The sequence below is a fragment of the Oryctolagus cuniculus genome, chromosome X (assembly GCF_964237555.1).
Source record: "Oryctolagus cuniculus chromosome X, mOryCun1.1, whole genome shotgun sequence".
NCBI classification, from domain to species: Eukaryota; Metazoa; Chordata; class Mammalia; order Lagomorpha; family Leporidae; genus Oryctolagus; species Oryctolagus cuniculus.
Window position 1 is genome coordinate 21,232,893 of NC_091453.1, and position 72,089 is coordinate 21,304,981.

General features: G+C 39.2%; 1 protein-coding gene across 1 annotated transcript; it reads right to left on the reverse strand.

Moving 5' to 3' along the window:
- Nucleotides 1-2,933: 2,933 nt before the first annotated feature.
- On the reverse strand, nt 2,934-35,866 carry LOC138847739 (transmembrane protein 47). The gene is made up of 3 exons (XM_070067436.1): nt 35,423-35,866; nt 18,837-18,977; nt 2,934-6,278 (listed from the first exon to the last, which is right to left on the reverse strand). The coding sequence occupies exons 1-3, from the start codon at nt 35,646-35,648 to the stop codon at nt 6,100-6,102; spliced, it is 546 nt and encodes a 181-aa protein (XP_069923537.1). The 5' UTR covers nt 35,649-35,866; the 3' UTR covers nt 2,934-6,099.
- Between the last annotated feature and the right edge of the window lie 36,223 nt (nt 35,867-72,089).

The following is a 72,089-nucleotide window of genomic DNA, read 5'->3' on the forward strand; positions in this document are numbered from 1 at the left end:
TCTTATATAAGAAAAACTGCTAGCATTTTATTATGCAGGATTTTGTTACTTAGTCTGATTTTAACCTAAGTTGCTATGATACTGTATCCTAATGCTTGGCATAGAAGTTATTCAAATAAATTAGTGCTTTGTGTGAAAATTCTCCTAAGCACTTAATTCTATTTTTATTTGCTCTTTTAATCGTATTTAATATTGCACTTCTGAAAACCTTTTAACAGAAAGTCCTAACATGAACATTTGATAAATAATTTAGTTATTCAGTGAATCTGTCTACATAATACCAAATAATTTCACTATCAAATTATTTTCCAACCAAAATGACTTAAAAACCATTAAAATGGAACATTATGTTGACATAGCATGGACCTGACTTAATAAAGTAAACTGCTAACAGGCCATACAGCCATTATGGAAAAGCAAATTGAAATCGTTTTCCTGTTTCATGTTCACAGTGAAATCTAAAAGCAAAGGATTTTCCCTTGTCAAATCCTAGTGAAGCTATGTCTCCTTGTCTTCCAAATTCAGAGAAACTGGGTCATGGATAATTACAATACATGTTTGTAAAGATGATTTACTCATGAGAATTATGCATAAAAATGAAACACTTATACTGAAAATAGAATACATCAAATGAATATTACTCCATCAAATTAGAACATGAATATAAGGCCAATGAAAAGGAAGATTTCTAAAATGAGAGAAAAACTGAAAATGTTGAGTTTCTAACTTAAAATATGCATACTTTGGGAAGTTTGCTATTAAACATATTATAGACTTACAGATGTTTTACATTTTCTTTTAGCAGAAAAACCATACTAAGCCTCTCAAAATTTGAAGGTTCATTTGGGACACAAGAATGTCATTGTGATAAATGTATTTTAGAGTCAAACTGATTTTATCAACACAAGAAAGTCTGCTGAAATGCTTATGGTTCCATTTAAATTTTCAAGATTCTCTGTCATGACATACATAAAAGTGAATCTTATTGCATGTCTAATTTAAATTGCTTTTTAAGTATAGTCACTATATCACCAGAGGATGACAATGAATTTTGACTTTAATTCTATGAATTTCTTTACACACACGCACAGAGACATGTATACTTGAACACTCAGAATGCCTCTTTAATTAAAAAGGAGATAGTGGGGGCTGGCATTGTGGCATGGCAGGTTAAGCCGCCGCCTGTGACCCTGGCATCCCAAATAGATGCAGATCCGTTTCCTGGCTGCACCACCTCCGATCCAGCTCCCTGCTAATGTGCCTGGGAAGGCAGTGGAAGATGACCCCTGCACCTAAGCGGGAGACCTGGATGAAGTTCCTCCCTGGCTTTGGCCTGTCTCAGTCCTGGCCATTGTGGCCATTTGGTGAGTAAACCAGCAGATGGAAGCTCTCTCCCCCTAACTCTGCCTTTCAAGTAATTCTTTTTAAAACAGATAATGTAGGCAAACCTGCTTCAATGCACTCTGCAAACACTGAAAACTACATAAAAACAAAAATGCAGTATCAAATATTTATGCTACTACTGTTTGTAGTTAGTAGAGAGTAGGAAAAATATGAAGCTAACTGCATTTCCTTTCTGTGCATTTTAAAAGAGTTAAAAAACACACTTAAGGGGCTCTCACTGTGGCATAGTAGGCTATACCTCTGCCTGCAGCATTGGCGTCCCATATGGGTAGCCAGTTAGTGTCCTGGCTGCTGCTCTTCTGATCCAGCTCTCTGCTATTGCTTGGGAAAGTGGTAGAAGGCCCAAGTGCTTGGGCCCCTGCACCTGCGTGGGAGACCCGGAGGAAGCTCCTGGCTTATGATCAGCCCAGCTCCAGCTGTTGTGGCCATTTGGGGAGTGAACCAGCAAATGGAAAACCTTTTCCCCTGTCTCTCCCTCTCTCTGTAGCTCTACCTCTCAAATAAAATCTTAAAAAAAAAAAAAAAACCACATACATTTCATAGTATCTTTATTTAAATATCAATTATTCATATAACTCAGCTGCACTGGGTAGAAAGGATCTTGGAAACAGAATTTGAAATGAAAAATTATTTAAAAAATAATAAAATAAGCATGCCTAGGATGGATTTTAGCCTAATGGTTAAGATGCCAGTTAAGATGCTGAGCCTCACATTATAATACCTGGAGGTTTGCTTAAGTAGTTTGGTCTCTACCACCTACCTGGATTGAGTTCATGACACTGACCTCAGCCAAGCCCCAGTTACAGTGGAGTCTTAAGTGCTGTGCCAAATGCCTGCCCTTCAGATACATTATCTTGACTTTTCTCCATGTGTTGATTTTAGTCACACTTCTACTGAATAATGACTTCCTCTTATGAGTCCGTTTATATGAAATGCCTAAAATGGGCCAAACCATAGACAGGGAGTAGGTCAGTGGTATCCAGGGGCTAGGAGAAAGGGGTAAAAGGAAATGGGCCAATGAGTACAGGGTTTCCTTTTGGGGTGATGAAAATATTCAGGAATGACTGGTGATAGCTGCACAACTCTGAATGTAATAATAAAAAAGAACATCTGGGGGTTCAATACCCAGCTCTGACTCCTGATTCCAGCTTCTTGCTAATGCAGACCCTGGAAGGCTGCCACAAATGGCTCGAGTAACTGGGTTCCTGCTACCCAGATGGGAGAACTAGATTGATTTCCTGGCTGCTGGCATTTGCTCTAGCCAGTCCTGGCTGTTTTTGGCATTTAGGGAGTGAATTAGTGGATTGCAGCTCTCTCTCAGTCCTGGCTGTTTTTGGCATTTAGGGAGTGAATTAGTGGATTGCAGCTCTCTCTCTCTCTCAAATTTATAAGAATTTTTTTTAAAAAATTGATGTTTGTAAAATAAGCATATTTTAAACTGTATTTTCTAAATTACATATCTATGTATGTAATTTAGAAGTCTTGTCTAAAGGGTTTACACAATACAGAAGAGACAGAGTCATATCACATGAGTGAAACCACTTTTATTTTTATTTTTCCACATAGATAACTTCATGTCAACTACAAAAATCATGAAATGAAGAACTGGTTATGAAACTGCAAACTCAAAAGCACTGGAGTGATAAACATATTTCCCCCAGGTGACTGTTAAAAAAAAAAAGGAACCAGGATACCATGAATTCATATTTAAGTAGTAAATATGTCACATATTTTAAAATAATAAATATATAATAGCAGTAGAGAAACTAATAGCATAAAGAGTATGAAGTATATTTTATTTTTTAAGACAGATGAAATTTCTAGGCACAGTTTTAGGCATTAAAGAGGACACAGAGGCATAGGTTAGTGTGTGCTGCTCTGTACAAAAATACAGTCTGAATAAATTACATTGCTAGCCATACATTAGACATCACTTATCAGTCAGTTCATTGCATGTTTAATAATATACAGGTACATGCTAATCCATAATATATCATTTATATGTCAAACACATAGGCCTCTCTATATTTATGTCTTTAAAATTTACACATCGAACTTACAAAAGGCTAAATAGTTGTGCAAGAAATCCAAATAACTAGCCCTGCTGAGTACTTTATGCTACATGTATGTGTGTATATATCTCTAAGATACACAATGGTTTTGTGGCTAACGATTTTGCTTAAGAAAACAAACAAACCTAAAGCTGCAAAGACATAATGTTAGTGTAGGCGACAATTTCACTTGTGTTTATTCTGATAGACATAATAGTATTAACATGAGCAACAATCTTCATGTTGTATTGAGCTTGTTAGTAATGAAACACTTCCAAATATTAGTGATGGTAGTAAAACAGCATGGTTCACTTGGAAGAGAAAAAAGTGATGTAAGAAATCTACTTTTCAGTAAACTGCAAATATGTGTGCCTCAACCAATAACATTCTGTCATTTTCCAGGCTGTCATACTGACAGAGAATGAAAACATGATGAGACTCGAGATATGATACTGGTTTAAGAGCACGCTGCATCCTCTACTAGGACCAAGGAAAGTGCCTTATTGATATCAGCACCAAAGTACTATCCTTCCATTATTCAGGAATAAGGACACCTCACAACAGAGGGTGTTCAACAGCCAAAATCTCTATCCAAATATTGTATTTCTCATGCTGCTCTAACAATATACAATAAACTCTAAGACATTCTGCCCCAGATTTTACTATTTCTCCAGAGAATTGCTTCAAATGACCCTATAACACTAATATATTTCTGGAAAAATTTTACTCATAGTTTGTTATGATTATAGAATCATATACTTTTTAAAGGTTTCTCTCTGGATGAATTTAATCAATTTGTCTATCATTGCTAAAGTAAGAATAAACCTGATACTTAATATGTACTTTGTGATTCACAAGATAGGGGAGTGTTTTTTATCTTCTGAATATAAAATAGTTTCTTTTTTGGCTGTTGTTTTGGCAACCATTATTAAGACAAGCTGAAAGCAAAATTCAGCTTTTGGAGGTAAAGCGAATTACTAAATACTATTGATATGGTCCTGCTCTTAACAGATCAATATAATAGCATATAGGTAGGTTTTAAATGATTTTTCCAATGCTTCTTTCTGCAAGAGGGCCAAAACCAGAACACATTTAGTGTCTTTGTTAACAAAAATAATTATTTATAACTTTTATATTAGAACTGTATTTTATATAAAAATATGTTTATAATTAAACTATCCAAATTTGTATACTAAACAGAATCAACACAAGTTTGCAGTAAGAGATTAGTTGCAAACTTATTCCCTTTTATTGATATTTCCTTCCATTGGAACAGTCAGTAAATGATTCCCTTGACATAAACCCATCATAATTTTGTGTATAAATCATTTAGCCCATCAGTTAACTTCAGAGGACCAAGTGTTACCTGGATGAATTCTACTCCTCTACTGAGACATTTAGACATTTATATAAATCTATCACTATTCCATTTTTTTTAAATGAAGACATTTAAAATACCTGCAAAAAATAGCAGCCTTCTACTTTAATGACTTTCACACAAAATGATCATCCTAACTGCTACTCTCTTTTGAACTACCGTGCTTACAGAGGAATCATTAGTTTTCAGATTAACACCATTTCAATTTTTCTTCTTAGGCAATCCTATTAACACTTTCCAGTGAAACAGCGAAAAAGCTTTAAGGTGTATATACTTTTGTATGGTAAATAAATGTGAATACCAATCTAAGCCTCTTAACAACAAATACAAGGTTAGTGTTCAAACCACTTCACTAGAGCAAATATTAATTTTATGTATAATAGGCAAATGTATGTGGAGAGTTAGGGAACAACATCTTACCATATCCTAATGGCTCACTTTCTATAAAAATATTTAAGTTCCTTACATACGCACAACTGTTTGCTGCAATGTTTGGTAAACAATTTAAAGGGTACAAAAGCAACTCACGCATATTTCTTTCTGGTTGCCCCAGGGAAAGCAGAGACCCTCAATTTTCTTCCATTCTGGATAGGGCTGAGGCACAATTTCTAACCACATAATGAAAAACATATGTTTCTACGTCTTGACTCCCTTCCCAGGGAGATGCTGATTGCCAAAGCATAATCTCCCATTAAAGAGAGTATTCTTGAAGGTAGAATGTGTACTATTAACCAGTTATATTCATAACTCCCATTAGATGCTGAAGGGCAGTTCACTTTTCAAGAGCTCACTCAAGCAAATAACCAACAGCCAATGTAGTCATTGGATGGGATAAGCAGGTGATAAGGGCTCTAAGAGTAGAATCCTTGTCAGTACAAAGAAACTTCTAAATGTTGCTTATGCCAGCTGCTCCCCTGCAGGCAACATGAGGCTCAGGCAATTCGCATTCCATCTAAGTTCCTCACAATGGTTGCTGTCTTATAGACCCTTCACTTGTCAAGAAAAATGACATGAATATATTGGACGTTTGCAGCATTTGCCTATGTCTAATCAGCTCTCTTAATTTGCACAAGTCCCTAAAATGGATGTAAATGCTGGTTATGATGTTGACAGCCAAAAGGCAAAGGACATTAAATCAACTGAGCAAACTGCTTGATGTTCCACAAGTGTTTTAGAAAACTGAGTTAGAAAAGATGCAGATGTAATCCTTTTGTTGACTGTTTTTTTCTTTTTCTTCTTTTTCCCCCAAATCTGAGACTATTGGTTCTAGTAGTAATCTTCATAGTTCTTAGGGTTCAGGCAATAAAGGATGGCACCCCCAAACGAAAATATAGTTGCACCCCAGGCCAGGCCATAACCCCAATTGAACTCATGGTAAATTTTCAAGCTCACAGTTTCAATGAACTTGATTGGGTAAAGGACCAGGCTGCAAACCTGTAAAACAACTGAAAGAAAAGCAAACCAAAATTAGAAAATGCTATTTACAGGAAATAAAATTACATAAACATTTAAACTTACATAAGTATAAAAATTACTTTTTAACCAAATAAACATAAAATCCAAACAATGCTTATTCTAGATGACATATTAAAATATTAACAATGCTTTTGTTCAAACATTATTTTATAATTCAATAAGAATTACCCTATTAATTAGTAAATTAGTAGTACCATTGATGAAATAAATAGTGCAATATAATTTATGAGCATACAAAGTAGTGATTCTCACCTTAAAAACATACATAATTATTACTATTTTGGCAAGTAGTACTAGTTAAGCTAAACTGTTCTGCTAAACTGTTCTACTATACAAAACCTGTTAGTGGCTCCTCAAGAATGCTGTCTCCAATGCTAATTAAAATCCTTGTTATTTATTCATGCTCTTAAGGAACTGAGGAATTTGAATTCATTTCTACTGATGAAACTGATCAGTGTTTAAGTAATGCTGTTGTTGCTGTTTCCCAATATTATCAAATTCATCCCATATTCTAGAAATTCCTACCTTGATGTCTGCTAATTCATAAAATCACAGAAAAATGCATTTAGGAGAAAAGCTTATTTTGGTGCAAAAATTTTGAATTCCATGCATATGTTGGGTCTTCAAGAAACCCATGCAAATTGTGTACTATTGAAAAAAATGCATGGATTAGTATTTTTTGCACCAAAATAGTCCTTTTATTCCATTATCTGTGAACATTCTGAAGTACCTTTGCATTACTCTGATCTAAAACCACTTTCAATCTTTTCCTCTCATCCCTTTTATGCCCTCTTTAAAAACAGGTTCAAATGCCATCACTGTCAAAAAGTCACAGCTAACTACACCCTTCCTATTACATCTAACAGTGTTTACATAGCTATTTTCCACTTATTTTTTTAAAGATTTATTTATTTATTTGAAAGTCAGAGTTACACAGAGAAGAGGGGGGGGGGGAGGGGGAGAGGAAGGGAGAGAGAGGTCTTCCATCTAATGGTTCAGTCTCCAGATGGCCACAATGGCCGGAGCTGCGCTGATCCGAAGCCAGGAGCTTCCTCCGGGTCTCCCACATGAGTACAGGGGCCCAAGGACTTGGGCCATCTTGTATTGCTTTCCCAGGCCATAGCAGAGAGCTGGATCAGAAGTGGAGCAGCCAGGTCTTGAACTGGCGCCCATATGGGATGCCAGCGCTTCAGGCCAGGGCATTAACCCACTGCGCCACAGCGCCGGCCCCTCCACTTACTTTTAAAAAAGAATTATGTTGATAGTTATGGGAGATACTGATACTGGAAAACCTACTTAATAGTGGCTACAACAGAGTGCAAAACTCTGCTCTTATTTCCTGGTTAGATCTTAGTTCCTGATACTGGAAAACGTATTCAATGATGACAACAGAGTGCAAAACTCTGCTCTTATTTCCTAGTTAGATCATAGTTCATAGTTAGGGCTAAGGAGAAATGTCATAGGTCATATGTAAAACACACCAATTGGTGGCGCCGCGGCTCACTAGGCTAATCCTCCACCTGCGGCACCGGAACTCTGGGTTCTAGTCCCGGTTGGGGCGCTGGTTCTGTCCCAGTTGCTCCTCTTCCAGTCCAGCTCTCTGCTGTGGCCCGGGAAGGCAGTGGAGGATGGCCCAAGTGCTTGGGCCCTGCACCTGCATGGGTGACCAGGAGGAAGCACCTGGCTCCTGGCTTCAGATCGGCGTAGCGTCGGCCATAGTGGCCATTTGGGGGGTGAACCAACAGAAGGAAGACCTTTCTCTCTCTCTAACTTTGCCTGTCAATAATAAATTAATTTAAAAAAACCAATTAAAATAAAATGAACTAATTAATAAGGGAAGATTGCTTCAACCATATAAATTATCTTCATATTTATCTTGTGGATATTATATGGGAAACACTGGATTACATGAGATGATGTCTTTCACCTAAATGCCTAACATCCTATTAGATCAATTATTATATAGTTTGTATTTTATTTAAATTGATTTAACAAGAATTAATGGGATGTATCTGACTCATTCTCTACTATCTAATAGCTTCCACTGTTTATAAGAAATACAGTCTTCTTCCTAAATTTATGGGATGTGTGTGTATGTATATATGTGTATATATATGTATATATACATATGTGTATATATATATGGGGTTGACAAACTACAAAATCTGGTCTGCTGATTTTTTTTTTAAATTTTGTTTAATAAATGTGAATTTACAAAGTGCAACTTGTGTATTGTTGTGGCTCCCCCCCAACCTCCCTCCCTCCCTCCCGCGGCCCTCCCCTCTCCCACTCCCTCTCCCATCCTGCCATTCATTGAGTTTCATTTTCAATTACCTTCATATACAGAAGATCAACTTAGTATACACTAAGCAAGGATTTCAACAGGCTGCCCTCACACAACGAACAAGGTATAGGGTATTGTTCGACTAGTAGTGTTGTCTTTAAGTTTCATAGTAAAACACATTAAGGACAGAGATCCTACGTGGGGAGCATGTACCCAGTGACCCCCGTTGTTGATTTAACAATTGGCACTCTTATTTATGATGTCCTGCTGATTATTTTTGAAAATGTTTTATTGGAACACAGTCATGTTCATTCATTTATGCACTGTCCACACTACAACGGCAGAACTGAGTGGTTGTGACAGAAACCACATGGCTCACAGAGCCAAAAGTATTTATTATCTGGTACTTTAAAAAACAAAGTTTGCCAATCCTTGATATATTAAGTAAATTTTTAGTTTTAAAAGGCTGTTTAATTCATCTTAAAATTAATGCAAATTCCTGAAGTGTAAGAAAAAATGCGAACAAACAAGGAATAGGAGAGAATACACTGACAGTGTAAAAAGTAAAATATAGTTTTGATACAGTTTATTATATATTTTTAAAAGAGCAATAGGACAGTTTGTTTACTTCAACTGGAATTTTATGCTTTAAAATCTACTCAAATCTATTCTCAGCACCTGTAAAAGATCTTAATTACCAATAGGATGAACCTTCTTGGATAGTCTGGCATTAGACAGACGAACTACTATAAACTCTAGAGGGTACGATTCCTCAAAATCATTTCTACAAGGCTATGACCAGGGGGTCAAGGGATCTACCTGGAAGCAGATATGAAAAGGATCCTACAATCTGTATGCACACAGCTCAACCCTGCTCTGCGCCAGCACTTGCCTGCCATACTTTCCAGTTACTGTTGAGAGCAGATGGAAAAATATTTAATGTAGAAGGAGAATCTCTTGACATCCAAATAGAAATCACACCTTATTTGCAGCTTAAATTTCTTATACAAAGTTTTAGGTTGTTGTCAGGACTCGGCTGATAGCATATTATATAACACCACACTTCATTTATTTCTAGCCACTAAGTGTTAAAATGTATAGTAATTAAGAAAACATTCAGCAGGATCTGTGCCTCTGTGAAGGAAAGGGAGTTTTCATATTTTAAATGCCTTAAAACTAATAGGAAGTCAATTATTATCAACCATGAATTACAGGAAAAGAAATTCTGAAGTTACCAAGTTACACATACTAGTGTTTCTATATTCTCCTTAGGTTTCTTTACATTAGTAGCTACTCAAATCATGGCTGATTCTGCAGCGTATGACTGAAATACCAATGTGATGTAGGTAGAGTAATTCACTTACTCATTCAACAAAATCATCTGCTCAATAAATATTTGAATGTTTCTGAAGTGATATACCTTAAGACACTACTGGTAACAAAGGGACTTAAGTTGCTCTTCACATGGGTAGGCAGTTATTAGTAAATATATATATATAATATATATATATGGAATAGAATGGGAGATATTGCTATGAGACATGAAAATCCAACAAAGTAGGATAAGGCAGGGATGAAGGCTGCTTGTTTGGATCAATAACGAGAGATCTCTCAGGGTAGGAGACATTTGAGCTCAGACATGAATGGACTGGGGGCAAAGGTCAACCTAGAGTGGAGTGAGCATTCCAAGTGGAGGACACAGGCACTACAAAACTCCTGACACAAGTGCAGATCTGGTGTACTGGAATATCAGGGAGGTCCCTGTGGTTGCAGTACACAGGGCAAGGAGGGTGTGGCATAAGACAAGCCTTGAAGATCCAGCACAGATCTTGTTCACAGCTCATGTTATCATTAGATAGCCTTGTGAATCATGATTAGGGGTCTAGATTTTCTTCTAAGTGTGATAGGTAGCTGCTAAAGGAGTTAGAGCAGAGAAGTAGTAACCAACCTGAGTAATATTCTTTTAAAAGAATGCACTGCTGCTTTTGTGAACCCGCCAGTCCCTGCAGTGAGGTGGTTACCTAGGCAGCTTTCTAATCTTCATTTCAATATGTTTTATTTAGCAAATATTTGGCCACCACGGTATAACAACATAATTTTCCTACAGTGGAAAAGTGAAAATACAACTCAATTAGGTTCCACTGGCATACTCTTCTGAACAGCTTTCTTAGACCTTTATTGTGTTGGAGCCAAATGAAAATTACCCTAAAATGTTTTACACCTCTTAATTATTTTACTCTCTTTTGAATCACAGAGAAAAAATGCGTGTAATAGCAAAACTGAGAAAAATATTTTGCATTTGTAAATAATTTTCTTCATTTAATAAACCACAGGAATGCAGGTAAACATGCTTTCTTGTCTTTATTAATGCTGCATAGGGGTAAAAACCCTAAAAGTTCACAAGCCAAGAAAACATCACCATACTATATTTCTTTTTTCTTTTCTTTTCTCTTTTTTTTTTTTTTTTTTGACAGGCAGAGTGGATATTGAGAGAGAGAGACAGAGAGAAAGGTCTTCCTTTTGCCGTTGGTTCACCCTCCAATGGCCGCCACGGCCGGCGTGCTGTGGCCGGCGCACCGCGCTGATCCGAAGGCAGGAGCCAGGTGCTTCTCCTGGTCTCCCATGGGGTGCAGGGCCCAAGCACCTGGGCCATCCTCCACTGCCTTCCCAGGCCACAGCAGAGAGCTGGCCTGGAAGAGGGGCAACCGGAACAGAATCCGGTGCCCCGACGGGGACTAGAACCCAGTGTGCAGGCGCCGCTAAGTGGAGGATTAGCCTATTGAGCCATGGTGCCAGCCAACTATACTATATTTCTACTTTACCACAAACAGTGGAACTCTGCCTGTGGTATTATTTTCTTTGCTCTCCTTAAGACACAACAGAAATTGTGCAGCATTTCAAAATTCAAAGGGAGTTTGGGGTTCATTTTATGCACTTTCTAGTTTTTTGAAAAGAGGAAATGAAACTACTTGCCAGGAAATTGTGCTCTTAGAGGCATTCTAGGAACATACAGAATTACTATTTCCCATGTTTTCTCTAGTTTGCAGGGGATATTTTCAATATTAAAATATTCAATATTTTCTTCGAAGGAGTATATTTCAATCGTTCAAAACACATTTATTTATTGAGTACAATGTGTTGTAGGTGAAGGGGATAAGACAGGCAGGACATCATTTTTGTCCTTCGATATTTCATACTCTGATGGTGGAGAAAGACATATAGATAGTTACAAATCAATGCGTTCACCACTAGGAGAGGCATGTTTACTTATAATCTATTGAACACTCTATTTACTTAGCTCCGATGATGTGTCAAAGACCAACTCTGCTCACAGAGAGAAAGAGGACATCAATGATGAAGAAGCAACATTTCAATTTGTTTTTTCTTTTTTTAATATTTGTTTGAAAGGCATAATTAGAGCAAGTGAGAGTGCTTCCATTCAGTGATTGAATCCCTAGGAAGCAGCAGCAGTTTGTATAGATTTTAGAGGTATAAGGGGAAGTGCCTGTTGGCAAGTCACATGGGTGGAATGAAGAATTTGGTATATAAACACATCAGCTCCCCTGTCCATCAAGTGAGATAACTCTTGAGGTGTGTGTTCCACACTGGGTTCCAGAGTTTCTCCAAGATGCTATAGCTGCTTTGAGTGAAAAATGAGTTGAAGATGTTCCTTTCATAAGCTGTCTTCTTATCCTTGTCTCATTTTCCTTATCCATTACCACATTGCTGCTTTTATCTCCCAATAAAGTATCTGTGCTTGATTCCTTGCCTGAGGGTCTGCTTCTAAGGAAACCAAAGTGGCAAATGACAAGTGTAGATGCATATTTCAGAAACAGACCTTGTGTGTTTCAATGCAAGATAGACTGAAAGAAGACATCAGGAAGGATAACCTGAGAAGTGGAATTTGGAGTCGGGGGTGGGGGGTAGGGGGTGGGAGAATATAGGGGAAGACTGGTGGAGTTGGTGTCAGTTTGCATCTGGTTACCTGTGTATGGTAATGACTTAGGTGGCAATGGTGGGAAAGAAAGTTTAGGGAATATAAAAAAATGGCTGGGGCCAGTGCTGTGGCACTGTGGGTTAAAGCCTCTGCCTGCAGTGCTGGCATCCCAAACAGGTGCCAGTTCAAGTCCCGGCCGCTCTACTTCCAATACAGTTCTCTGCTAGGGTCCGGGAAAGCAATAGAAGATGGCCCAAGTGCTTGGGCCCCTGCACCCTTGTGGGAGACCTGGAAGAAGCTCCTGGCTCCTGGCTTTGGATCAGCTCAGCTCCGGCCATTGTGGTCATTTTGGGTGAGTGAATCAGCAGATCAAAGAACCACCCCCCACCTTCCTCCCCGGGCTCTACCTCTCTAACTCTCTCAAATAAATAAAATAAATCCTTAAAAAATGGCTATCAGGGAAGAACTATGTAATAAGATTCTAGGAAAGAGGAAAGAGTCACACATTTTAAGCAAGATTAACATAAAAAAAAAGTAGGTAAAGGTCAAGTTTGGGAACTGAGATGTTCTACTTGAGGAAGTTTCAACTAAGGCAATAATGGTGGTATAGGAAAAGAAGACACAAACTAAGGAGTTGATTGAAAGGCCTTACTGGCCAATCTCTAAATACAGAATTTACATAAAGAAAGTGACAGTCTGGAATTAAAAAACACTTGCCCATGAATGATTAATATGGTGCTACAAAATTACTTATTTTATAACTACTAAAAGTAATAGTACAAAATTAATTATTGGGGAGTAATACTGTAGATTATTCTAGCCAAAGGCTAGTTTGAATCTACTACGTCGAAAATAACATGGAATCTGAAGATTTGTGACCGGAACTCTAGTTTTAAATCTAAGCTGGCTGTCTCTAAAATCTAAGAGTCAAAATGACTCCTGCAGAGCAGGTGCTTGGCTTAGTGGTTAAGCTGTCAGTTTCGACGTCTGTATCCCATACCGGAGTGCCTCTGTTGGAGTCCTAGCTCCACTCTCAATTCCAGCTTCCTGCTATTAATGTACTCTTGGAGGCAGTGAGTCATGGCTCAAGTAACTGGATCTCTGCCTCACACATGGGAGACCTGAACTGAGTTTGTGACTACTGGCTTGGCTTTGCTGGCTCAGCCTTGGGCATTACATGCCTCGGAGGAGTGAACCAGCAGATGGGAGATTGCTTGTACCTCTCTGACTCTCCAAAACAAAACAAAACAAAACAAAACAAAACAAAACAAAAAACCCGCCTCCAGTCATCTCACTGTAACTTGTAGGATGGTATAAGAACTGTAAACACAAGCCTCTAGTTAGAAATGGGAATGAGTCACAGGACTCTGAAAAAGAAATCACCATTTTTCATAAACACTCATTTAGAGGAGGCTTTTTGCAGACATAATAGAAAGGAAGCATCTTTAATCATACAACAAATGAGGATTCTGTTATTTAAAATATGAACTATCAAACACTGGACATTTTCTGCAATTTATATTAAAGGACTTGGGAGAGAAGGAATTATTCATCCTAAGTCTCTGTGAGAGTGTAAGTCCTTAGTGAGGCGAACTAGATGCAATGATCAGAATTACATCATATTATCTATCATTGTCAGCTACACAAAAAGAAAGAGGGTGTAGCCCACTGTATCAGAAACATGCACAGCTTTCCTTATGTGCTATGGCTCAGTCATGCTGCACTGATTAGCCTGTGGTCTCTGTGACATCTCAAGATGCTGATTCCTTTCAGGTATTACTTCTGAGAGATGGAATAGCTCAAGTTAAAGTTTAGACTCCAACTGTAGGGCACAGTTGGCAGTTGAATTAAAAATCAAGCCCGATTCTGCTCTGGTTTTTCTCTATGTGATATATACCCAAGTAAAGATGACTCATGAACCCTCATTTGGGCTTTCAGCCTTTCAAACCTGAGCTCTGCAACTTCCTAGTTGGAAAACCCTGAGAAATAAGCTAACTTTCCTGAGTTGGCTTTTTCAAATGTGAGTGTATTTTTAAAAAATTCATAAAGAGGAGGATTAAAAAATAAGGTTTCTGGGCCGGCGCCGCGGCTCAACAGGCTAATCCTCTGCCTAGCGGTGCCGGCACACCGGGTTCTAGTCCCGGTTGGGGCGCCGGATTCTGTCCCGGTTGCCCCTCTTCCAGGCCAGCTCTCTGCTATGGCCAGGGAGTGCAGTGGAGGATGGCCCAAGTCCTTGGGCCCTGCACCCCATGGAAGACCAGGAGAAGTACCTGGCTCCTGCCTTCGGATCAGCACAGTGCGCCGGCTGCAGCCCGCCAGACGCTGTGGCCATTGGAGGGTGAACCAATGGCAATGGAAGACCTTTCTCTCTGTCTCTCTCTGTCTCTCTCTCTCACTGTCCACTCTGTCAAAAAAATAAAAAAATAAAAAAAAAATAAGGTTTCTTTTGGTACAAAAGAATTTAGAATCCAAGCATACAAGGGGTCTTTACAGAAAACTATTCATCGATTTCAAAATTCTTTTGCACCCAAATAAACTTATCTTTTAATTCCATTTTTCACAAATTGTTCAAGGTACTCTTGTACCTATTTTGAAGAATGTTGTATAAGAGATAGTGTGTGTTAAATATCTGGCACTGTAGCACATGCTAGATGCTTGATTAATTAATCAAATTAATCATCAGTTCTCTATAAAAACCCTTAGGGTTTATTATCTAAATAGCAAGAGTATAGTTGCATGCTGTAGGTATCACATATATATATATATACATATATTTAAATATAAATTAATTTAAAAGATTTATTTGCTTATTTATTTGAAAGGCGAAGTGACAGAGAGCAAGACCAGGAGAGAGAGAGAGAGAGAGAAGTTTTCCATCTGCTGGTTCACTCCCCAAGTGGCTGTAAAAGCCAGGGCTAGGCCAGCCCAAAGCCAGGAGCCCAAAATTCCATCTTGGTTTCCAATATGGATGGCAATGGCCCAAGTTCTTGGTCCATCATCCACTGCCTTCCTAGGTACATTGGCAGGGAGTTGTATCAGAAGCAGAGCATCCAGGACTTGAACCAGTTATATGGAATGCCAGTGTTTCAAGGCGCAGTTTAATCCACTCTGAAATAATGCTTGCCCCAGACACCTGAAATATTTGTTAAATAAATGAAAAGTATACAAAAATGAAAAAAACATGTTTTGATTACTATTACTTTTTAGAACTATTTTGGTCATAGCTTTGTGGTCATGTGAAACTTACTCTTTCATAAATCCCAGAGAAGCATGGCCTAAAAAACCCTGAATTAGTTCTTCAAATGCCTGTTTTTCTCCACTAGATTATGAGCCACATGCCTTAGTCATTTTACCACCACTAATTCAAAATGTATTTACTCAGTGCATATGAATACTAGGCACAGCACATGGTACTAAATTAACTAAGCATATAGTCCTGGGTAGGGATGTTTCCAAGTGGTAGTGTTATGTCTGTTTTGACTTTATGCATTACATGTTTCAGAAAGGAAAAAAAAACTTGGTTGAGATAGATAACATTCTTTTTGTGTGAACACCAAGATAATTGTTGTCACAAGGCTTGATGTTATTTAGAGAAGAAAACATTTTGAGAGGAAAAAATGCAAAGCATTTTCAAGTACACCAATATAAGTAAAAAAGGGAAATGGCTCCATTTACAAAGAATCACTAAACTGAATTATAAGTGAGATAAGCCTACTACTCAAGTGTATATTGTATATTTACTAAGAAGCAAACTAAATAAACAGTCCTAACTTTAGCTAGTATTGTTTGCAGTAGGCAGATTTTCCAACTTTGCTAATCTAAAGTCTAAATTAATAATGGATCACTATGTGTAATAAATATCTATTCCAGATATCAGCTACAGGCAACTCCTTAATGGTTTTTGCAAATGGGAGAGAGAAGCCTTTCTAAGTTTTACTCTGCTTATATGCAAAGTGAATAGTAAACTAATCATTATTTCAAAGCAAGCTTCTATAATCACCATGTCAAAGGAGAATGAATTGAATTAAATCTTAGAATATGTACATTTTTAAACTATAGCAGTCTAATGTTCATTTTAGGTCTCAGCGGGTAGAACAACACTACATGAATTTTGCTGTGTGGATACCTTTCATTATTTTATAATTTACTAATATTTATGGTAGCTATAGCTAAATCAAAACCCTTATTTTGGCCAAACACATTACCATTTAGCTAATGTTCATTTACAATACATTTTCTAGTATAACCAGTACTTATTTTCACATTTCCATAATTGTATTAAATGTGGAAAAATATAGTATTTTAAATAAAAATACTTGAAACTTCCAGTTATTATTTGAAGTATGTTTATAATAGGTCATTTCAATAATGGATGTTTTTCATAGATTCTGCATATACCATTATGCAGTAAGTTAAAGGCTAAATGGGATAGTAACTAGGTATGCACAACAATATTGAATATTTATAATAAATGACCACAGTATCACTGTATCATCCTAAAATGAGAGGTATCTATGTATTCTAAAAAATATTCAAAATAGAACTCCAGTTTTAAATTGCATATCATTTCAGAATGATTTATCAAGAAATTATTCTATTTCAATTGATTTCTAACCATGATGTTAATAAATCATAGCTGAACAAACTCATACTAAATTAAAAGTCTGTTTATTCTAAAAATAGAAAAAGTGCCATAATAAATTCATGAACCAAGAAGTAAACTAAAGACTGCCTACACAATCTTTAGGGAATCTTTATGTATTAAGTCATTAAATGGCCCATGAGAGCAATAAAATGACGCTGTGGTCACTTTCTTAAGGCTCCAAAATATTTTTGTAGCCATGTTCTCTACTGTATTAGAAAGAATCGTGGTGATATGTTAGCCACCTTCTCAAATGTCCTAATATAATGTTTAATTTAAACTATAATAGGCATTCAAGTGAGGGAACAGGTAGTGAATGGACCACTGGTTTATGACTCAGTAGCTTTCCAGTCGCAGCTCTGCCAGTAACAAATCACTCAAAAGATGAAGTAGATTTCTTCAGTCCTGTAGACTTTCATATTTATGGCAGCTCTAATCTCAGCAGTCTTCAAGGGTATAAGGAGAAGCATACAGGAAAAGCTGCCACATGTGATGCTGGCATCCCATATGGGTGCCAGTTTGTGTACCGGCTGCTCCACTTCTGACCCAGCTCCCTGCTAATGGCCTGGGAATGCAGTGGAAGATGCCCAAGTGCTTGGGCCCCTGCATCCACGTGGGAGACCAGAGTAAAGCTCTTGGCTTTGGCCTGGCCCAGTCCTGGCTGTTACAGCCGTTTGGGGAATGAACAGAGGATGGAAGATCTCTTTCTCTCTGTAATCAATCTTAAATAAACAGGAAAAAAGATGCAAACAGACAGCAGGGGGCAGCACAACACTTCTGATTTTATATTTTCAGTTCAAACTACGGTTTAAAGCCTGAGAAATTCCATCTATTCCAATCTTTAAACAGCTTTTAAAAATCTATCTAACAGTCTAGATGGTTCTGTCAGTGTTTTCATTACTGAAAGTCACAAGGGCTTATTTTGCAGTTTTCTAATCAGATAAGACTGACAAGGTAAATTGAAGGCATCACAAGATTTCAATTTGAGTCAAAAAGAAAAACATATTCAAGGATGTTTTTATAAGTAAAAATTAAAACTCACATCAAATAATGGACTGGACTTTTGGTCTCCAAGCCCCTTTTCTCAATAGCTATCTTTAGTTTATCTTGATTGATATTTTAATCCATTCTATGGTTTATAGAATGATTATTAAATTATTAACATATACTTGACCTCATATTATTCTGTCTGGTGGTTCAAGTTATATGTCATAATTTTTCAGCATAACTATGTTTATTTACAAAGAGATGTATGCCTTTAAAGGTACACATTCTGAATTCTTTTTTTAATTTTTATGTCAGAATAAAATGTTGTTTTAAGATCAGCAAGGGTCAGTAAAGAGGTGGAAAAAACTAGATGTAAAAAAGAATGTTGGTAAATACATCTGCTGCAATCCCTAAGGCACTAGCCCTGTCATGATGCATTATTTATTCATGCTTTAGTTAGAAATTTAGAGATTGCCACTGTATTCTGTGAAATGCTTAACACACTGAAAACAGCTAATATGATATAAACCTTTAGCCAATTTGCCTTAAAATATAACAAATGACTCTCAATTTTTATGTAATGCAGCAAACACATACTGCTTCTGTATGAAGAGAGGAGAGTAGTAGAAAGGTTCATGAAACATTAATATCATTTCAAAAGTAATGAATACATTTACCTGCTGCAAAAAGCATGACAGCAACAGGTCTGTAGAAGCGTCTTCGAGATCCCACGCAGATAGAAATCAAACCCACCAGGAATGCAATGAGAATGATGGCAGCACCGCCCAAGAGTAAAGCCAGAGTAGCAATCTGCCAATCTGGAAAGAAAAAAGAAAGGCACTGCCATGAAGCAGTGAGTCCTCAAAGAAATCAACAGAGCTATGCCTCCGCAGCCTGCACCTTGCTGTAGCTCAACAGATGTGACTTTACTGCAGGCTAAGCATCCTTTGGGGTTTGAAATGTTTTGCAACAAAAATGAATAGAAATGTCATTATTCAGAAAAGTCTCCTATGTTAAGCCTAGGAGATCATTTTTAGACCAGGGGTTTGCCTCACTTTTCATACAAGGACTCTATTAAGCATTTAGTTAAAATTTGTATTGAGCTATAATGTTTTTGAATCTGAAGTAGAAAGGTTGATGAATTTATATATATTTATGCATCAATGTAACCATCATCCAGGTTAAGATACAGGACATTTCCATCACCCAGAAAGTTCCCTACTGCCCCTTCTCAGTCAATAACCACTCTTTCAGCCAGGCTACTGAGGACACCTATCTCCATATATTAGTTTAGTTTTGCCTGCTCTTAAACTTCATGTACATGGTGTGAGTTCTTTTGTTTCTGGCTTTTTGTCTCTCACATTCATCCATGTTGTTGTATGTGGCAGTATTGCTTTTTAAAAATTGTTTTCCCTTCTTGGAAAGCTTTCCTTCATCTCAAAATCCCACAAGTTTTGAGGCATTTGGTGTAGCAGTTAAAAGACATGGGAGTGCCTGGGTTTGAGTCTTGGCTCCACTCTGACTCTTGATTCCTGCTTAAGCACACCCTGGGAGGCAGCAGATGATGGTTCAAGTAGTTTGGTCCAAGTACTTGGGTCCCTACCACCCACCCACCCATGCACCCGCCCCCCAACAAATATACATATGGTCAAAGTTTTTATTTGCTTCCCTTCCCACTAAACAACTCCTCCAGCAAATTATTTGAGATTCGTTGTTTATGTTTTCCTCTTCTATTTCATTGCAATCTCACTGTCATATTTATCACCACAGGGATGGTTCTCATATAGGTTTTCCCTGAAAGCCAAAATGGACTCTAAATGGCTGCTTGGCTCTTTTTTCTTCCTGCAGGGCAGAAGCAAGCATATATTGACCACTTATTGAGTACAGACCTCCGTACAGGGAAGCCTCAAAAGCATCTCACGTGAAAACTTCACTGGAAGGCAGTTGTCATCTTATAAAATAAAGATATCAAAATGGTATAACAGAACACTGCTCTATTTTCCATTCATTAGGACAGAATGTTCTCTCTGAAGAAACCAAGAGAATCTATGAAAGTACAATATGCAGGTTAGGAAGCAGAACATAAAATGGTCCTGCGGGGAGTAGTGCTCTTCACTGGGGGTTGTTTGAAAGTCCCAAGCTGCCTCTCCTGGCTCAGTATAAGGTGAAGGAAATGTAAGCAGATTTTAATCTATTGTTAACCTGTAATATATTCTATCCTGAACCCAGGATTCATGGTATTTTGATGCTTCCCTCTGAAATTATCCCTCCAGGAAGCTTCTAAAGTGCACCCTTTGGCATCATGGAATAAAAGCTAAGTGGAAGAACCTACAATACCCTAAAATTTTCTTCTTCTATTTATACTTTATATCCCTGACTTAAGCATTTTCTTCTACATCTTTTCCTTCTGAGAAATTCATTGGCACTCAACTAGAACTTGCACTGCAATCAGGAAACAAATAAACAAGGGGAAAATAGAACAAATCCACACTTCTTAAAATATAAAGATGAATCACAAAAAATGTGGAAAGCATTTTTTATGCCATCTATTTGTAACAAAGCTATATAACTTCAAACAAAATTATAACTGGCTTTCAACTAGAAGTTAAAAGGACAACCACACTATGGCTTTTTATCCTGTAGCAGCATGTTGCTTTGAATTAAAAAGTGAAAAGAATAATCCTCATACTTGGAAGTCTCTAAATTTCTTTAGAAGAGGTTATATGTAACAAAATTATATCGCATTTTGCCATAATAAAAATCCTTCTGAAAACTTGTGTAAGTTGAAATTTTTGAATTTAAAAAAAAAATCAAAGTTTAAATATATCAAACTCTTCAGGGTAAAAAGAACACAAAAAAAATCTATCCATATATTCATTAATCAAATATCTTGACTGCTTGATTATAAGGCCCTACATTAAATATTTTCTGAGTGGACTATTAATTTCATAAAATTATTACTGCTTTTAGCAACTTGCTAAGATTTATTCATTTACTTGAAAGGCAGAGTGACAGAGAGAGAGAGAGAGACACACACACACACACACGCACACACACATGCACACACACACAAAGAGATCATACACCTGCAAGTTCACTCCCCAAATGGCCTCAACAGCTGGAGCTGGGCCAGGACAAAGCTAGTTGTCCAGAACTGAATCTGAGTTTCCCACAGGGGTGGGGGTAGGGGCACCCAAGTACTTGGGACATCCCCCACTGCCTTCTGAGGTGCTTTAGCAAGTGCTGGATCACAAGTGCAGCAGGTAGGATGCAAACTGGCACTCTGATACAGGATACCAGCATTGCAAGCGGCAGCCTTCACAACTCTCTAATTATTGTATATAAATATGAATTTTAAAGTATTGGCTTTGTTTACCTGAAAATACAAGTGAATATCCACCCATTTAAAAACTGTCTTAAAAATAATTCATTGCTTGGGGCCGGCGCAGTGGTACAGAGTTTTAAAGCCCAGCCTGCAGCGCTGGCATCCCATTTGGGCGCCAGTTCAAGTCCTGGCTGCTCCACTTCTGATCCAGCTCTCTGCTGTGGTCTGGGAAAGCAGTGGAGGATGGCCCAAGTGCTTGGGCCCCTGTACCCGCATGGGAGACCTGGAAGAAGCTCCTGGCTCCTGGCTTCAGATCAGCTCAGCTCTGGCTGCTGCAGCCATCTGGGGAGTAAACCAGTGGATGGAAGACCTCTCTCTGGTTCTACCTCTCTCTGTAACTCTTTCAAATAAATAAAATAAATTTAAAAAATAGATTACTTTTCCCAATAAAGCTCTTTCCTATAGCTGAATAAGCTTAAAATGCCACACAACTATTTCCACTTCCAACCCAAAACGAAACAGGAATTAGTTTTGATCACCTTCTCTGTTAAATATCCTCAAGGAATAGCTAAAACGTGTTTGTTAGCATTTTGTACATAGACTAAGAAAAAAATGAGCAAACTTTCCTTTTATTAATGGTAAGATAATAAATATTTGTAGCTTTGTGGGTCATGCTCTGTTGTACATAGTTAAATCTGTCATGTATTGTGAAAACATATGTAAGCAATATATAAAATGACTATGTCCCAATAAAACTATCTGCAAAAACAAGTGGGCTGGTATTGACCCTGAGCTATGCTGCTGATAGCTGGTCTATACCTTATACACACTGTCAAATGTTAAACATCTTTTTCCAAGATAAAAGCCTCTAAAATAATAAAAAAAAATCACACAATGAAGTCAATTTGATAAGCAACACAGGAGTGCAAAGTGATCCTTATCAAATACAGTAACAGAAAAGTGCAAAAAATTCTCATCTCACATAACACTGAGTTTCCTCAAAATAGTAATATTTTATTTTATATGGAAAACCAATAAAATGCAATAGAAGTCACCAAGAGAATAACAGTTATTAAAAGGGACTAGAACTTAATTAGGAAAGAAATTTCTTGTAGCACAGGAAATACTTCCAAGAAGTAGATGAATACAACCAATTCTAGATTTTATCTAAATATCCTTTTATGTTTAGTCACTCAGTTGTGGCTAATGAGAAAGATATGCTAGACATAAAATTGACAAGGAGAGTCGTCAGCATCACCACTCTAGTGATATTGCTACACCCTTCCCTTTGGTTCACAACCAGAGATGTGCCTGCCCAAACAGAAAAAAATATATATTTTCTGAGATGAGAAACTAGGCCACAGCTACCACTATCCTGGTCATAAACTGGGACTCTGACTGCAGTCTTGACACCACATAATTGGTGGACAGTAGCATGTTTTAGTTTTGTCACATCCCTTTGGAATGATTCACTCAGGCTGGCTGCCCCAGAACAAAGCTTGGAATCGCTGACCAGTTGAATTAGGGAGCCAAAAAGTGGTTAGACATGGCTACGATAGTCAAAGAGACCAAGAATGTTTTTCAATGTTCAGCCTGTGCATTTTGGGACTGAGAACAGGGCTTGTGGCATAGTATCTCTCTTAATAAGCAACTAGAATCCATCGTCCAAGTAGAGCCAGCCTGAGCGGTAAGCCAAAGTTAGGGACCACATAGGCTGGCTGGCTACTATTTCCCTTTCTCTTACTGAACAAGACTACAATATGAGAAATAATAAAAGCAAGAAAAAATGTCTAAATGCCTACTAATGGCCATTAAAACAAGCTGGGATTCAAGTTTACACAGATATTTGCTTAACACTCAAAATTCATTATCAGATTTAGTAAGAATTATAAAGTGTTTTGTTTCATACTACAGGATTTGGGCTATTATAATAAATGATGAGAAAACTTGTTTCCACCCTAACAATTTTTCCATTGAAAGGTTTGCTAACCCATATTCAGTGTTTGTAAAACAAACTGAAATGTGACAAAAGTCTCAATTTTCAGCCCCATTTCTTCAAAAAAGTTACATATTTTAAGTTCTCCTGATCAGCTAATTTCTGTATCAATCTTAGTTCCTCAATTACGGCACTCACAGCATTTAGTGAGATGCAATGTTAAGAGCCCTTAGAGATTTATTACTCTGCATTAGTTTCCCACATTCCTATAAATGATGTACTGATATGTAGCAGAGCAGTGAATATAAACCAGCCCTGCAGAACACCAATGGCCATGATGCTGTTGTACAAATCCCAATGCTCTGCATAATGAAAATTGGCCATTGTTCAATGCTAGGCCAGTCTACTAGAAACTTTAGTTTCAAAGATTTGAAAGAACAGGTGATAATCAGTTTTGAAAAAATAATGTACATCCTTGGTCCATAAGCTGGTGAGGAATCAAAGGGGCTGGGACGCATGTTTTGGATCTAGAAACTTAATTGAGGCTGTCATTTTAAGCAAAATTGAAACAGTGACACACTGGAGACACTGAAACTGCTCCCAGGGAAACAAAGGCTCAAATAATTTTGTACTTTTCTATTAATGTTTTCATTAACAGAACAAAAAAAGTAGAGAAAATTTTAAAACATGAGGAAAACATATGCACGGAATATTTTCCTCTATAGTTACAGTCCCTGTATTCTAATATCAAGTCCAACATAACACAGGAACTAAGTTTGAGTTCTCTTTCAACGTATTTTTATTAGCTAACAACAGAATTTCCAATGTCTATAAATGCATTAATAGTCTGCAGAACTGTGCTGACTTACTTTGGCAGTACAAAACATGAGGCTGGTCTGAAATTGCAATTGCATTATGAAAATTCTTTGGACTACATAACTGCCCAATTGGAGAATTCTCATTCCCTTAGGGAATTCACAATTAAAATTAAATTCCAATTTTCATAAAAGGAAAAATTTTAATGAGGATAGTTTTCCACACATTTGAGACAAGGTCAATGTGCCACATCAGTCCCTAAAGCTTTCCTCCTCTACTCACTCATTTCCCCCCCCTTTTTTTTTTTAAGATTTATTTATTTTACTTGAAAGTCACAGTTACCCAGAGAAAGAAGGAGAGGCGGGGGGGAGGGAGAGAGGGAGAGAGGGAGAGAGGGAGAGAGGGAGAGAGGGAGAGAGGGAGAGAGGGAGAGAGGGAGAGAGAGAGAGAGAGAGAGAAAGAGAGAGAGAAAGAGAGAGAAAGAGAGAGAGAGAGAAAGAGAGAGAGAAAGAGAGAGAAAGAGAGAGAGAGAGAGAAAGAGAGAGAAAGAGAGAGAGAGAGAGAGAAAGAGAAGGAGAAAGAGAAAAAGAGAGAGGTCTTCCATCCGCTGGTTCACTCCCCAGATGGCCACAACGGCTGGAGCTGCAAAGATCCGAAGCCAGGAGCTTCTTCCGGGTCTCTCATGTGGGTGCAGGGGCCTAAGGACTTGGGCCATCTTCTACTGCTTTCCCAGGCCATAGCAGAGAGCTGGATTGGAAGAGGAGCCGTAGCAGCCATTTGGCAGGTGAACCAACGGAAGGAAGACCTTTCTCTCTCTCTCTCTCTCTCTCTCTGTCCAATTCTGCCTGGCAAAAAATTAAAATAAAATAAAATAAAATAAAGTTGTCAGACAGGCACTTGCATTTTCATCTTTGAACCACCTCCCAAAGGAAACTAAACTGATCTAACTACAATTAAAATAATTTACTAAACATCTTAAAATAGATTGCTTTAAACCTATCTTGACATTGGTCTTAAGTTATCCACAAATTTTCCCCAATTCATCTAAAAAAGGTGGATCTTTTCACTAATTTTCAGGAAATATCTTCTAAGTATTTTTATTCATTTATAGGACATATTAATAGCAAAACATTTCAATTTAATTAAATTCTTCGGTGACAACTTAGAAAGCTAGTTCAGTATTGACAATCTTATTCTATCACCAGGAACTGGAAAATCTTAGGATAGCTAGCTTTTTAAGGGAAAAAAGCTCAGCTAGAGAATAATATTTGAAACTTAGATTTCCCAAGTTATCCATGTCTTTATTGAAGACCATGGTTTTTTCCCAACTGGTTCACTTTGTCAGGAATTATGGTATTTAACTATATTCATCAAATATGACTTAACAGTTTAAGATTAATGTTAATATAGTTCTGAGTTTCGATGGAAAGGCCATATCCTCACATATGAAGAATTAATCAAAATAGTACTGCTGTTTTGTGTAAAAGGAAAGTAACTATAGACTTTATACCCTGCCTACCTCTGGATGTATCAAATGATATACTTAACTTTAAAAAGTTAGTCTGCATTTGGCAAATGAAGTGGAAAACTAAAACCATTATTGAGGCAGTTTAAACTTTGTTTTCTTGGCTAAGTTGCATTCTGACCTAGATTGGCCAGTGTTAATTTTCCACTACTCCATGATGCAGACCCAAACAAAAGCAGCCAAAAGAATTCAGATACTAGTTTCAGTAATGAAAATGATCGCTTGCTTTTTTAAACAATGGACATCCAAACTTTTTATATGCAAACAAATATTTAAGGCAAACACTATTTGTCTTTTAAAAAACAGACATCATGTGCACTGTGCTTTACAAAGTAGATTATTCTAAAAGCAGCTACTTTAGATACCCATGTTAATCAAGATGGGAACAAAATGATTTAAGTCTTAAGCTTTAGTTCCATTCACAGCAAACCATGGCACACCCTATATAAATGACCTTGGGTTAACCATGCAAAAATAAAGGATGCAATAATTCTACTGATCAAAGTGCATGTTGATTTTCTCAAAATATGGAAAATCCTGATTGTCCAAAAGTACCAGATGAACTACTAGGTTTCAACACACAATTTTGTTTAAGGCCTTATTGAATTGTTTTGTGATGATGTTAGAATATACATACTTTTTTTCCCTTAATAAATCTAGGGGGGTTTTAGTTGTTTCACAGAATTGTTAGGAAATTCAGTAGAAATATAATTTATAGTCTATCATTAAAATGTGGTGTTTTCCCCCTAATAAAGTCATCATACAGAATGCTTACTAAAGATCCTTGCTATTAAAGCATGTTTTGGTATTTAGACAAAAAGAAAACTGTCATCTTTAATGACTGCTGTTTCTTACCATGTGCTATATTGGAAAGCTTTCACTAGCACTTAATGCTAAACTAATATTACCTAATGGGTACTGATATTTCATAATGGTAATTTTTAAAATGCTTACTTATTTGAAAGGCATAATGAGAGACACAGAGTTTGAGATCTTCCATCTTCCACCAGCTAGTTCACTTCCCAAAGGACAAAGTTAGGTATTTAATCTGCGTCTCTCAGGCGGGGACCCAAGTACTTGAGGTATCATCTGCTGCCCCACCCCCCAGGCTGCATTAACAGAAAGCTGGATTGGAAGAAGTATAGCCAGGACTCTCATCAGTACTCTGATATGGAATACAGGCATCCCAACCAACAGCTTAACTTGCTGTGCCACCATGCCCGTTCTCAGTAGTCTTTTTTTTTTATTTTTTGACAGGCAGAGTGGAAAGTGAGAGAGAGAGACAGAGAGAAAGGTCTTCCTTTTGCTGTTGGTTCACCCTCCAATGGCCGCTGCGGCCGCCGCACGCTGGCCTGCGCACCGCACTGATCCGGCAGGAGCCAGGTGCTTCTCCTGGTCTCCCATGGGGTGAAGGGCCCAAACACTTGGGCCATCCTCCACTGCACTCCTGGGCTATAGCAGAGAGCTGGCCTGGAAGAGGGGCAACCGGGACAGAATCCGGCGCCCTGACAGGGTCTAGAACCCGGTGTGCCGGCACCGCAGGCGGAGGATTAGCCTATTGAGTCGTGGCGCTGGCCAGTAGTAATTTCTAATCATGGATTTCTGTAAAGTTGTGATAAGTATAGCATATTGAATATTGTTTCTTTTCCACTTTGGAAAAAAATGCAGGTTATCATTTAGAAAACTTGGTTATTTGTACAGGCAGGAAGAAATACCACACTAGAAAATGAGTGGGTGACCTTCCTCTAAGCAACCAAAGTTTTTTGCAATGGCTTTAGAGCAGCTGATAATAATCAACGAATAGAAGGAAGACAGCCAGCCAGCCACCCACGATAAGAACCACTATAATCCAAAAATTGTACCTATGAAACTTACATTTATTAAATAAAAGCTTTCTCTCTAAAAAAAAAAAAATTACCTTACTAAATATGGATGATAAAACTGGCAAGATAGAGCTCCTGACAGCTCCTTCTAATAATCTTCTGCAGAAATGGAGCTTCTACTTCCTCTTGTACAGCATTTTGTACATTCAATTAATTCATTTAAAAGATACCACTGGGGCTGGTGCTGTGGTGCAGTAGGTTAATCATCCATCCACAGCGCTGGCATCCCATATGGGCGTCGGTTCGAGTCCCAGCTGCTTCTCTTCCAATCCAGCTCTCTGCTGTGGCCTGGGAAAGCAGTGGAGGGTGGCCGAAGTGCTTGGACCCCTGCACCCACGTGGGAGACCAGGAAGAAGCTCTTGGCTCCTGGTTTCAGATTGCCCCAGCTCCGGCAGTTGCAACCATCTGGGGAGTGAAACAGCGGATGGAAGACCTCTCGTCTCTTTCTCTCGCTGTCTGTAACTCTACTTCTCAAATAAATAAAATCTTTAAAAAAATAAAAAATACCACTTATTTCATCCATTCCCTTACTTTCACCATCTAGTATAGTGTCTGATGTGCAGACTAACTGGCTGACTATCCGAGGATAAAGTCTATACCCTGCTAGGAAATCAGTGAATATACTTCAATGGAGTTAACTCATTGGGTACATGTGAGAAGACACAGACAGAAGAAGTCACTTTGCTTTTAGGTCACTTACTAGTGCTAGGAAGACTCCATGTTTCATTCACAAAGCACTATGGCAATATTTTGGTGAATGATTGATTTAAGGATCTTAAAATCTTCTCAGATGAATACTTGAGTTTTTATGGATGTCTCTTTTCACATACAGTGAATATAAGGGTACTTCAAAAAGTTCATGGAAAACAAAATCCAAAGATAAGTTTATTTTGGTGTAAAATACACTGAAATCCTTGCAAACTTTTTTCATAATATGAATTTCCACAAACCTTATGAAGAGTCCTCAACTTATGTGATTCAAGGGTCCAACTTCTATTTTTTAAAATATCTTTTTGCCTAGTGAACATATAGTTTGAACAGATAGTATCAGTATCTGTGATATTATCTTGAAACATGGCTTATTAAACTATTGTTTTAAATCTCTCAACAGTTAATAAGCTGATAGAGATGAAAATAAGCCAGATATTTATTTCCTTGTTCCTTGGGAAACCATGGATATCTCATTGTTGTATGTGTATTTCTTTAATGGGAGTCTTTGATACTAAAGGCAAGATTAGATTATAAAACTGATATTCCCCTGAGTGTCCCCAAGTCCCACATAAACGTAGGAATAGAAAGGTTAAGGAAATGTGTCCTTCTCTAATTTTCAAGGGAGCTGATCCAACAATTGGAAAAGATTGCTATGATTTTCCTGTCAGTGGCTCTGACATTTGAGGTTGAAATTCTGCTTAAAAAAGTTTTTTTGGTAAATTATTTTATTTAATAAAGCCAGAATGGTGTAAGTTGTCAAATGAAAATTTTATTCATTCAATCAATTTAAAAAACTTAGATGGCTGACTTCCACATACTTGTGGAATTATTTTTCAATTTACAGCTAAGGCATTGTTTTACAGTACATAATGGAGCAACTTAAAAGCAAAAGAAGTATTTTTAAGGGCTAGCCTTGAGAAAAATATGAACTTGATGATAAAAACATCTAAAATCTAATTTACTTATCAATAATATATGATTCTATTTATAAGTATATGACTGTATGTGTGTATTTCTCTATTTATGGACAGGTTAGGTCCTTGAGTTCATTTTACCACAAATCCAAAGTGATCCCATCACTGAATGTATGTGTTGGTTGAGGGTAATTTTTTGTTCTAGCCATAAATTGATTTATGCAATCAATTTAAAGTCTTTAAGTACAGAAGCTATGTGGTTACCTTTGTTCTTGAGAGGCAATAACGAAGGCATATTTGCAGCTAAACTCACAGACTGTATGCTCTAAACATAGCTCAATAGTATCTCCTATCCCTGATCCCCTTCCACAGTGACCTTGCCACTAGCTCCATCAAGAGATGGAGTCTGGGGCAGGCATTTGACTCAAGAGGTTAAGAAGCTGCTTGGGACACTCGCATCCCATATCGGAGTGACTGGTTTTGAATCACTGCTCTGTTTCTGATTCAGCTTCCTGCTAATGTGCAACCTAGGATGTTGCAGGTGACAGCTCAAGTAATTTATCCATGCCACCTACATGAGATACTCATATGAAGTTCCAGGTTCCTGGTTTGAGCCTGGCCCACCCCTGTCTGTTATGTCCATTTAGGGAGGGGGCCAACAACAGAGGATCAATCAATCTCTCTCTCTCCCTCTCAAATAAATAAAAGTAAACAGAAAACTTTTATAAAGAGAAGTGGAGTCCAATCTTGTCCCCCTGTATCTGAGCAGCCTATATGGCTCCTCTGTAACCAATAAAATGCTCTGGAATAGTGGTGGGATTTCTAAGGTTAAATCTGAGAGACTCTGGGGTTCTCTTAAGAATCTCTATGTCTGTGAAACCACTCATCCTGAAACAAGTCCACCAATTCTGAGACCTTCAGGCTAGGAAGGCCATATCATGTTAGATGTTTCAGTAAAAGTCCCAGCTTCCCAGTCATTCCCACCTAGGGGCCAAAGCCATGAGGGAAATCATCTAGAAAAGTATCCTGTACTTATAGATGTTCCAGTCCCTAGCCATTACAGTTATCTTCAACTGTGGCTCCAGGCATCCTGGAGCAGAGCCACCCATCCTGGTTATGCCCTATCAGAATTCCTGACCCATAGAATTCATGAGCATAATACAATGCTGCTTATCTTAAACCATGAAACTTTGGTGTAGTTAGTTCTCCAGCATTAGTAACTGGAACATATCTCTCCCATTGATTTATTGAGATTGTGGTAAAGCTAAATAATTTCCAATCTCCTCAATATTATCCAGTGATAGCATTAGCTAATTGGCAAGTTTATTGTGACTTTGGAAATAATTGAGGCATCCGGCCTGTAATAGTACTGAATAAAAGGTAGCTGTCGGATAACAGCTTTGTGATCATGATCTACCAAGAATCTTGTTAAATGCTAGGTATTATAAATGTAAATTTAAATTGTAAGTTAACATCATACATTACTAGGCAATGCAAAGAAATTTTACAATTTAAGGGAAAAAAGTTCCCAATTACTGAAAACAATAGAACTTTGGGTTTTTCTGAATATGTAACATAGAAGAAAGAATACAATGCTTAATTTATTTAACCTATATGGCAAGCCATTTAAAGATGTTAAGTAAATTTCATAAGGTCATATGAGTGGGAAGTGGTCAAGTTCAACTCAATTACAATCCAAAGTCTCCCCTATTCTCTACAATACTACTCTGTCCTACTACAGGATTACGTTGTGATTTAGCACAGTTCATATAGGAATTTGCTTCGGTATTTAGGTACTATATTACAGAGATTTATTATGAAACATCACTTATTATGAAACATCACTTTCATTAATGTTTCTAGTAGCACTGGCCATATCTATGGTCTCTCTAAGCGGCCTTTCTTCTAAGCAGACACTTGAAAGAAATTCCTGAAATGTATTTCTGACAGTAGGTAAAATCTATTGCTTGAGATATGCTTTTGTTTGTTTTGAAATGTTTTATTAAGGACCAGGCTTTTCATGTACCCATCACACCACTTAGCTGCTAAAGACTGATGAAGTGGCTCCCTGAGGATTATAATCCTTCTATGAACCTGAGCGAAAGAGGAATTATATCTGTCCACAAACTATAAAGTAAATATGGTAGACTTGAAAATCTTAAAGATAGTAGAAGAAAATCATCATGAAGATCTTGAAATAAGTTGTACTTGGTCTTCTGTGGTTTATTCACTAAGAAAGTTTTGGTGCCAACTCATAGCCCACTAACTTTCTACCTGTGTATGCTGTGTACTTTTTTTTAAACCTATGTTCTTTCCAAGTAAGCCAGAAAAGAGTATATAACTGCAGTGGCTTCCAGGCTTGCTGAACTATTTGTAAACATGCATCAATATCAACTTCTCTTAAGCAACGAACTGAGCTTTCCCTAGGACAAATCACAAAGCGAAGTTTCCCAATGGACTTGTTTCTTAATTAAGGTATAGATTAAAAAATATGCTCAGATGATACTGTATCTGATTTTTTTTAAGGTTTGTCAATGTTCACAGTTTTGTTTACCTTGAACTACCACCTAATATAGCTTCTTTTAAATATCTATTAAAGTGGATTTTCACCTGAAAGTTTTAAAAATCAGTCATCTAAAAAGCACTCTTAAAATCTCTATCTGGAAATAATAATATTCAGTTGTTATTAGCATACAGTACTGTGCCATTTCAAAAGCATCAATGACTCATGTTACAAATGTAGCTATTTATAGGGAAAGTATATGAATGATGTTAACAACATTCTTTGAAAAAGGTGGTGTTTGATCAAGTATTTTGTGGCTGCAAAGATGAATTAATGTACTTGTTGTATTTCCAAATTATTGTCAGTAGAATGTGTTCATTTTGCTATCTGTATGTCCTTGCCTTTTGCTGAGTCAATAATAAGATTTACAGATAATAAAAAGCAATCTTCTTTATATGTAATAGTTAAATATATATAAATTTTAAAGAAGAAATGTAAAAATCACTATTTAGGTTATATAGCACATTTAGGGCATCATCATTCTATACACAAGTGAGCCATCCTATTTTTACTAAGCATTCTCATGTAAATGCTATGGCTGTGAAACCCTGATCAACTATATTCTACAAAAAAAAAAAAATGTGACTAAGCAGGCGTCTAAAACATTACTACTATTTTGTAAAAGACCGGAGATTTATTAAAAAGCTACCCAAAATAGTACTGGGGGAAATCGGTACTAGAAACAAATTTTGTTGCCAGCAAGCATGTGAAGACTGCATATTGTAAACTTCCTAACAAGCACAGTTTTTGTTTGTTTGTTTCCACAGTTGTCAATTAGCTGTTTTCTCATTTGTCTTTTGTGAAAAGAGACAAACTTGTGACCAGTGTCTGGACTCTTCCCATACAGTAAATTGGGACACCATAGAGAAGCATTGCGGCTGACTGACAACCGGATTTCTGGTTCCTACTAGAAGTGCTGATGCAATCTTCAATACACCCGGCATGGTTCTGCCTTCGCTTAAAACCATAAAACAGGTTATAAGCAGCCAACGATGCATATTTGGTACCAGAATTAAAATACAAGTTTAAAAATAATGGCTTGGGGAAAAGTTTCAGTGGAAACTGGGCCTAAGTAGGACACACTGCCATCAATAGCAACATTACTGAAATTTCCCTTCTGTAAATACAAGCTTGCCTCTTCACAGCAGTTTTAATTCTAATTAAGACAAAGGTTTTTAATTAAGCCCTGAAGATCCTGGTGAAGGGCCTTCAGTAAAACTGTCCTCAATGATTTCTCCCTGGGTAATTCATTTCGAGAGACAATGAAGTGCATCTCTTAAAATCTTCACAAAAGACATTCCCTTCCTCGTTTTCTGCTACTCCATACAGCAAACAGATGGAAAAAAGCTAGCTGCCTGCCCTTTGGAACAAGCAAGAAAAGCATTGCTGGTTTCGATTCAGGCGTTCCCCCTTCCTTTCAAAACACTATTGGACAGAAGCTTCAATTCCACATAACAGTTTAAGCAAGTCTATTTTGCAAGGCGGGGATTCAGAGCAATTTTCCCTAGTTTCCCTTCCTTCGCAGAGCAAAAATGAACTGCTATCACATCATGAACGTCAAGAACTTGTTCCAGACAGCCTTTCAGAAATCTCTATTGTTTATCCATTTGCTTACTCACTCTACTTTTTCTGGGCTGCAAACTAATTTTTAAGCAAAATATTACTGGAGCTGATTTTCAGAAGTTCAAATAGAAATTCAAAGAGAAATAGATGCTGGGGTGTGAATTTCAGCGAGGGGGCAGAATAAAGGGTGTGTGAGTGGGGGGGAGTGAACAGGAACTGTGCTGCCTTTGATTTTTGCTTTGCAGTCCTATTCCCACTGTATATGCATTAATCTTGTGCCCCCCTATTTCTTTCCCGTGTAGGGGAAAAAGCTGAGAGAAACGGGTATGGAGGCAATTAAGGAAAGATTAGCAAACACTGCCATACTGCTTAACAAACTCTAGCTGGCTTCTCCCCATTCCCTACATTCCTGGCCAAGAGAAAAGGATACGGGGCTGAAAAGCAAATAGGAGTTGAAGCTGGTTTCTCTAACCTATTTGAAAAGTCTTTATGCAATCAGAGGGCTATTATTTCAGGAGACAGAAAGAAAGGGGCAAAAGATTCCTGTTGCTAAGGAGACCTGCTGAAGCTGGCATTCCTACATAAATTTCCATTTCTATTGAAGAGAGGGAAAGAAGGATATTTTCTACAAAGTTTATTTGGATCCCCTGGTTACTGAAGAAAGGCATTTTACTGACTTATTTTATCTTTAGTTGTAAACAACTAACCCTGAAAGAATGAAAAGACCTAAATGTTGACCTCCTGCTGCCAACCAGTCCCTTCCACAGTGAATTAATCAACAAAGATGAAATCCTTCAATGGGAATTTTGAGGGGATATCAAAGAAAAAAAAACCTTTTGTGAACACAAAATAAAATTTATAGAAGAAAGTTAGCCAAGTGAACTAATCCCTCTTATAACAAGAAACCAAAGACAAAGAAAAAAATCAGAGTTTTGTGGCTTTTCCTGCTATTTCAACTTTGCTGGAACTTGAAACGTTGCCAGTAAAGCTTTATAAATAGCCCTGGGGAGGACATGAAACTGTCACAAAGAAATTTAATGAGTTTTCCAGGTGTGTGTGTGTGTGTGTGTGTGTGTAGAAAATCACCATTCTCTGCGCTGACACTAGCAGCTTAAGAATCAAGATCAGAGAGAAAAGGGTTTGCAGCAAGAAATCGGAAGTTGGCAGATTTTTGGTAAGGACAAAACTAGGGCGCTGGGTAAGGTAACCGGAGGGTCAGAAAGGGAGTAAAGCCACAAAGCCCCCTTAGGGCTCAAAGTCCGGGGTCTACTTTCTTTTCTATTTCCCTCGCCAGCCCCATCCCTTCTATTTGGAGCTCTCTGCTGGTTGAATAAAGCACAACTTTCCAGGCATCTGCTCTTGGAGAAGAGAAAGAAAGGTTGCGATGAAAGAGCAGTTACTTAAGAGTGCAAAAGAAGGGCAAGTCACAACCAACGATGCTGTCACCAAAAAAGGAAAAAAATTAAGCCTCTCTCCCAACTCGCCAAATCCCTCAAACATTTAGGGAACTAAAACCCAAATCAGAACGCACTGGGGAAAGCCCAGCTGGGGTGGAGTAAAGCAGGCAGGAACGTGAGCTCTAAGGGGTAAACTCAGGCAAACGCCTCCTGGAGAGAGGAGGAACGGAGCGGGGAGGACCGAGCAGGGGACGCAAGCGTCCTGGTGGAGTTGGGGCGGTTCTGCCCGGTCTATCTTACTAAAAAGCCCGACACCCGCGGCGTGGAAGGCGCAGCACTTCTGCACAACCACATGGCTCTGGCCTGCAAAGACAACAGTCGCCCGAAGTAGCATACGTGTTACTCCAGAGCGGGCGCAATGGCCACGGGAGCAGGCGGAGGGCGGGGGCCGGCGCCCCGGGGTGGGCGACCAGGAGCCCGCTCGGAGACCCGCAGGGCCGAGGCCGGGATGCGGGGTCCGCAGCAGGGCGGGGACCGGGAGCGCAGGGAGAGGCGGCGGCGGCCGTCCCGGCACAGGGCGCGGGGCTGCGCCGGGCGGGCGGCGGGGGTCGCGGCGCGCGGGGCCCTCACCGCTGCTGAGCGTGGACTCGCAGTGCCAGATGTCCAGGCTGGCGGGCTTCCGGCAGGACTCCCACAGGGACAGGTAGTACTGGTGGTCGGCCGTGACCCAGGCCGGGCTCAGCACGGCGCCCAGGTCCAGACACAGCGCCAGGAAGATGCACACCAGCCCGACCAGCTTCAGCGGGGTCAGCACCGACACGCGCACCTCCTCCATGCCGCTGCCCGCCGAAGCCATGCCCGGGCGCCGCTGCCGCCCGCCCCGCCGAAGACCAGGTCGCGGGCGCGTGCGGAGAGCCGGGAGCCGACCGCCCGAGGAGGGACGCGGGCGAGCCGCTGCGCAGCGCCGCGGGTCTGCCCAGGCGGCGGCCGGGTGCGGTCGTCGGCAGCCGCGGCGACGCCAAGCCCGCCCCGGACCCTCCCGTCCGGCCCGCGCCGCGCTCTGCCAGCGCCCGCGCCCGCTCCGCCCCGGCGCGGCCCGGCTCGCTCCGCCCCGGCCCCTCCCCGGGCTGCGGGAGGCGGTGCCGGGCGGGAGGGGCGGGGTCGGGCTGCGCTCCCGGCGCCGAGGCTGGGCCCGCCCCCCGCCGCCCTGCCCCCGCCGCCCTGCCCCGCGCGGAGCCGGGCGCGAGCGCTCCCCGCCTCTCCCCGCGGCCGGGGCCTGGCCGCCCTTCCCTGGCCGCGCTCGCTCCGGGGTCTCCTGGCCGCCCTTCCTTGGCCGCGCTCGCTCCGGGGTCTCCTGGCCGCCCTTCCTTGGCCGCGCTCGCTCCGGGGCCCTGGCCGCCCCCTCCCCGTGACGTGGGCCCCCTTCCTTAGGGAGCAGGGGCAGGTGCCTTTCTAGACGGCGTCGCAGGTGGAGGCCGGGGTGCCTAGGCTTGGCTCCCGGAGCAAGGTGAGGTGCCCTCAGTCGTGTAACGTGCTCCCACCCCGGGGCACTTTCCCGTCCTGAGAGGAGAAAAGTGACGGACGGCACGCCGCCCCCTCCCCGTCCAGGACGGCCGCCCCCTCCCCGTCCCGGAACGGGCCCGGGAGCGCCGATTTCGTGTCGCCTCGCTTCGCCCCGCGCTGCCGGCGCTGCGGAGCCCTGGGCGCGCCGGCCTCGGGCCCCCGCTGCAGGGCGCTTGCGGAGCGCCGGCGCCAGCGCGGGCTGAGCGTGCGCCCAGATGCCGGGCGGACCGTGTCTTCGCCGCCGCTCGGCGCCCTGCGGGCTGGCGGAGTCCTCGGTGCGCTGGGCTTCGCCCCGGGCCAAGCCGGACTCCAGCCTGGGCGCCGGGCCGTCCTTGGCCCCCGAAAGACCCGGCCCGGGCCCGCAGCGGGCAGGCGGCAAATCCCCGGTGCGTGGGAAACGAGTGGGGCTGTGAGGGGCGCCCTCGGGCCAGGCACGCGGCCCCGGCGCCCACGCACGCGCCCCTTGCAGTCCGCGCTCCGTGCGGCCACCCCGCGCCCCTGGAATTGGGATGGCGCTCTGCGGGGGCGAGTCCAGCGTGCGCCAGGCGGCTTTCCCGCCTCGCTAGGAAAGAAACGACGTGAAATTGATCAGTGGCGGCCGCGAAGGTGTTTTCAGACCTTCGCCTTCTCAACAGTGGTTAAGATCCGGAGTATGGAAGACGACCCTCGCCCCTTTGGGAAACACCGTCCTGGACCGAGGGTTTCCTGATCTGCCCCAGTAGCGTTGCTTTCCCGCCGAGCCGCAGGTTTCCATCGCTGACCGCATTTTGATGCAAGTAGCAGCTGGAGAATGAGACTCAGCGGAAGGGCTACTTGCCCCTACCTGAGGGCCTCGCCCGCCGGCTCCCTGCTGGCCTCTTGGCTTCCCAGCCAGAAAGAAGCCAAGCGCTCCTCCTGGAACACAGCTCCTCCTGCAGCACTAGCAGGTGTTAACACCAGGGCCATGGACTGGGGTAACAGGACTCCTTTGTTGTTTTTTCCATCTGGACTTAGGTTGTGCATTTAGAATGCACATTCAAAAACAATCTTTATGAAAATTTATTGACTATTTAAAGTTTCAATGAAATCTCCCCCCCACACACCTTTTTTTTTTATCACCTTTCCTTTAGTAAGTTCCTTTTCTAGCCAGTCAATACTTTTATTTGTCTTTGTTCCCTCTAATTCAGGCTTGCTTCCTTTTTTCACACAGGGGACTTAATCAGGAAGGAAGGGGAAAATAATTTGCTGTTTCAGAAATGAGCCGAACAAATCTATACATTGCTCAAGTCATCAATTTGTCACTGGCACAGCAGCTGCTGGTCACTGTCAATACTAAAGCCTTCTGTAGTTGAGCCTTGTGGAGTTGTCCCCTAATTTTTCTCAACCCAGACCACCATCCATACAGAGTAGATTGTGGGATGCACAGGGTCACTTGGCTGGGCTCTTTCAGTGTGGCCTTTCCTCCCAGATCCTAGAAAAATTTTCTTGCACCATGGATTTCACAACTGAAGTCACTCCATTGGTTTGCTGGCAGAGAGGAATAATGGAATGCAGAGACAAATTGACCAAAAACAAACAAACAAACAAACAACAAAACAGTGAACAAGTCATTGAGAGATTAGAAATACCCACCAATTGTTTTTCCAATGTAACAGATAATAAGCTCTGTAAAATACTTTAGGACTGACAGAGATGAGTACTCTAGAGGTTTACTCTCTTTGCTATACCATTCTTGTGGTTTGCTCCAAAAGGACTGTGAGGTGAGCAAAAGCATAATATAATAAGACCTGTGTGCCATTTATAATAATTAATGAGGTTGGAGCCGCCACTGTGGCGTAGTGGATAAAGCCGCTGCCTGAAGTGCCGGCATCCCATATGGGTGCCAGCTCGAGTCCTGGCTGTTCCACTTCCAACCTAGCTCTCTGCTATGGCCTAAGAAAGCAGTAGAAGATGGCCCAAGTCCTTGGGCCCCTGCACCCACATGGGAGACCTGGAAGAAGCGAAGATGTTGGGTTAAAATGATCATAAATGGCTATGATTAATATTTGTAATTGTTATTTCTGCCTTTTAAAACATTTACAAAAATTTATTTCCACTTCTAAACAATCAAGTTTCACCATTTGCAATGTCTTTTATGATTTAAAATATACTATACTGTTGAGTCAGTTAGGTATAAGTTAATAGTAGCACATTTGCTATTCTCGTTATGTGTTGATGTTTTGATTTCACATTAATTGATAGTTCATGGTAGTCCCCATAATCATAATAATTTATTTGCCTACAAAGAAGGGAAATAAATGGCAGAAATGAAAACACTAGAGGACACTAGAGAGGAAGGGTGATTAGTTTTAAAAATAAGTATGTTTATTCTCTCTGTCTCTCACTGTCCACTCTGCCTATCAAAAAAATAACAAAAAAGTAAGTATGTTTATTGTATTGAAAGAAGTTAGAATTAGTTGCCCAGAAGGTAATAATATAGGAAAATTAGAATATGCTTGGTGAGTTATACTGATTCTAAATATCTTTATCATTTTTGTCAACCACTTATTATTTTCTTTTTAGCCAACAGTTCCCAGTAGGCACGTATCTTCCTCTACATTTATATTTCATTTGTCCTCAGTTATAGCTGGGGAGAAATGATCAGGTGTAAACATGCAAAGCACATCATGATTGCATTTTAAATTTTTGTTTTTACCATTATAGCTCAAGACTGTTGGTTACCCTGAAACAAGTGCATGCCTACCAAAATATTCTCATGCTTGTGAAATTTCAGTTATCCTTAGGTACCATTGACATCAGAACCAAGTTGAAAATGGAACCAAAATCCTCAAAAATGGTTAGCCTGAATAGTTGAGATTTTGCTAGGAGTAGGTGAAGCTTATGCTTGGTGGAACTTGAGGGTGCTTAGTGTTGAATCATGACATGAGTGTTGAAGTTAAAATAGGAGTGGAAGGGAACATCAGATGTTGTCTTGTGGAATTGTTCATCTCCCTCTGATCTCTTTGTTAAGTAAGCTTCCTCCAGGACTCTAATTTTAGTGTAAAGCAATCTTTGTGCATTGTTTGATGTGTTTTCAGAGATAATTCTCAAAGAGATCTTTTAGCATTGGGCATTTGAATGGAGGGACTTGTGACTAGATGGGAAAAGTCTAAGAAAAGTTTGCTTAGTTGCCTTCCCATGTTCCAGCACTGTAATGTCACTTTCTCCCCCTTAGCAATAGATTCATCCATGATGGTTGACACTGTTAAATTACTTTCTATGTGTAACACAGTCTTAGTGCTGCTGTAGTTGGCAGCCCTTCCTCAGTGTGGTGTCAGAAAATTCTCCTCCATTAGAAAGTGTGGGTCCTTCTCCTTTGTGGCCTAAGCAACACACTTGTGCAGTGGGGGAAAATGGACCCCAAATCATACGTTAAGTATAATGATGATTCATTGTTAATTGAAGGAAGACTTAAGTTAAAAAGAATTAAGTAGAAAAGGTACCTGGAGCTGTTTATTCTCACACTTTCAACTAGAAGAATGCACTTTAGGTCATTCTCTCTGCGGTTTTCAAAAGGTGGTCTTAAATGTCAGCAGTGCCAGGGGAGTTAGGCTAGTGGATAAAAGATCCTCTGAGAAATTTTATTTCAGTGTAGCTCTCACCTCTAGATTCCACTTTTTAAAATTAGTCTGTAAAGTGACTAAGGAGTACTGCATAATATGTCTGCAGTCTGTCAGTATTCAAAATGCCAGCTCATTCAGGTCCAAACAAACAGAGGTGGAAAAATATCAGTATGATGTGAAGATCAGTGCATTATCTCATTTCCTGAGTTATTTTATTCCATCTTTCTTCAGCCTACCTGTTTCACATTGTTTTCCTCCTCTCCTTTAAAGCTTACTGGTCTTTAGTAAACAACAAATGGATTTTCTTTTGATTCAGCAAAACTAAGGTTAATGTAATCTAGAACCTATGGATTATATGGCTTTGGGCATGCCATTAACCTCAGTTCCCTTATACAATGGAGTGATATGTCTTTCTGTTGTAGTGAGGATTAATGAGGTAATTTGCATAAAGTATAATGCCTGGCATATGGTAAACACTAATCATAATGATTACATTAATATAATCTAGATGTCAACTAGAACGACTGGTCCCTGGGAGATTTCGGTAAACTTTGCTTAATTCTCTAACTGCATAATTCTTCAGAAATCACAGTCCTTTGTTCTTCCCTTTTCTGTTCTTCCTTGTATTTGGCTATTAAATTTTTGCGTTTATCTGTTCTTTTGTATTTGGTTCTACATCTACTCAAATATTCAATTCTATATCTAGCAAGCCTAGGTGAAATGTCAGTCTCTGTACTAGTTCCCAGGAAAAGCAAATAAAATATTTTTGATCTATAAACTATGCTTGAGAAGTCCTGAGGAAGTGGTGCTACACTGAAGACACATCTTAACTGGCCTAATCAGAACTCCCATCTGTCTCTGCTCTGTTAGTTCCATTTCTCCCACCTCTCCTCAACGGCTCATTCAGTAATTTCCATCCTTAGTGCTCTTAAACCCTTGCTACATTAAGTGCAGTTGCCAGCAATACTTGCCTGACCTGATAGATTTTTGGAAATTGTGATTTCTGGCTCTTCCAGAAATTGAGACCTATGGAAGAATCAGTAATTTAACAGGATCTCCAGTGATTTATGTACAAGTTAAAGTTTGGAAAGTGCTGAATGATATCATCTCCTCAGGTCTCTCAGAGTTTAACCTCTACAACAAGCAGTTCTATCAGAGAGCTACTAAGAAAATAAAGCTTGGCCATTTTCATCCATACTCTTCACATTTTGTGGTAACATGCAGAAAACTGTTTCTTTCATGTCTACTTATCAGCAGGCTTTATTTGACATTGATTTGGGTCCCAATGTTAATGGTGAGTCAACTTTGTTTTAGCTTGCATCAAGTATTCTTGACCACACAATGGTCCCAAACCACATCATTATGTTTTGTTCCTACAAACTATGAGTCTCAGTGCAGCTGATGATTCTGATTTTTTTTCATTTTTTTATTTTTATTTTTATTTTTGACAGGCAGAGTGGACAGTGAGAGAGAGAGAGAGACAGAGAAAGGTCTTCCATTTGCCGTTGGTTCACCCTCCAATGACTGCGGCGGCCGGTGCGCTGCGGCCAGTGCATTGCGCTGATCTGAAGCCAGGAGCCAGGTGCTTCTGGTCTCCCATGTGGGTGCAGGGCCCAAGCACTTGGGCCATCCTCCACTGCACTCCCAGCCATAGCAGAGAGCTGGCCTGGAAGAGGGGCAACTGGGACAGAATCCGGCACCCCAACCGGGACAAGAACCCGGTTGCCGGCGCCGCAGGTGGAGGATTAGCCTATTGAGCCACGGCGCTGGCCTTCTGATGATATATTAATGATATTGAAGAAAAATAGAAATGTGTCTCTAAGTACATTTTAAAAAATCAACTTTAGAAATTGAGGAATATGAAGTATGACATCTGGCTTCTACTGAATTCACTTTGTGACATTGCTGTAGTTCTGCAATATACGAATGAGCTATGGATTTAGAAGTAAAAGGCAGAAGTGCAGTTACCCAAGTCATCTGAAAGAACATCATGGAACAAAGTACAAACTGGCAGCTAATCCACTCAAACAGGGACAGTTACAAGCCTGGAAATGATATCTCCAGGCTAAGTCAGAGGATGAAGCTGCATTTTTGTGGTTTTAGACTTCATCCATGGGGCCGGTGCTGTGATGTAGCAGGTAAAGATTCCTCCTGTTTGAGTCCCACTGGTTTGAGTCCCAGCTGCTCCACTTCCGATCCAGCTCTCTGCTGTGGCCTGAAAAAGCAGTAGAGGATGGCCCAAGTCCTTAGGCCCCTGCACCCATGTGGGAGACATGGAAGAAGCTCCTGGCTCCTGTCTTCGGATCAGCATAGCTCCAGCCGTTTGTGGCCAATTGGGGAGTGAACCAGCTGATGGAAGACCTCTATCTCTCTCTTTGTCTGCCTCTTCTCTCTCTGTGTAACTCTGACCTTCAAATAAATAAATAAATCTTAAAAAGAATATCCATTTTAACACTTGCTCCCTGGGCTCCTTTAAAATTCCTTATCTTTAGGCAACCCAGTTATCAGATTTTGAAATCTCATGTATAGTCTTTTTAATTGACAAAAATTGGTGTGTCAGTGTACATTGTTGTGAATAGAAGCTGCCTATGAAAGCAAAAGGGAGCTAGAGATGTCTTATGGGAAAGTCAGTTTAGGGGACATGAAATTCAGAGATAGTGGATAAAGGATTTTCACAATGGTAGAAAATTAAAGTGAATGGGAAGTAAAACTTATTTTTAATAGAATTAGAAATGTCCAATTATATAGGAATGATCTCTAGGTCAGAAAGAAATTTGGAAGATAACAAAAAATTATTGATCACTAGAGTTGATAATTAAGATTTAAGGGCAGGTTCATAACCCTTATAGGGACTAGTTTTTCATGGCGGGTATCAGATCAATGTGATGGATGCTACCATTCTATGTTTTGATGTTACTGATCTATAGTGAACTGTGATTCAGTGATTCTTAAAAAAAATTATTTATTTGATAACCAGGGTAACAGAGAAAGTAGTATTAGGAGGAGGAGGAGGAGAGAGAGAGAGGGAATTAAAAAAGATCTTCCAGCTTGCTGGCTTACCCCCAAAATATCTGCAACAGCTGGGCCAAAGCCAAGGTAAACAGGGGACAGGATCTCCAACCACATCTCCCAAATAGATTACAGGAACCAAAGTACTTGAGCCATCATCCACTGCCTTTCAGGTGCATTAGCAGGAAGCTGGATCAGGATCATGGAGTAGCCAAGACTTCAGGGAATGAATCAGGCACTCTGGTATAGGATATGGGTGTCCCAATTGGTATCTTAACCCACTGCTCCACAGTGCTCACTCCTGAAGCTGTATTTCTGATAACTTACTATTTTTGACACAATATCACCAATTTTAATAAACCAAGAGAGATAAAATAGATTCCTAAACTTATTCAGAGAAGTTTGTTTTTCTAATCTATTTTACTGAATGCCTATTTCAGTTTTCTCATGGTGATATGAATCTTTCAGCAATTCATTGTCACTTTCATTTCAGTCTCTGGACACTCATTTGGTCATGTATTTTAATGCTTTCTTTGTAGCCAGAGAGGGATCACACTGTGTGTGTGTGTCTGTGTGTGTGTGAGTGTGTGTGTGTGTGTGTGTGTGTGTGAGAGAGAGAGAGAGAGAGAGAGAAAAACACTGGATACTTTTATTTATTTTTTTCTTAAATACTTTTTCATTGACTGAGTTGATCACACTGCTCAAGCCTTTCATGGAATACATTTCTGTTTTATGAACAGGTGTCCTTTTGAGAGAACAAACAAATCTGGTTTGTGTACTTCGCTTAAGTTTCTGAAGATAGGATCAAATAATATAAGAGAAAATCGATACATTAAAGTTCTGCTTTGGAGTCACCAAAACTAAACAGTAATGATTTTAAAGGGCATGAATTTGTTTATTGATAGACTTGCTACAAAGTACTTTGTTATTCCATACATAGTAATTGTGTTCATTTTATGATCTCCTTTTTAAATTCTTGATATTTTCCTAATTATTTTCTTTTGTTTTAAAGATTTATTTATTTGTTTGAAAGGCAGTTACACACACACACCACACACACACACAGAGAGAGAGAGAGAGAGAGAGAGAGAGAGAGAGAAAGAGAGAGATAGAATAGAAAGGGATATCTTCCATCCACTGGTTCACTCGCCAAATAGCCACAATGGGTGGGACTGGACCAAATTGAAGCCAAGATCCAGGAGCTTCTTTCCAGTGTCCTACGTGGCTGGCAGGGGCCCAAGTACTTGGACTGTCTTCTGCTGCTTTCCCAGGCATATTAACAGGGAGCTGCTGGGACTTGAACCAGCAGGCTTTGCAAAAGCCGGCTTCACCAGTTGACACAAAACTATCCACCATTTTTTTTTTCAATGATTACTCTCATTCCTAAATACAAAGTAAAAGAAACAGAGATTAAGAGAAACAGAAGAAGACAATTAATCAGAAGGCATTTTTAAAGTATGTATACACAATTTATTTTACTAAAAAATATTTTTGGCTCCTTGGTTTCTTGTTGTACAGTCTCTCACATGATTCACATTCCTTTTTTAAATTAGAAAGTAGTGAATAAAATTGTTTGAATATACACACATATACACATATACCCTCCACACAGAGTCCATACTGTATTATTTATGACATCCTATCCTTGTTAAACTTCTTGTATTTCTCTATGAAAGATGTAGAACTCTCTTTCCCTGAGGTATAGTCACATTTCACTGAACTGAAAACTATCTGCATGATTTAGAATAATATTCCTATGGCCATTTTACTGAATAGGTTGGTGCTTTTGTCATTACCAAACCAGATCCCCAACAGCATGTTTATCAAGCCTAAATTCAGGACACAAGATCTGACAAGGCAGTTATTCTAAAGGACCAGCTAGACCAAATATTACAAATTAGGAGTTGCCAAATCCAGAACATAGGATTGCTGAATCTGTAGGGCAAAATGTTCACTCTTTGATTTCTGTTCTCAGACTTCTTTACTATTGAAGTCAAGCACTTATGTGGCTTTGTTGCCATTCCATTTTCCAAATGATTTTCTAAGCATGCCTGAGTTTCTCATCATATCCACTCATGCTGTACTCTAGTTTTTTAAGGTTTTTATTTCCTTCTCACCATCTTTTCTGAGAAACATCAGAATAATGCAAGGTAGAAGTAGATTATTTGTGTAAGAGAGGATTGTGGTGGTAGTAATTGTTAATGATGCTTTAAAAGTAAAGAGATCAGAAGTAGAGAGGTTAGTCTAGATTGAGTTAGAGTTCACTACATTGGTTGTTTGCATACTGTTTTGTATTTTATACATATTTTTCAAACATTTTGTTTGTAGAATTATTATCAACCAATGTATGTAAATAGTAAAGAGTGAAGACATGGAATTAATTCCACCATTTATAGGTCATCAGTTTGTTTTTACAAAATCATGGTTCAAAAGGCAGTTTTAACTTTATTCTCTTCCAAAATATGTTAAAATATTTTTAGCATATAGAATCTCCCTCCACTCTTCATTGGGATCCAACAGAGCTCATGAGGTTCTGCTCACTTGCAGGTAATAGAATGTCCCCATGATCACATGGGTTGCAAATACAATCTTGATTCAGCAATAAGAATGTCTAGCTGTGATATATTAATTTTAAATCTGACTTAGCATTCAGTCTTTGTAGGTCAAGCCTGATACAGATCAGGTACAAAATGAACTCTTCCTTTTTGGGGTGCTGCTTCCTTGCTGGGGCTATCTTTATGCCTTTGATTAGACTGAAGGATTCAAGAGATATGGAACTGGTTCCATGTTGTTTTTCTAAATACAGCAATTGGAAAAGGGTAGGATCTCTCATCTTCACTTAGGTGTCTTGATATCTGTCCTGTTGAGCATATCACTTAAATATAAGGGGAAACAAGTTCCATTATGACTCCCTGGTACAGTATGTTGCTAAGTTTGGCCAGAAGGTTGAGAGAGAGAAGATAGTGCAAACATCACTCAGATGTTTGGTCAAAGATTGTCAGACTTAAATCTTATCACATATCTGCATTAATGATGCTGTGTGATATAAATAACTCCAAATATGATTTTGCTTCATATTATTTACTCATTTTAATATTTTATTGAGTGCCAACCATCTATCAATATTTCTAAGTGTTTTATACATACTCTCTTCTTTTTAAATGAATATGAGCACACTAAGAAGTAGATTCTAGCCCTGCTTTTCAGGTGAGAACCACATTACATAAAGTTTGAATTATTTGTCTAAGGCCACATAATTAAGTAGAGAAGCTGAGATTTCAGTATTATTTATGTTACCTGAAACTGATAGATTAAGATTGCTTCATTATTCCCAACTATTTTTTTTTAAAGCAAAAAGGCCTGAAGTTATGCTATTTTTCTTTTTAAAAATTTCTGAAAGTAGACTTCAGCTCAGGTCTAACCCTCATTCTCCCCTATTCTTTCCCTGGTATTACAAATTACTATTCTCTCCATAGCAAGATTTTATCTTTAAGACTGAATGCTATTTACAAAAAATCACACATAAGACTAAATTTGTGTAAAGCATGATTTGAATAAGAATACAAACAAAATTTATAAAATTACTGTATTAATTGAAGATGAGTGATTGCATCTTAAGTGAGAGATAAGTGTCAGGATACTCATGTCTCCTAGCTCAGATTTCTTTTGTACTATGATTCTTTCTATATCTTTTATCTTTTTCCCCCCAAATAAACCTTTTATTTAAGGCATGCAAATTTCGTGCATTTCGTAAGTACAACTTTAGGAATACAGTGATTCTTCCCACCATATCTGCCCTTCTACCACTCTCCCACCCCTCTTCCTACACCCCTCCTCCTCCTCCCTCTCCCATCCCCAGTCCCATTCTCCACTAATATCCATTTTTGATTAACTTTATTTTTTTTTGACAGGCAGAATGGACAGTGAGAGAGAGAGACCAATTTTTCTTTCTTTCTTTTTTTTTTTTTTTGACAGAGTGGACAGTGAGAGAGAGGCAGAGAGAAAGGTCTTCCTTTGCCGTTGGTTCATCTTCCAATGGCTGCCGTGGCTGGCACGCTGCGGCCAGCGCACTGCGCTGATCCGATGGCAGGAACCAGGTGCTTTTCCTGGTCTCCCATGGGGTGCAGAGCCCAAGCACTTGGGCCATCCTCCACTGCACTCCCAGGCCACAGAGAGCTGGCCTGGAAGAGGGGCAACCGGGACAGAATCCGGTGCTCCAACTGGGACTAGAACCCGGTGTGCGGCACTGCTAGGCGGAGGATTAGCCTATTGAGCCGCGGCGCCTGCCCTTGATTAGCTTTATATGCAGAAGATCAACTGTACTAAGTAAAGAGTTCAACAGTTTGCATGAAAAAAAGCAAGAACAAAAAACTTTCTCAGTAGTCAAGACAAGTGCTGTTCAAGTCATTGCATCTTTAAGTTAATTTCACTTTTTTTAGAAATAATTTTAAACTAGCATGCAAGGCAAGCTCAATAGGCTAATCCTCCGCCTGTGGTGCCGGCACACCAGGTTCTAGTCCCAGTCCAAGCGCTGGATTCTGTCCCGGTTGCTCCTCTTCCTGTCCAGCTCTCTGCTGTGGCCCGGGAAGGCAGTGGAGGATGGCCCAAATCCTTGGGCCCTGCACCCGCATGGGAGACCAGGAGAAGCACCTAGCTCCTGGCTTCGGATCAGCGCAGTGCGCTGGCCGCAGCACGCTGGCCGCAGTGGCCATTTGGGGGTAAACCAACAGAAAAAGGAAGACCTTTCTCTCTCTGTCTCTCTCTTTCACTGTCCACTCTGCCTGTCAAGAAAAAGAAAAAGAAAAAAATTAGCATGCAAGAATGATACATCTTTTGTAATCACTTAGACATAATTATAATACAACTCTTTGAGGACAGAGGTCCTGCATGGGATGTTAGTGCACAGTGACTCTTGTTGTTAATTTAACAATCAACACTCTTACGTATGACGTCAGTGATCACCCGAGGCTCTTGACATGAGCTCTTTAGGTTATGGAAGCCTTTTGAATCCAGACTCTGGGAAGTTCTCTCCTCCCTTCAGAGAACAGTACCTCCTTCTTTGATGACCACTTCTTTCCACTGGGGTGTCACCCTCTGAGGTACTTTATGTAGGACATTTTTTGCCAGTGTGTGTTGGCTCTCCATGCTTGAAATGCTCTCATGGGCTTTTCAGCCAGATCAGAATGCCTTAAGGGCTGATTCTGAGGTAGGAATGCTATTTAAAGGGATTGTCATTCTATGAGTCTGCTGTGTAGACTGCTTTTGATGTTGGAGCATTCCCTCCTTTTTAATTCTCTCTATTATTACCAGACATTTAATCCTAACCATATGATCACTTGAGCACTAAAGTTGGTATTTTTACCGCCAAGCCTAAGGGGATTTGAGGTCCCATGGCAAGTTTTTAAACTATACCCTTAGAAGTAAGTCCGTAGGAATGTATTCGGAACTATACAGCTTGATAGTTACAAACTTCATGCACTTCATAATGGCAACTTTAGGAACATGATGATTCTTCCCACCATGCCCACCCTCCCACCCATACTCCTACCCCTCTTCCTCCTCCCTCTATTATTCCTATTCTTTTTACTGAGATCTATTTTCAATGGACTTTATACAGATACGTTTAACTCAATGTTAAGTAAAGAGTTCAACAAATAGTATAAGAAAATTTTTCGTTAACAGTCAAGATAAGGGCTGTTCAGGTCATTGCTTCTAAAATTAACAATTTCACTTATATGGATTGCCTTTTAGGTGCTTTATTAATTATAACAGGTCAGGGAGAACATATGATATTTTTCCCTTTGGGTCTAGCTTATTTCACTAAGTGTGGTGTTCTCCAGATGCATCCATTTTGTTGTAAATGACTGGATTTCATTTTTAACTGCTGTGTAGTATTCCATAGTGTACATATCCCATAATTTCTTTATCCAGTCTTCAGTTGATGGGCATTTGTGTTGATTCCATGTCTTAGGTATTGTGAATTGAGCTGTAATAAACCTGGGGGTGCAGATAACTCTTTCATATGCTGATTTCATTTCCCTTGGGTAAATTCCTAGGAGTGGGATGGCTGGGTTATAAAGTATGTCTATATTCATATTTCTTTTTTTAATTTATTTGACAGCTAGATTTAGATAGAGAGAGAGAGAGAGAAAGACAGAGAGAATGGTCTTCCTTCTGTTGGTTCACTCCCCAAATGGCTGCCACGGCCAGTGCTGTGCCAATCCGAAGCCAGGAGCCAAGTGCTTCTTCCTGGTCTCCCACATGAATGTAGGGGCCCAAGCAGTTGGGCCATCCTCCACTGCCCTCCCAGGCCACAGCAGAGAGCTGGACTGGAAGAGGAGAAACCGGGACTAGAACCCAGCACCCATATGGGAGGCGGAGGACTAACCAAGTGAGACACGGTGCTGGCCCCTATATTCATATTTTTTTTTTATTTTTTATTTATTTTTTTTTTGACAGGCAGAGTGGACAGTGAGAGAGAGAGACAGAGAGAAAGGTCTTCCTTTGCCGTTGGTTCACCCTCCAATGGCCGCCGCGGCTGGCGCGCTGCGGCCAGCGCACCGCGCTGATCCGATGGCAGGAGCCAGGAGCCAGGTGCTTTTCCTGGTCTCCCATGGGGTGCAGGGCCCAAGCACCTGGGCCATCCTCCACTGCACTCCCTGGCCACAGCAGAGGGCTGGCCTGGAAGAGGGGCAACCGGGACAGAATCCGGCGCCCCAACCGGGACTAGAACCCGGTGTGCCGGCGCCGCTAGGCGGAGGATTAGCCTAGTGAGCCGCGGCGCCGGCCCCTATATTCATATTTTTGAAGTATCTCTATACTGTCTTCATAATGACTTTACCAATTTACATTTCACCAATAGTAGATTAGAGCAGTGGATTAGGACCCTTTTCCCAGACATCCTCACCAGCATTTGTTGCTTGTTGATTTCTATATGAAAGCCATTATTATGAGAGTGAAGTGAAACCTCCTTGTGGTTTTGATTTGCATTTCTCTGATGGCTGGTGATTCTGAGTATTTTTTCATGTGTGTGTTGGCCGTTTGGATTTCCTTTGAAAAAATGTCTATTTATGTCATTTGCCCATTTTGTCACTTAGTGGTTTGTTTTGTTGTTGAATTTCTTGATCTCTTTATATATTCTGGTTATCAATCCTTTATCAGTTGAATAATTTGCAAATAATTTCTCCCATTCTGTCAGTTGCCTCTTCACTTTCCTGAGTGTTTCTTTTGCAGGTCAGAAGCTTCTAATTTTTATGTAATCCCAATTGTTAATTTTGGCTTTGATTGCTTGTGCCTCTGGGGTCTTTTCCAAGAAGTCTTTCGCTATGCCAATGTCTTACATGGTTTCCTCAATGTAATAATGTAATAATTTGATGGTGCTGGGTTGTAAATTTAGGTCTCTGATCCACTTTGAGTGGGTTTTTGTGTAAGATGTAGGGTAGGTGCCTTGCTTCATAATTCTGCATGTGGAAATCCAATTTTCCCAGTACTATTTGTTGAGTGTTCTTGCTCATGGCATTGATTTTAGCTCATTTGTCAAATATAAGTTGGTTGTAGATAATTGAATTGATTTCTGGCATTTCTGTTCTGCTCCATTGGTCTATCCATCTGTTTTTGTATCAGTAACAGGCTGTTTTGATTATAACTGCCCTGTAATATGTCTTGAAATCTGTTATTGTGATGTCTCTGGATTTGTTTTTCTTGTATAAGATTGCTTTAGCTATCCGGGTTCTCCTGTGTTTCCATACGAATTTCAGCATCATTTTTTCTATATCTGAGAACAATGTCCCTGGAATTTTGATTGGTAACATATTGAACCTGTAAATTGCTTCAGAAGTTTGAACATTTTGATGATATTGATTCTTCCAATCCATGAACATGGAAGATTTTTCCATTTTTTGGTATCTTCTTCTGTTTCTTTCTTTAACATTTTGTAGTTCTCATCATAGTGATCATTGACATCCTTGGTTAAATTTATTCCAAGGTATTTGCATTTTTGTAGCTATTTTTTTGACAGGCAGAGTGGACAGTGAGAGAGAGAGACAGAGAGAAAGGTCTTCCTTTTGCTGTTGGTTCACCCTCCAATGGCCGCCGCAGCTGGTGTGCTGCGGCTGGTGCATCGCGCTGATCCGAAGGCAGGAGCCAGGTGCTTCTCCTGGTCTCCCATGCGGGTGGAGGGCCCAAGGACTTGGGCCATCCTCCACTGCACTCCCAGGCCATAGCAGAGAGCTGGCCTGGAAGAGGGGCAACCGGGACAGAATCTGGCACCCTGACCAGGACTAGAACCCCATGTGCCGACACCGCAGGCGGAGGATTATCCTATTGAGCCGCAGTGCCGGCCCTGTAGCTATTGTTAATGGGATTAATCTTTGAAGTTCGTTCTTAGCCATGGCATTGTCTGTATATACAAAGGCTGTTGGTTTTTGTGTTGATTTTATATCCTGCTACTTTACCAAACTCTTCTAGGAGTGGCAATAGTCTCTTAATGGAGTCTTTTGGATCCCCTATATATAGAATCATTCAGCTTTATTTCCATTGGCTTGGGTTGCTGCAGTTTTGTCTCACCTCTCCAAAGCTGGTGCCGAGGCTCTTGGCTGCTGGGCTCCTAATGTGTGTGTTTCCACACCCTCCATGCAGGTCTGCTCTGTCCCTCTACTTTGCATGGAGTTCCTCTTCTCTTTTCTCCATAACTCTTCCCTGATGCTGCACTCTTTCCACTTTTTTTAAAAACTATCTTCTCCTAGACTAGAGCAGTATGCTCCCTCCCCACTCTTCCATCTTAATCCCCACACTATATATCTTTTAATATAGTATGATCCTATAAGCAACTTATTTCCACTCAACCAACTGGTTAAACACTTTCCATTTTCTTTGTGAGCATCAAGGTGGCTATTAAGTTACTGTATTGTAGCATACTCTTCCTGTTTATCAGGAATTATTTGAGTTTGTATGATGCCTGTTTATGGTATTTACACATGTTTTAGTAATTGTCAACTGTGAAGAAGAAATGGTAAAAATTTGGAAATAATTGGGCAAAAAATCTGGTGCAGTCCAAATCCAGAATCATTCCTAATGATCTAAGTTCTCTTTTTTCTTAAACATCAACCAAAAAATGAAACAAAAAGGATGATTGTTCATGAAAGATATTAGGGAGTATAAATCAGTGGACCTTTAGAAAGTGTCTTGTGCCTGTGTCACAAAATGGGTGAATAAATGCTCATTCTCTGAAGAAGTCTCACTTTACGTTGAAGAAAACAGGAGGGAATATGGATGTGATGTTAAATATCCCTCTCTTCCCCTTCCCCACACATGAGTGAAATTGCAGCTGTAGATCTGGGTACTCTCGTGTTCCATTATGGATCAACACTACCAAAGGTCTCACCTCAGCAGTAGACAAACCAAAAATCAAAGTCCGAGTATACTCCATATGGCAAGAATACAATGGTTTTAGAACTGGACGTTTTTGCTATTTGAATAGCTTTTGCAAGGAATATTGACTTCTTTGGGCTAAGTAAACTCCTTTTCTTTATTAATGAAAGATAAAGTTCTCATAATGGAGAAATTAGAATTTGCTAGTCAGGGTATGTGAGGTTTTAAGCAATGAATTTAAAAAATAAAAGAGATGAAACCTTGTTTACCTCCCAACCTACTGAAAAAGGTCATATATATAGAATCTGATTTTAGAAAATGCTGTTAGGTTGAATATAAAATGATCAAGTTATCTTTCAAAGAGAAGAAATTAATATTATTTACAAATGGAAGAAGCTACAGATTTGGAGGAACTATGATTTTTATAAAAACATTATAATATTTTATATTTATGCTTATTTTCCTGCTTTTTGTTCATCCAATAATTCCACTTTGAAGTACATACTCTAAAACATTGTTTATAGTTATAACATTAACTTTATCAGTTTGGCTACTGAAGTTGGACCAGCATTTGCACTCAGTTCTGTCTAGGTTTGCTGTTAAAGCAGGTACACTTGTCCCTTTCTCCCTCCTGAAAAGGAAGAATCTGGCAGTGGGCCAGAGCATTACTTCTTTATGGGCAGTGCAGTGAATGCAGATAAAGAGAAATATGTGGAGCTGCATCTTGGGGAGAAGTTAAGCAGACTACGTAGAGAGGTTTTCAACCCCATGGTGCCAGAACAAGAAGGAAAATCCAGATATTCAGGTTGGAGTGAAAGGATGAGATGATTTAGAAGGTTGACAGTGGAGGGGAAGATGTAGAATGCAGCAAAGTCTCTGGGGAGAAGCAGTAGCTGCCATGGATCTTTAAAAGGCATCCAAGGCCTTGCAGTTGTTCAGGAGGGAGGTTTCACAGGCTCTCCAATGACCTTAACAGTGGTAGAAAGTTTTTCAGTTGAAGAATTTTGTCTCTTTCCACTGGGTTTGTGCATAGCATTCTAATATTATAAAAACAATATTAGGTGTGGGGTAGGGTGGGCATTGGTCTTGCAGGAAGGCATAGGGAGGGCTTTAGATGCTGTTTTACCAAAATCAGTATAAATAATGTAAATGAGTTCCTTCAGAGAAACAAGTCTACACCTGACAGTCTCCATCTCTGAGCGTATTGCCAATCCTAAATTCATTTTGCTTTATAGTTACAGGTTTTCCTATAATTAATCCTGAAATATAACTAGCAACAATAAACTGAGCACTTAAGTATCCAACCCCAAATATGGAATGGAATATTATCAGTACTACAGAGCCTTTGTATTCTCCTCACTGATCACCTTTCCTTTTCTTTAGTGTAGATGTATTCATGCTTCAGAATTTTATAGTAATTATTTTCTTCCTTTTACTTTATGTTTTTACCACAGAAGACAATATATTGCTCACATTTCCCTCATTTAGTATTGTATGAATATAATCGTACTGCATGTTTTTTTCCATGACTTTTCAGAACTTTATCCATATTCATGCAGGCAGCTGTTCATTATTATTTGTTGTTGTGTAATATTCCAGTATATAGTCACACAGTGAATAGATGTTTGCCCACCTGCTTGTGCAAATCCATGTGTATTGATTCCATATTTTGCCTTTTAAAACAGTGGTGCAAAGAACATTCGTGTGAGTATTGCTTAGCATGTATGTGCAGTTTCGTGTTCTCAAGAATGGAATTATGAGTCACAAAGTAAGCTGTTGTTTACTTTCATTGGATATTACTGTTTTAAAATTTATGCTTTCACCATCACTGAATGATGAAAAGTTTTGTTGATCCATCTAATCATCAACACTTGGGTTATTTCAGAAACTTTGGGTAAAACATCTCAGAACTGTCTGCTTAGGGGAATAAAGAAGGAAGCATGACTGATCCATGAACTCTTTTACCCTATTGTTCAACTTGGAGTCATGGGCTGGTAATTACCCTGTACTTTCAGGTTTTGTAAATTCAAATGCAGTTGGTTCATGAGGGTAATCCCTCCTAGTATGATTCCTAGAAGGGAGAGATACAGGATGCAACTCCAGGAGAGGGAGCTCCAGAATAAGCTCATTAAAGATAGCAGGTAAGTATTTGCTGCAGCAGGAGGTGAAATAAGAGCCAATACACAAAAGACAAGGATTTTAATAATTATTGCTGCTTTTTTGCTGTGTAGGTTTAAAAAAAAATCAAGTTCCCTCTTGATTTTTGTCAGCTTTATTTAAGCCAAATATACATACAGGAAAATCCATCAAGTTTAATATTACAATTCAATGAGCTTTGGCTAATGTATATGGCTGTATAGCATCCACCATCATTGTAATATAGAAACATTCCTGGGACTGGCATTGTGGTAAAACCGGTAAAACCACTGCCTGTGATGCTAGCATCCCATACAGATGCCAGTTTGAGTCCCAGCTGCTCCGCTTGTGATCCAGCTCCCTGCTAATGTGCCTGGGAAAGCATCGGAAGCCCTGCACCCACAAGGGAGACTTGGAAGAAGCTTCTGATTCCTGGCTTAAGTCTGGCCCAACTGTAGCCATTGTGACCATTTGGGGAGTGAACTACTAGATGGAAGAGATTTCGTTCTCTCTCTCCCTCTCTTTCTAACTATCCCTTTCAAATAAATAAAAATATATATATTTTTAAAAGAAACATTCCTGTCACCTAATAAGTTTCCTTATGTTTCTTTGCAGTCAATACTACAGACTATGCCCCTGTTTTCTAGTCTCTAACACCTGTTGAGATTCATTCCATTGTTGATGATAGAGATTAATGATTCCATTTGATTCCCAGTTTTCTAAAAAATCTTATCAAGAAAGGATGTTGACTTTTATCAAATGTGTTATATCTATTTACATGATTCTTGTTTTTGTCCTCTTACAGTTTCTTAAAGAAGTGAATTATATTAATACTTTCATTAACATTAAAGTTACTCTTGTTATAATATTAAGTTGATAATGATGATTTGTCCGGTTTTATAGGTAAGACTATATCCTGGTCATTGGTTGCTAGTTTATGAGTAGAGCATCTATACTCATGAAGTGTTTTATCTTTCCATATCATACACCTTTGTGGGGAGCAGCCCGGACTAGACTGTTACTGGAATTAAGACTTATTCTATGCATCTGCTCTCCCACAATATGGCGCTGGGAGAGAAGTAAACAGCTTCCGCACAGCTGCCTCCAGTTCAGCTAATAAACTGTAGGACTTGCTCCTGATTGGAGGAGAGCAGCGTACTCGGCGTGTGGGCAGCCGAGTTGGGATTGGCGGAGGAGGACTATAAAGGAGGAGAGAGACGGCATGCACCGGGAACATCTATGGGGAACATCTATGGGGAACATCTAAGGGAACACCCGTGCAGCCCCCGAGAAAGCCGGCCGGCGGTGTGCCGCTCCCCTGCGGAAGTGGGGAATGTGGCCAGGGGGAACCGCCCTTCCACGGAGGTGGAAGGGATAGTAGCCAACCCGGGAAGAACCAGCAGCAAACCCGGGGAGGGCCGAGCAGACGAAAGAACAGCGCAGGGTCCTGTGTCGTTCCTCCACGAAGAGGGGGAGCGACAACCTTGAGAAGAAGTGATCATACCCAGCCCACATTTAAGGAAAGAGTTATTCTGTAATTCCTTGAAGAAGGAATGTTTAATTAAGTCATTTGAAATTCTTCTAAACAGGAGACTTGTTCCTTCCCCCACCCACCTAATTATTTATTCAATCATTTATTTATATCACTGTGGAATCATGGATATGTATTTTACACTTTGGGGTTACAATCCACTACTGCATTATTTTGTTGTGGAAATGTTATTTCCTGTGTTCTTTTGACATATCACAATCATTGTACTTTTTTTGTGTGTGTTTGTTTCATTTCCTTTTTTCAAACACTGCCTTACTTTTCTGGCACTAGAAGATGCTCCAGACTGATCTTGTATGTTTCTAGCTCCAGTTTTAGAATTAACCATTTCTCAAAGAAACCTGGTCCTAGAACTTCTCAGTACATTATTCTTTTAAAATTTTTGCTCTTAAGGTTATTATGCCATCATCTAGCAAGTTGAAGTATTCCTCTTTTTTCATTATCGGAAAATTTGTTTTATGATTGCAGTTCTTTGTCATTTCATGTTTGCTCGAACTTCCCTGTAAAGTTATGTGATTCTAGTGTGTTTTTTTTGGGGGGGGATAGGATAAATTGAATTATTGATTCTGTAATTTAGTGTTTACCTTTTTAAATAAAAAAATTGAACCAGTTAAGGTAGATTGTATTTTTCTGGAAATTTTGTTCATTTCGTCTGCTATTTTAAATTTATTAGTGAAGTTATTCATATAATTTATTTATTTTTAAATAACTGTAATATGCATAATTATGTAATCTCTTACACTCTAATATTCTCTACTTTGGCTTCTCTATTTTATTCGAATTATTACTATAGCCAGAGCATTGTTAGTCTTTTCAAATAAATGTTTCTGAGGGACGTTGCTTGCCTTTTTTCTTACTTTATTTATTAATGATCTTTATTATTTACCTCCTACTATTTTAGTGAAGTTTATTATCTTGTTCTTTTTAAGTTTTATGTTGCATTCCTGGTTAATTACTTTTAAATGATTCTTTTTTTCCCCTAATGTATGTATTAAAGGCTTTAAAAATTCCCCTAAGTAGCACTTTAGCTATATTCTACAATTTTGATGTGTATAATTTATTTATTTATTTTTTTGACAGGCAGAGTTAGACAGTGAGAGAGAGAGATACAGAGAGAAAGGTCTTCCTTCTGTTGGTTCACCCCCCAAATGGCCACTACGGCCGGCGCGCTGCGCTGATCTGAAGCCAGGAGCCAGGTGATTCCTCCTGGTCTCCCATGTGAATGCAGGGCCCAAGCACTTGGGCCATCCTCCACTGCCTTCCCGGGCCACAGCAGAGAGCTGGCCTGGAAGAGGAGCAATTGGGACTAAAACCCGGTGCCCATATGGGATGCCAGCACCGCAGGCGGAGGATTAATCACGTGAGCCATGGCGCCGGCCCCCATATATTCTTTTTAAAAAGACTTATTTGTTTATTTGTAAGGAAGAGTTACAGAAAGAGGCAGAGGGGGAGAGAGAGAGAGAGAGAGAGAGAGAGAGAGAGAGAGAGAGACAAGTCTTCTATCTGCTGGTTCACTCCCCAGGTGGCTGCAATGGCCGGAGCTGCGCCAATCCAAAGCCAGGAGTCAGGAGCTTCTTCTGGGTCTCCCACGCTGGTGCAGGGGCCTAAGCACTTGGGCCATCTTCAACTGCTTACCCAGGCCATAGCAGTGAGCTGGATCAGAAGAGGAGCAGCTGAGACTTGAACTGGAACTTGTGTGGGATACTGGCACAGCAGACCGGTGCTTTAACCTGTTGTGCCATTGTGCCAGCCCAAGAAAACATATATTCTTTGATCACTGAATGGAATGTTACATATATGCTTATTAGATCAAACTTATTCCAGTGTCATATTAAAATCTTATATATTTTGCTAATTTTTAAACTATTTGATCAGTCAGGTACTACTAATGTATGTTAAAATCTCTCAGTATTATAGTGTTTTCAAATGGATATTCAGTTTTGTCAGTGTGTGCTTTTAAAGTTTTCAGCTGTATCATTTTATGTGCTGAGAAATTGAAACTTTTCATTAATCTGTAGAATTCTTTTTATGCATGAACAATTTACTTAGTCTTTTTCACATTTCCAATTCTTTGTCTTTCTGCGATGCATCCTGATGAGTTTTTCAAATTCACTTTTTAAATTTTTCATTGTTTCTTACTCCTTATTTAACATTTTAAATTTCTATTTTCATGTTTTGAAATATATGAGCATAGTTATTTTGTATTCTGGGTCTGATTATTCCAAAATTGGCACTCCTTGCACATCATATGTTGCCTCTCAGTTATAGTTACTAGTTTCTTATGGCTGTTGTATTTTGGTTTTGGTAAATTCATGTTCCTTAGATTATTATCTGTGGAAATTCTTTGCAGTGTTGAATTGCAGTTATTTTCTCGGAAGAGGTTTTGTTTGATTCTGCCAGCCATGTGGGAGTCTAGAGCAGTTATCTTAGATACTCCTCTTGAGGTTATTGAGTATGTGAATTTGGGTTGCAAGCTTGTATGAGGACTGTGTTTAAAAATTCTCAGAAGTGGTTGTTTTCCACCCTCTAAACAAGGTGGATGTCAAGATGGGAAAATTTTCTTCCTATCCCTTTGGTGTGCCAGGTTTATTTCTCATTACCATTGTACGGAAGGTCTATCCCTCTTGGGTCCTGGCTTTATCCTGGGAGTTGTATTGGGTTCCAGCCTTGGGCAAGCCTTAGGCTCTGCTTCTGTCCCTGTGCATTTCACAGAGGCAGAGAATGCTGTGTTCAAGTCAACAATTTTTATAGATGCCCTAGGGACAAAAACTGCTTTTATTTCTCTGTTATATCCTGAGATTTGTTTTCATTTTTATGTCATTTATCTATTTGTTTTTGCCAAATCAGTAGCAACATTAAAATCATGTTTATATTTTATGCATTTTTGGTTGATTTTCTTATGAGATGCTCAGGATCTCAAATCGGTCACACTGTTTCAAACAGAAGCTACTACACACATGCTATCCTTCTCTTCATATATATTATTTTCCCCTCTACTTGTATGGCCCTGTAAAAGTGAAATGTATTGTGTCACCTCGGTCTACTCTAAAGAGATGTAATGTGAAGAAAGAAATGACTGATTCGAGGAAACTGGATAGGTGCTGTGAAAGAGAGATGGATAAAATATAATCCCTGAACTTTTTGATTTCCATTAGTCCTTGATTTCCATTCTGACAAGTCTGGGATGTATGCCTAACGACTTAGGAAATTTGATCAGTGAAAATCATAGTCTTTTATAAAATACTGATAATATGAAGTTCCTTGATAAGAGAAGTATATTCACATTGTTAAAATGTCCACATACCTAAAGCATATACAGATTCAATGCAGTCCCTACAAAAATTATAATTGTATTTTTCACAGAAACAGAAAAAAAAATACTTGTAAAGTTTGCATGGAATCACAAGAGTCTTTGATTAGCCAAAACAACCTTCATAAAGAAAAGTAAAATTAGAAGTATCACCTTTTATGATTTCAAATTATATTACAGAATAATAGTAATTTAGAGTGTGGTATTGGCAGAAAAACAGAAATGTATATCAGTGGAACAAAGTAGCAAGCCTAGAAATAAACCCAAACATATACACTAAACTGATTTTTAACAAGGCTATCAAAATGACAGAATGATGAAAGAAAAGACTTTTCAATAAATAATGTTAGGAAAACTGGATAGCTCCATAGAAAAGAAAGAAATTAGACTCAACTTTGCATTAAAGATTTATTTTATTTATTCAAAAGGCAGAATTATGGAGAGGGAGAAACAGAACAGAGAGATTATCCATCTGCTGCTTCACTCCCGAAATGACAATAATGGCTGGGGCTGGGCCAGGTTGAAGCCAGGAGCCTGGAACTCCATCCAGGTCTCCCATGTAGGTGACAGGGGTTCAAGTGCTTGAACCATTTTCTGCTGTTTTCCTAGGAACATTAGCAGGGAGCTGGATAGGAAGTGGAGCAGCAGGGCTTTGAGCTGGCATTCATATTGGATGCTGGTATCACAGGTGGGGGCTTAACCTGCTGTGCCATAACACCAGACTCAGACTCTTATCTTTTTAGTGTATGTTATTTATTGAAATTTTTAAATTGACAAAATTGTATATACTTATGTGCAACATGATAATTTGCAATAAGTATACATTGTAGAATGACTAAATTGAGCTAATTAACTTAAGCATTCCTTCACATACCTATCACTTTTTGTGCTGACAGCACTTAGCATTTTCTGTTAATAATTTTCAAGAATATAATTCATTGGGGCTGGCGCTGTGGCATAGCAGGTAAAGACACCATCTGCAGTGCTGGCATCCCATATGGGCGCTGGTTTGAGACCTGTCCACTCCTCTTCTGATCCAGCTATGCTATGGCTGGGAAGGCAGTTGAAGATGGCCCAAGTGCTTGGGCCCCTGCACCTCTGTGGGATACCTGGAAGAAGCTTCAGGCTCCTGGCTTTGGATTGGTGCAGCTCCGGCCATTGTGGCCATCTGGGGAGTGAACCAATGGATGGATGACCTTCCTCCCTCCTCCCTCTCTCTCTCTCTCTCTCTTTTTCTCTCTCTCTCTCTCTCTGCCTCTGCCTCTCTGTAACTTCACCCTTCAAATAAATAAATCTTTAAAAAAATTTTAAAAAAGAATATAATTCATTGAATCTGTAGAACTCCACAAGAAACCTGAGGAAAAGCTCCCTGGCCTTAAAAGGATTCTTTGAGTATATCACCAAAAACACAGACAACAAAGGCAAGAATAAACAAATGGAAGTAAATCAAATCACACATTAAAACTGGTAACTATGTGAAGTGATGAATATATTTATGTTAATTAATTTGATTATAGTAATTAATTTACTGTGTAATATATCACATTGTATAACATAAATGTATACAGTGTATCTAAATATTTTAAGATTTATTTACTTGAAAGGAAGAGTGACAGAGACAGAGAGATTGATCCTGCATCTACTGGTTCACTATCCAAATGCCTGCAAACTATCTCGGAAACTATAAATAGGATACTGCTGTTGGAATGTAATGTGAGAAGCTGGATGGCATGAGATAAGGCTGAAGAGATGATATAGGATCCAGACATAGAGGCTCTTGTTTGCTATATTAGGACTTTTTGTCTTGCCAGATAAGTGAATATCGGAGTGATATGGTCAAATTTGCACTATAGATTAGTCCCTTTAGAGAGTCTTTGCAGATGAAATTAAAGTGGACCCATTCAGAAATTGTTGTAGTTTTTCAGTGATGAGACTGTAAGACTTGAAACTATAATTATGAAAATATTGACAATATTGATAGTGACTAATTTTAACAGTATGCATTAATCTTTTTTGTTTTTTATATAATCAGCCATTTAGTGCAACCAACATATCAATAGCAATTGTCGTTAGACCTATTTTTAGGAAATTATGGCACAGAAAATTTAAGCATTTTGTTGAAAATGAGAGTTAGGAGGTGAATGGGCTTGGCCACAACTCCAGGATATGTCATTCCACAGTCTAGATATTGAGCACCAGCTGTTGATCAGAAAGAATGGATTTGATAATGTTATTTGATAAGATGAGCAGATCATGTTTATTTCCTCTAAAGGGAAAGGCAAGTGTGAAGGATGACTTCATTTCTTTCATGGGTAAAAGATAAGATAGACATTTATAACAATGTGTTTAAATAAGAGACAATTCTGTATTGTATAAAATGCTTCCAAGAGGCATGCATTTTAACAACCTTTGAAATTTCTTTTATCTTGAAAGTTACAGTAGAAGAAATGAATCCTGAATTGAAGAAACTGGTGCACTAATTTGTGGCCCAAGAGGTAAAATATGAAATAGTTCATGTGCCAGATTGGCGTTGTGGTGCAGTGGTTTAAGCTGCCGCTTGCAACACTGGCGTCGTATATCAGTGCACTGGTTCATGTCCTACCTGCTCCACTTCCCATCAGGTCCCTGCTAATAAACCTGGAAAGGCAGCAGAGGATGATCCAAATGTTCAAGCCCCTACCACCCAGGTAGGAGACTGGGATGAATTTCCTAGCTCCTGGTGTCAGCTTGGCCCAGCCCTAGCCATTGCAGCCATTTGGGGAATGAACCAGGGAATGTAAGATTTCTCTATCATTCTGCCTTTCAAGTAAATAAACATAAATCTTTTAAAAATCTGTTTCTGAAAAAAGAAATTGTTCATTTGCAAAGAGTATAGTATTTTGTTTACTGGCAAATGGGCAGATAGTTTTCTGACCTAGGAATAAGCAGCCCTCTGTAGTACAGCATTATTTAAGTCATGATGTGAAAAGAGACCTAACCATGGATGAAATTTTCAGATATACCATGCTTCAAAAATTCCTTTTATAAGATGGATGAAGTTGTATGGAAAATTAATATTAATTTTGGTGGTATTGATAGCAAAATAACCAATTATGAGTGGTGCTGTGCATCTATTTTATACACTGCAGGAAATAGTCATTCGGGTTTCATTTGAAAGTACATTTCCTGAAATCAATGCTCTAAAATATGTTTTACAGACTAGATGGATGATGTAGGTGAGACTTATTAAATGTTGTTAGGAACCATATTCTCTCTTGTAAGAGGATGATTGAATTGACAGTATTGTTGTTGAGCTATTCTAGGTAAAAATATTTTAAAAATTGTGGCAAAATCATAAAGCATAAAATTTTCTATCTTAATTATTTTTTAAGTGTACAGGTCAGTAGTCTTAAATATATTCACATTTGTTGTGAAACAGATCTTCAGAACTTTCTGAGTTTATAAATCTATAAAACTTTGACCAATAAATGCCTGCCCATTTTCCTCTCCTTAAAGCTGCTGGTAACCAGCATTCTGCTTTCTGTCTCTAGGAATTTGACTGCCTTAGATGCCTCATATAAGTAGAATATGCAGTATTTGTCTTTTGTGAGTGGGTTACTTCACTTAGCATAATGTCCTCAAGGGACATCCACACTGTGGCATGTGATAAGATTTCTTTCCTTGAAAAAATAAGTTTTATTGAACTGTTAACTCAGCAATTTAATTAATCAAGAGAAAATCTGTTCTTTAAGAATTCTGCTTCTCTGGCCTCAGAATCAGCCCTTAAGGCATTCGGATATGGCTGAAGAGCCCATGAGAGTATTTTAGGCATGGAAAGCCAAGACACCCTGGGGAAAAAAAAAAAAAAAAGAAGAAGACCTAAATGAAAGATCTCTGCAAGTGAGATCCCGGTGGAAAGAACGGGGCCATCAAAGAAGGAGGTACCTTTCTCTGAAGGGAGGAGAGAACTTCCACTTTGACTATGACCCTGTCAGAATAAGATCGAAGCTGGCAAACTCAAAAGGCTTCCATAGCCTTGGCAACTCATGACTAGAGCCTAGGGAGATTACTGATGCCATAAACAAGAGTGTCAATTTGTTAAGTCAACAACAGGAGTCACTGTGTACTTAGTTCTCATGTGTGATCTGTCCTTAATGTGTTGTCCAATGTGAAGTAATGCTATAACTAGTACTGAAACAGTATTTTACACTTTGTGTTTCTGTGTGGGTGCAAACTGATGAAATCTTTACTTAATATATACTAAATTGATCTTCTGTATATAAACATAATTGAAAATGAATCTTGATGTGAATGGAATGGGAGAGGGAGTGGGAGATGGGAGGGGTGCGAGTGGGAGGGAAATTATGGGGGGGGAAGCCATTGTAATCCATAAACTGTACTTTGGAAATTTATATTTACTAAATAAAAAAAAGAATTCTGCTTCCATATTTTAGCTGTTTTGTATAATTTCACAATAAAACTGGGAATACAGATATTTCCTTCAAATAGTGGTTTCTGCTTATTTGGATATATACCCAGGATTGGGATTGTTGGATTGTGTTGGATCTATTTTTAATTTCTTGAGGAACTTCTGTACTATTTTACATAATTGTTGTATCCATTTAGATTCCCACCAACCATGTTAAAAGGTTACCCTTTCTCCATACTCTTGCCAACACCTTTCTTTTTTATAATATAGATCCTAAGAGGTATGAGGTGATTTCTCATTATAGTTTTGATTTGCATTTCCCTGATGATTAGTGATGCTGAGAACCTTTCCATATACCTGTGGTTATTTGTATGTCTTCTATATTAAAAAAAGTCTCTTCAGATTCTTGACCCATTTTAAAAAATCTGTTATTTATTTTTACTATTGAGTTGTGTTAGGTTCTTTTGGACTTTGTATATTAATCTCTTATGAAATATATACTTTACAAATAGTTCTCATATGTGGATTGTATTTTTACTCTGATATCTTTGTACACGTGTCTCTGCACATGTTTTTAAATTTTCATGACACTTCTCTAGTTTTCTTTTATTGTTTGTGCCTCTGCTCTAATATTCAAGACATCATTACTGAACTCAGTATTGTAAAGCATTTGTACTAGGTTTTATTGATGGGTTATGTAGTTTTAGGTCCATGTTTAAGTCTGTTATTCATATTGTGTTAATTATTGTGAATGTTGTTAGATAAGGGTCCAACTGTTTTGTGGCAGCAAATGTCAAGTTTTCAATACACATTTGTTGAGGACTGTCCATTCCCTAGCAAATGATCTTGCCATAATTTGAGGAATGGGCATTGTGTTGTAGCAGGTAAAGCCACCACTTGTAATGCCCGCCTCCCATATCAGAGTGCCCATTCAAGTCCCAGCTACTTCTCTTCTTATCCTGCTTCTTGTTAATGTATCCTGGAAGGCAGCAGATGATAGCTCAAATGACCCAAAGTAGGAAAATACTGTATGGAGTTCCTGGCTACTGGCTTCCATTTGGCCCAGCTTTGGGTGTTGCAGGCATATGGATAGTGAACCAGTAGATAGATGCAGGATTGGTCTCTCTGTCTCTCTCTGTCTCTTTATTCTCTGTTGCTGTGTCCTTCCATTAGATGCAAATAAAGAAACAAAAATAATTGGGCTATGTATGTAATAATTTATTTCTAAATTCACTATACAGTTATACATGTTTATACCAGACCGTTTTGATAACTGTAGCTTTGTAGTAAGTTTTTTTTTTTTTTTAAAAGACTTATGTATTTGAAAGGCAGAGTGACATGATGTTGAGGGGTAGGGAGAGGAAGAAAGAAAAAGAGAAAGAAATTGAAATTGACCTTCTATCTGCTGATTTACTCCCCAAATGACTGCAAAGGCTAGAGCTGGGTCAGGCTGAAGCCAGGAGTAGGAATTCCACCCAGGTCTCCCATGTGTATGGCAGGGGTGCAAACACTTGGGCCATCCTCTGCTGCTTTCTGTAGTACATTAGCAGGGAACTGGATTGGAAGTTGAGCAGACTGGATTTAAACTGACATTCCCATATGGGATGCCAGCATCGCAAGCAGCAGCTCAACTTGCTGGACAGCAAAGTCAGCCCCTGCTTATTTATTTTTAAAGAATATTTTTAGAGCTGATTTATATTTATGCCAAAATTGATCAGAAATTAGAGATTTCTCATATATCCTGTCCTCACACATGCTTAGCTTTCTCCCATTATCAATACCTCACACCAGAGCAGTATATTAGTTAACAACTGATGACACAGCATTTTCACCCAAAGTCCATAGTTTACATAAATCTTCAGTGTTGGTGTTGTGCATTCTATGGGTCTGGACAAATGCATAATAATATTTATCCGTCATTAGAGTATGATACACAATATTTTTTTGCAATCCTCCGAGATTCTTTGTGCTCTTCCCTATTTACCCCTTCCTCCCAGCTAGCCTCTGGCAACCACTGATTTTCAGAATGCCCTACAGTGTGTGTCATTTTCAGACTGGCTTCTTTCACTTAGTAATACACACTTATGTTTCTTCCATGTCTTTTATGGTTTGACAGCTAATTTCTTCTTAGCATCAGTTATTATATAGTGTAGATATACCAGAGTTTACTCATTTAACATTTATGTACTTAAGGATATCTTAGTTGCTACCAGATTTTGACAATTATAAATAATAGAGACATAGGAATTTGTGTTCAGGTTTTTGTGTGTATGTAAGGTTTTAACTTTTTGAATAAATACCAAAGAGCACATTTGCTAGATTCTATGATAATGGTACGTTCAGTTTTTGTAGAAATTGTCTTTGGATTTGGCAATTTTATGTGTAGGATAACCAAAAAACAAAACAACACAAAATAAAAACAAATCCTCAAACCTCATAATGGATCACAGGCCTGAATGTATGTAGTGATATCTCATGGTTGCTGAAATTTGCGTGTGTCTGATGGTGTATGATGAGGCATATCTTTTCATATGCTTACTTAACATCTGTAAATATTTTTAAGTGAGATTTTTGCTAAGGTCTTTTTTTTTTCTTTTGACAGGCAGAGTGGACAGTGAGAGAGAGAGACAGGGAGAAAGGTCTTCCTTTTGCCGTTGGTTCACCCTCCAATGGCCGCCGTGGCGCACTGCGCTGCCAATGGCAGGAGCCAGGTACTTATCCTGGTCTCCCATGGGGTGCAGGGCCCAAGCACTTGGGCCATCCTCCACTGCAGTCCCTGGCCACAGCAGAGAGCTGGCCTGGAAGAGGGGCAACCGGGACAGAATCCGGTGCCCCAACCGGGACTAGAACCTGGTGTGTCGGCGCCGCAAGGTGGAGGATTAGCCTAGTGAGCCGCGGCGCCGGCCTGCTGTCTTTAGTTCATTTTTAAACCAGATTTTCTTATTGTTGAGTTCTTTGTTTAATATATTTTCTTTTTTAAAATTTTATTTTGTTTAAGGAATACATGCATTTGGGAACATGGTGATTCTTCCCCTCCACCTCTCTCCCACCCATACTCCCACCCTTCTTCCTCCTCTCTCTCCCCTTTGCATTCTTATTTTTTACAAAGATCTACTTTCAGTTAATTTCATACTCATAAGATTAACCCTACACTAAGTAGAGAGTTCACCGAATAGTATGAAGAAAAAAGAAAAAAAGAACAAAAACAAACAAGAAAAACATTATTCTTCAACAGTTAGGACAAGGGCTGTTCAAAATCATCACATCTTAAAGTGTCAGGTTAGCCCTATATATTACCTTTTAGGTACTCTATTAGTTACTGTGGATCAGAGAAATCATACAGTGTTTGTGATTTTGTGACTGGCTTATTTCACTAAGTATAATGGTTTCTAGTTGCATCCATTTTGTTGAAGATATAGTATTCCATAGTGCATATATAACCATAATTTCTTTACCCACTCTTCAGTTGATGGACATCTAAGTTGATTCCATATCTCAGCTATTATTAATTGAGCTGAAATGAATATGGAGGTACAGATCATTCTTTCATATTCTGATTTCATTTCCTTTGGATAAATTCCCAGGAGTGGGATGGCTGTGTCATATGGTAGGTCTATATTCAGCTTTCTGAGGTATTTGCATACTGTCTTCCACAGTGGCTGTACCAGTTTATATTCTCACCAACAATGGATTAGGGTACCCTTTTTTTTCCCACATCCCCACTAGCATTTGTTCTTTGTTGATTTTTGTACAAGGACCATTCTAACAGGGGTGAGGTGAAACCTCAGTGTAGTTTTGATTTGCATTTCCCTGATGGCTAATGATCCTGAGCATTTCATGTGTCTGTTGGCCATTTGATTTTCCTCTCTTGAAAAATATCTGTTCAGGTCCTTTGTCCATTTCCTAACTGGGTTGTTTGTTTTATAGTTGTTGAGTTTCTTGAGCTCTTTGTAGATTCTGGAAATTAATCCTTTATCAGTTACATGGTTTGCAACTACTTTGCCCCATTCTGTTGGTTGCCTCTTCACTTTGCTGAGTGTTTCTTTTGTAGGTCTGAAGCTTCTGGTTTGGTATAATCCCATTTGTTAATTTTGGCTTTAATTGCCTGTGCTTCTGGAGTCTTTTCCAAGAAATCTTTGCCTATGCCTATATCTTGTAGGGTTTCCCCAATGTTCTCTAGTAATTTGATGGTATCATGTTGTAGATTTAGGTCTCTGATCCATTTTGAGTGGATTTTTGTGTAAGGTGTAAAGTGGGAGTCTTGTTTCATACTTCTGCATGAGGAGATCCAGTTTTCCCAGCACTATTTGCTGAAGAGACTGTCTTGGCTCCAAGGATTGATTTTTGCTCCTTTGTCAAATATAAGTTGGTTGTAGATGTGTGGATTGATTCCTGGAGTTTCTCTTCTGTTCCATTGGTCTACACGTCTGTTTTCTGTACCAGTACCAGGCTGTTTTGATTATAACTGCCCTGTAGTATGTCTTGAGATCTGACATTGTGATGCCTCCAGCTTTTTTGTTGTTGTTGTTTAAGATTGTATTAGCTATTCAGGATCTCTTGTATTTCCATATGAATTTTAGCATCATTTTTTTCCAGATCTAACAAGAATGTTGTCAGTATTTTGATTGGGATTGCATTGAATCTATAAATTGCTTTTGGTAATGTGGACATTTTGATGATATTGATTCATCCAATCCATGAACATGAAAGATTTTTCTTTTTTTTTGTCTTATTTCTTTCTTTAACAGGATTGATCTTAGATGTTCTTTCTCTGCTATGGCATTGTCTGTGTATACAAAGGCTATTGATTTTTCTGTGTTTACTTTATATCCTGCCACTTTACCAAACTCTTTTATGAGTTCCAATAGTCTTTTCATGGAGTCTTTTGGGTCCCCTATCTATAGAATCACGTCATCAGAAATGGGGATAGTTTGACTTCCTTCTTTCCTAGTTATATGCCTTTGATTTCTTTTTCTTGCTTAATGGCTCTGGATAAAACTTCCAGGACTATATTGAATAGCAATAGTGAGAGTGGAATCCTTGTCTGGTTCCAGATCTCAGTGGGAATGCCTCCGAGTTTTTCCCATTCATTAGGATGGTGGCTGTGGGTTTGTCATAAAGTTCATTGATTGTGTTGAGGAATGTTTCTTCCATAACCAATTTGCTTAAGGTTTTCCTCATAACAGGCTGTTGAATTTTATCAAATGGTTTCTCAGCACCTATTGAGATATTTATATGGTTTTGTTCTTCAGTTTGTTAATGTGATGTATCACATTTATTGATTTATGAATGTTGAACCATCCCTGCATACCAGGGATAAATCCCACTTGGTCTTGGGTGAATGATCTTTCTGATGTGTTGTTGGATTCAATGTTGAGGATTTCTGCATCTATGTTCATCATGGAAATTTCTTATAATTCTTTTTTTGTTGTTTATTTTTCATGTTTTGGAATCAAGGCAATGCATTTGGGAGGATACTGTCCCTTTCAATTGTTTTGAATAGCTTGAGAAGAATTGGAATTTGTTCTTGTTGAAATGTCTAGTAGAATTCAGCCATGAAGCTGTCTAGTTCTGGGCTTTTATTTATTGGGTCTTTATTACTGATTCAATCTGTCTTGGTGATTGGTCTGTTAGGCGTTATATATCTTCATGACTCAATTTTAGTAGATTATGTTTCTAGGAATATGTCCATTTCTTGTAGGTTTCCTGATTTTTTGGCATACAGCACTTTGTAGTAATTTCTGATGTTATTTTTATATCTGTGGGTTCTGTTGTTACATTTTCTTTTTCATCTCTGATTTTATTGATTTGGGTCTTCTGTCTTTTTTTGGTTAGTTTACTCACTGTTGTCTCAGTTTTCTTTATTTTTTCAAAAAAACAGCTCTTCATTTCATTGATCTTCTGTATTTTTTGTTTCAATTTTGCTTATTTTTTCTTTAATTTTACTTTTTTTATAAAGATTTATTTCTTTACTTGTAAAACAGAGTTACAGAGAGGTAGAGGCAGAGAGAGAGAGAAAGAGAGAGAGAGAGGTCTTTCATCTACTGGTTCACTCCCCAGATGGCTGCAACGGGCAGAGCTGTGCTTATCTGAAGCCAGGAGCCAGGATTTTCTTCTGGTTCTCCCACGTGGATGCAGGGACCCAAGGACTTAGGCCATCTTTTACTGTTTTCCTAGGCCATAGCAGAGAGCTGATTGGGAAGTGAAGCAGCCGGGACTCCAACTGGCACCTATATGTGATGCTGGCACTGCAGGCAAAAGCTTTATCCGCTTCTCCACAATGCCAACCCCTTAATTATATCTTTTCTCCTACTAAGTTGGGGTTTGATTTGTTGTTTTTCTTTTTTACCCTAGGTCCCTGAGGTACATTAACAGCTCATTTATTTGATGACTTTCCAGTTTCTTGATGTAAGCACTAATTGCTATAAACTTCTTTGTTAACAGTGCTTTTGCTGTATCCCATAAGTTTTGATATGAGGTTTTGTCGTCTTCATGTTTCCAGAAATTTTTTTATTTCTCTTTTGATTTCTTTTATGATCTTTTATGTTCATCTAGGAGCATATTGTTCAGTCTCCATGTATTTGCATATATTCTTGAGATTCTTGAGTTGTTGGTTTTGAGCTTCAATCCATTGTGATCAGAGAAGGTACATGGTATGATTTTTTTTTTAATTCTCTGAGACTTGGTTTGTGGCCTAGGATATGGTCTATCCTAGAGAAAGTTCTCTTTACTGATGGCACCTGTGGTTTGAAAAGTTCTGTAGATATCCTTTAGGTTCATTTGGTCCATAGTGTAGATTAGCTCTGTTGTTTCTTTGTTGATTTTCTGTCTGGTTTATCTATCCCTTGATGAAAGTGAGGTGTTGAAGTCACACATTACTATTGTACTGGAGCCTATATCTCCTTTTATATCCATTAACAATACTTTTAAATAGCAGGTTTTCTATAATTAGGTGCATATACATTTATTATAGTCACATCTTCCTGTTGAAGACATCCCTTAATCATTACATAGTGTCCTTCTCTGTCTCTTTTAACAGTATTTGCTGATATTAGGATGGCTACACCAGTTCTTTTTTGGTTTCTGTTAGCATGAAATATCTTTTATATCTTTTTCTACACTTTCAGTTTCAGTCTGCATGCATCTTTGTTGGTGAAATGTGTTTCTTGTAGACAGTAAATAGATGGGTCTTGTTTGTTAATCCAATCGGCTGGTCTGTATGTTTTAACTGGAGAGTTGAGTTACGTTCAAGGTAACTATTGATGAGTAAGGACTTGGCCCTGCCATTTTTTCATTAATATTCCTATTTTTTACTTTGAATTTCTTCTGTAATTTTACTGGGGGATTTTCTGGCTTCACGTTATTTCATGATGATGGCTACCTTTCTGTGTTTCTATGTCTAACACATACTTTAGCATCTTTTGTAAGGCTGGATGAGTGGTGACAAATTCTTTTAATTTCTGTTTCTTTTTCTTTTCAACTTTTATTTAATAAATATAAAGTTCCAAAGTACAACTTTTCAATTATAGCTGTTTTCCCCCACCCATAACTTCCCTCCCACCTGCAACTATGCCATCTCCCACTCCTTCTTCCATCCCATTCTTCATCATGATTCATTTTCAATTATCTTTATGTACAGAAGATCAACTTAGTATATACTAAGTAAAGATTTCAACAGACTGCACCCACAAAGACACACAAAGTATAGAGCACTGTTTGAGTAGTAGTTTCACCATTAATTCTCATAGTACAACACACTAAGGGCAGAGGTCCTACATGAGGGGCAGGTGCAGAATGATTCCCACTGTTGTTTTAACAATTGACACTCTTATTTATGACGTCAGTAATCACCTGAGGCTCTTGTCATGAGCTGCCAAAGCCATGGAAGCCTCCTGAGTTCACCAACTCTGATCTTATTTAGAAAAGGTCATATTCAAAGTGGAAGTTCCCTCCTCCCTTCAGAGAAAGGTACTGCCTTGTTTGATGGCCTGTTCTTTCCACTGGGATCTCACTCACAGAGATCTTTCATTTAGGTCTTTTTTTTGCCACAATGTCTTGGCTTTCCATGCCTGAGAAACTCTCATGGGCTTTTTAGCCAGATACAGATGCCTTAAGGGCTGATTCTGAGGCCAGAGTGCTGTTCAGGGCTTTTGCCATTCTTTGAGCCTGCTGTGTATCCAGCTTCCCATGTAGGATTATTCTCTCCTTTTTAATTCTATCAGTTAGTATTAGCAGACACTGGTCTTATTTATGTAATCCCTTTGACACTTAATCCCATCTTTTTGATCAATTATGAACTTAAACTGATCACTTTAACAAGTAAGATGGCATTGGTTCATGCCACCTTGATGGAATTGAATTGGAATCCCCTG

Bases quoted from the DNA above. Each gene is read 5' to 3' on its own strand.
- LOC138847739 (XM_070067436.1), bottom strand. From the start codon at position 35,648: ATGGCTTCGGCGGGCAGCGGCATGGAGGAGGTGCGCGTGTCGGTGCTG. The intron at 18,978-35,422 runs GTGAGGGCCCCG...TTTTCTTTCCAG, and splicing joins CGAGTCCACGCTCAGCAGCG to ATTGGCAGATTGCTACTCTG. The intron at 6,279-18,836 runs GTAAATGTATTC...CTTTTCTTTCAG, and splicing joins TGTCATGCTTTTTGCAGCAG to TTGTTTTACAGGTTTGCAGC.